Source organism: Silene latifolia, unplaced genomic scaffold, assembly GCF_048544455.1.
Source record: "Silene latifolia isolate original U9 population unplaced genomic scaffold, ASM4854445v1 scaffold_292, whole genome shotgun sequence".
NCBI classification, from domain to species: Eukaryota; Viridiplantae; Streptophyta; class Magnoliopsida; order Caryophyllales; family Caryophyllaceae; genus Silene; species Silene latifolia.
This window is the reverse complement of record NW_027413231.1, coordinates 31,838-103,926: the sequence shown is the minus strand read 5'-3', so window position 1 is coordinate 103,926 and position 72,089 is coordinate 31,838. Positions and strand designations below refer to the sequence as shown.

The window sequence follows — 72,089 nt, the reverse complement described above, 5'->3', positions numbered from 1 at the left end:
AATAATAAGAAGTCCTTGCCACAACCAGGCAACATAAGGACTATAAAAAATGGTCACCGTTCGAAGAGTGTCTCCACTGATCAGCCTATGTAATCGACTAGTCATTTTAATGACTCTACGGTTGTCGAACCCGCTATCAATCGACTTACAATCTAGTCACTCCGAGACGTCACCTCATAAAGTAACTAGGGACAAAAATGCAATGTAAAACCCGTTCTCTTTAAGTAGGGTTCAACGGTGTCTCAACAACCTACTCGAAAAACAAAGTATATAACGTGTAACTCCTTATACATAGCTCAAGATCACCTCAAACACTAAGAACGAATCCTTAGTCCTTCTCAAGTACTTAAGGATGTTCTTCACGGCTATCTAGTGACTTTCTCACTCGGTTCTTTTGGTAATTGTAATACTACGGTTTTCTTTGGTGACTACTCGGCCAGAGTAGAGCCTACTCGGCCGAGTAGTCTTGTTGTCATGGGTTGTTTTGGTTACTGCGAGGAATACTCGGCCGAGTATAGTGAATACTCGACCGAGTAGAGGATACTCGGCCGAGTATACACTTACTCGACCGGTATCCGATGCCTGCGAAGTGTTATTTCGACGGTTTGATTAGGGAATGTTTAGGGTTATTTTATATCTCGCGTCAGTTTCTAAAAGATCATTTCAAACTTCATCATTTCTACGTTAACCCTAAATCTCTCCTAATCACTTCCTAATCATTCCATAGCATCGTTGTGTGTGTAATCTTCGGAGTTCTTGCGTATAATTCTTCATTCTACTATTGGTAAGTTCTATCACTATGTTATTTGTATTCTTTGAGGTTACTGTATACATATATGGAATTGGGAATATGGGGGATTATACAATGTGTAATCGTGTTACGTGATTATTGTATAGGAGAAGACTTCGTAGAGGAGCCTTTACGATTGTCGTGTTTCGTGCTCTTTGTTGATTGCTAAGGTAGGGTTTCCCTACTCGGTTCTTGTTCATTGTTAAGGCATGTTTGTTGTGTGACTATTGTTATCTGTTGAACATCGGAGTATGGAGGTTGTTGTGATGGTGTTGGTGTGAAGGTGTTATGACGGTTGTGATGTCGTGTGATTGTGATTGTGGTGGAGTCACTTGCGGGGTGGCTTCACACCCTGGTCGCCCTCCGTGGAACCCGCCACGGGAGGGATGTGCACATTAAGAGACGAGAGATTGTTTGTCGCTCGATGAGGAGTCTGGACTAGGTGGGATCGGCTGCGGTCACTCAGCGGCGGGATTATCGTTGCGATGGGTAATCTGCGGGGGCTACACACTTTGGTGTGTAGTCGATTCTGATGTGAGAATGAAAGATTGGGATTGGAAGATGATCGGTTGATTACTTCGTTTGTTTGTCTTATATTGATTGAGTATCGGCCCGTTGTTGTTTGTGGAATCTGCGGTGATCCATTCGGGGATGGTGAGCAGGCTTGACAGGTATTGCTAGTGATGAGCTTGGGGACAGTCATGGGAGTGTTGTCATCACCAGTTATAGTATCACCGTCTGAGTCTTAGTTTGATTTCTTTTATTGTCAGACATTGGAGTTGTATTTTGTTGAATCGGTTTTGGATTTGGTTGATGTAAACTTTTATACTTTACGATTACTTTAATAAATGTGCTCGGTTCGGACGCTTTTGATATGTACTAACATCGGGCAACCGAGATGGTAACACATTTTCTTGGCGGGGTGGTCTGGTAAGGCACCTTGGTATGAGGGGTATTACAAAGTGGTATCGAGAGGCAAGATTCCGGCACCTAAACAAATGAATCTAATGAACTTAGGGAGTCTAAATAAAATGAACCGGGGAGAGTTGTTTGGAGCTACCGCAAAGACTCGGGAGACGTCCCGGAGTCGCAAATTGGCCCTCATTAACTCGAGCCGGTAACATGGGGAAGTGTGATGAGAGTTAGGTTTTGTATGTACATGTATGTGAAGATGCATGTTGGAAATAGTTGATAGTTGAAAGTGTGTGTGTTGAAATTTGTAAGTGTGGTGATGGGAGAAATGGTGGAGGTTACGGGTTTGTGAATGTTTGTTATGTTGGATTTAGCATATGCATGAATTGTATGCTGGTATGATTATAACGTGGCATTTAAGTTCTTGATATTATGTGTTTGATGTGGGAATAGTGAGCATGATAGAGAACTTTATACTGTATACCCGTCTATAGTGTGACTCGGCCAGAAGCGGGGCGGTACTCGGCCCAGTGTAGGGAGCATTCGGCGAGTAACCAAGCACTCGGCCAAGTGTTGTTTGGCGAGTGAGTAGCGAGGCTACGCTGTGTGAGAACTCGGCCAGTAAGAAAGTATACTCGGCCAGAGTAGTGACTACTCGGCCAAGTGTTGTTTTACTCGGCCAGGAGTGTTGTTTACGAGTTTTTGACGTTTGCTGCAGGTCGATACTCGTGAGTATCTAGGGACTACTCGATAGGTAGTCGTTACTTAATCGAGTAAGGTTGTATACTCGTAGTGTTCCTTTGGCGGAAGGTTGTTACATTTTGAGCCGTAGGCTTTTGTGCTTACGTTTCCTTGTTTCTTATCGGCTCAAAATGCACTTAAAGAACTCTCGCGCAGGTCCAAGCTTCTGAGATGACTCTTGATGAGGTTGCTCGCATGATTGAGCACCAAGAGGCTCTCCTTGAAGCTCTCAAAAATGTGGGAAAGGGGAATGAGAAGTCGATGGATGCTACTCGGTAAGCATCATCATTGCTCATTTCAATCCTTCCACATATGAGGGGGTAGGTGAACCAAAGCTACTCGAAAAGTGGCAAGTGATATTGAAGCTCTCATGGAAATGGTTAAGTGTCCTGAAGACAAGATCGTAGAACGAATTAGTATACTACCTAAGAGGTGAAGCTGCGGTTTGGTGGCAAAACGTCAAGGAAGATGCTAGAGCTTTTTACCGAGTGGAAGGAGCTATTCCTTGTGCAGGGTTGAAGAGTGCTATGAGGGAGCGGTTTGTGCGGAGCATATCAGACACGAGATGAGATCCGACTTTGATTCCTTCACCATGGCGAAGAGATGAGATCCGCGACTACTATCATCGGTTCTTGGAGCTATCTCGTTATGTTGAGGATATGCGGCTAGGACGAGAGGTTTGGCTCTCCGTTTTGAGAGGGGTTTATCTGCTAAGATCGTGAGCCGTATGCCCGTCGAGGTTGCTCCGGCCTCAAGGAAGTGTGGCGAGAGCGGGTCAAGCCGAGAGAATGGTAGATCTCTCAAGAGAGATCGATGAGAGGATCTACACGGAAAAGGGGAAGGTCGACGGTGGAAGCAACGATCGGTCGGCCAACAAGAAAGGGGAACTTCAACCATACTAAGGCTTTTACGAGTGGAGCTGGTTTCTCGGGAGGATCTCGTGGGTGGGGGGAAAGAATGGAGGTCGGAGTGTGAGTGACAACTCAAACCTTACATGCTTCAACCGTGGTGGGGTAGGCCACGAAGACGGGAATGTACGAGCTACTGGCCGTCTTTAGTTCGAGGAGCTCGACGGGAATTTCTCTCGGGGGCCAACTCGGAGTTTTGCTAGTAACAGGCCGGGAGGTTCATGGGGCAACGAGAGGTGGACGGGGAACCAAGGCGGATACAACCGCGGTGGTGGTGGATCATATCGGCGCGACAATAGCACCACCCGAGTTCCGACGACGAAGCCAAGTACCTCAATGCTTCAGTGCGGGTGGAGGACGAGAAAAACAAAGTGGGAAGCTTTTCATGATGGACAAACGGAAGCACGAATGATGCTCATGTAGTTACCGTTACCTTTCTTGTTCATAATGTACCATCCTTTGTTTTGTTTGATTCAGGGGCTACACACTCCTTTGTGTCTAAGAGTCATGCCGTGTCTATGGGTTTGGGAAAGTTTGAGGTTGTTAAGATGACGTGTTCATACCTTCGGAGAGTCACGTGTCGTGTCTCAAGTTGTATAAGGGAGTGTCCATGGTAGTTGGAGGGTAGATTTACCGGTAGCCACAGTAGAGTTTCCTATGGATGGGTTCGAGGTGATTGTCGGGATGGATTGGCTAGGTAAGTATGATGTCGGGATAGATTGTCGGCAAAAGAAAGTGTCCTTAAAGGGTCCCAAGGGTGTTAGGGTGTCCTATATAGGGTTTGTGGTAAAGCCTAAGTGTAGGTTCATAGCTGTGATGACTTTAAAGTCATGTTTGACGAAGAAGTGTCCCTTGATTCTCTGTCATGTGAGAGACCACCGAGTAGAGCCGCCGGCGACTTACGAGATATACGTGGTGCGAGAGTTCGAAGATGTTTTTCTACGAGGAGATACCGAGTTTGCCTCCCAAGAGAGATGTTGATTTCGGCGTGGAGCTTAAACCGAATGGTCCTATATCCAAAGCACCTTACATATGGCACCTAAAGAGTTGGCAGAGTTGAAAAGCAGATACATGAGTTGCTAGGCAAGGGTTATATCAGGCATAGTGTGTCACCGTGGGGAGCCCCAGTTCTTTTTGTGAAGAAGAAAGATGGGAGTATGAGACTGCATTGATTACAGAAGCCGAATCGTGTCTGATGAAGAACAAGTATCCTTTACCTAGGATTGATGATTTGTTTGATCAGCTAAGTGGAGCAGGTGTGTTTTCCAAGATTGATCGTGATGTGACCATAATTAGCTGCACATTTAGTCCCCCTAATTGAGCCTGCTTTACAAGTACCTATTATAACATTTCATGGCCATTTTATCGTAAAACCTTTTATTTGCTTTTATCGCATTTCGCTTATGTTTTGTAGAAAAGGAGATAATAAAGCGGAAATTCCCGTCTTTCGTGCATATTTGGAAGCTTATTGATGATATTAGATGGACTAGTATGGAGAAGGAGGAGCAAAATGATGACCAAAGATCTAGGAATAAAGTGTATATAGAAGAATCGAAGGGTTAAAAAGTAAGAATGACGAGAGGGAAGGCACTTCATGAAGAAAATGGCTCGGAACGCAAACCAAGAGTTTCTCCTTTGGCTCTGAAAATATGTTAGATGGAGCAGTCGAAAAATCAAGCGATCTAGGCTTTTGAATCACTCGATAGAATGGGATGAGAAAATGACATCCCGTTTTACAATCAAGGTCAAACAAAGAAGCTGTCTGAATCCGCGCCGTCTTACGGAATCCTCGTCTTCTAATCCGCCCGGATTGTCCCCAATCCAATCCACGCCGGATTGTCCCAAATCTTCGGCTGGGAAAAACAAGAAATTTCTTTGGAGGAGAATCGCAGGGATTCCTACAATCATGATTCCTACTTAGTCAGGCGTCTTGCCCAGAATCCGCTCGGATTCCTCGGCCCCGAATCCGGCCGTCCCGACTCCCATCCGCACGGATTTCAGCAAAGACACGTTTTCATTCTTCTAGCAACGATAAGAGAAGCCCTTCTCTCGGAGAATACCGGAGTCTCCTTGCTCAACTTAAAAAGTGTAATTACTAGTTTAGCCCTTAGTTAACCTAATGCATCCTCCCTAATTTCCACTATAAATACCCCATTTGTAAATAATCAAAGGGGAGTATTATTACACATGAAGTTTTTAGAGTAGAAAATCCTTCTTTAGATTAGATTAGGAGTAGATTAGAATAGATTACTCTTTAATCTTTCCACAAATTACACATTAATCTTTCCTTAATTATTGTTGAAGTTTATTATTCAAGTTTATTATTGGGTAATTGAAGATTATTGGGTCATTATTGGGAGATTGACAACCTTCCATCAATCAATCAAGCTTCTTCTTTATTCTTGCTTTATTATTTGGAATCATCTCCCGAGTTGGTATAATCCCTTTGTCTTTAATCTTATTGTTCATTTCTTCATTCTATTATCATGTTTATACTTGTTGTGATGATTGACACCATTAATAGCATGTTTCCCATGATAATGAGTGATGACTTCTTTAGGCTGAGGATTAGTGGGTAATTAAGGGGAAACCAACATGGGATTGATTCATGTAATCTAATATGTTCACATGATTAAATTGCTTGCTGTTGATATAACTTTATGCATGTTATGTTTGATGAAATGCTAAGCCTATGAATCCTTGCATTTACTATCATCTCTTATCTACTCAACTTCACTTGTAAGATATAAACCAACTCGAGTCTTGTTAGACCATGCATAGAAGTTGATTAGGAGGAAAGTAAATCGACTTGTAGGTGTTGTACAATCTAATCGATTCGGCTCCAGGACCCAACCCTTCCTATGAACCGTAAGACATAACCAACTCGGTTCCTCCACAACATTAATTGCTTGCAACCTTGTAAACATGTTTGTATGATCAACACCATGAATTCCCCATGACCCCATGATATCCTAGCACTTTTAATCATTTGTTTACATCTTTCCTTTTATTGTTTGCTTTACTTTATTGTTTGCATTAGTCTAGAACACAACTACAAACCAACCAAATTGTGACACTAGCATAAATTGAGATAGATAGACTTAGAACCCAAAGCACACCGTCCCATGGATCGAATTCTACTTACCGCTAACTAGTTGTTTGTTGGTATTATTATAAATGTGTTTGATTGGGAGCCACGACGACACTCCCATCAAAATGGCGCCTGAATTGCTCGGGGATGGTGCTATGTGATTAAGTTCTTACTTGTTTGTCTATTTTAATTTTGCTTTCACCTTGAGGAACTTGTTCCTCAAGGATTGTTCTTTACCATTTTTGTGTAGTCTCCGTACTTGTAGTTGTATATTTATCTTAACCATGATGACTCAAGACTTGATACATGGAGTATGTGGTGGATATTTTGAGTATGACTATGGGTATGGGGAGTTTGTAGAGCAAGTCAACACAAACCTACCTTACAACTCATACAATGAAAATCCTAACTACTACCCCAAATTTTCCAACCAAAACACCCACATCCAATATCCACAACAACCACCCACCCAATACCCATTTCACAATGAACTTCAATTGCCACAATACAACCACTTTTACACCTACCCACAACAAGAAGATGAACCCATTGAAAATGTGATTCTCCAAATGATGGGAGATCAACAAAACCTCTTCAAACAAATGCTAGAGGAAAGCGAAAATAGGGACAATGTTCTTCAAGGCATTGTTGTTACCCAAGTTGAGGAGTTGAGATTCAAATTGCCCAAACAAAGGCAACCTAAGAAACCGCCTGGCCAACCACTCCCACCAATCCTTGAGCATTGACCATGAATGTGAATTTGAGGTAATGACCTTTGATGAAGAAGATGTGAAGTGGGAAGAGCCAACCTCCTTGAGCTCTTGTGAGTATGAAAGTGTGGTATTTGATGATGAAGACATGAGGTTGAGTAAGCCAAATACTCTTAGCCTTTGTGAGTATGAGGGTGTGACTTTTGATGTGAACATTGAGGTGTTGGAGGAAGAACTAATGAAGAAGAATGAAGCCCCCATTTATGATTCTTATGGAGATAGCGATGATGACGTACCTATGGATGAAGCTTATGCGGGATATGTGTCTTGCAATGAAGAAGAGGAATGGAGTTGTGAGATTGCCTTACTTGAGGAGCCCATCCTTGAGAAGTTTGAGGTATGCTTCCATGAAGAAGATGAATTCCTTTTCCCCATTTCTCATGAAGACTACTTGGCCCCTACCATGGAGCCAATGATTGTTGGAGAAGATATGGTGGACCTTCTTCAAAAGGTCAAGGCATCATACAAAAGCTACTTGGTGGCAAAGCTCAAAGAGAAACTTGCACGTGAAGCTACTTGTGGGAATTTGGCATCCACAATGTCAACATCTAAGGAACTTGATCATCAAAGCCATGACGATTCTCCTTCCACCTTGGAAGGATTGAAAAATCAAAATGCTATCATCATCACCAAAGTTGAAAAAGAAGGTAGTGAGTGGAAGTCTCCGGGCAACAATGAACCATACTTCTTACCTCATAATGACAAGAATCACGGGCTTGGTTTGAAGCACTTCAAAAGCTCAGTCTTGGGTAAGGTGAAGAAGAGAATATATGACAAGCTCCCTTGGCCAAATTTCGTATTCACTTGGAGAAACCCATACATATGCTTATTTGGAGCTTGTTCACAAGCCTTTGATCTTCTTCTAAGAGCCTTGAGCTCTATGGACAAAAATTTTTACAAAGTGAACTAGTTTGGTGGAGTCCTATCTCAAACCACCATTTGTAAGATATCCTACCCTTTGACTTTGCACTTGCATTTAGTTATATACATATATTTTTAGCTTGCATTTGTATCATATTTCATTTGCATTAGTTAGTTCATATAGTATAGTTGCATTGTAATATATCTCGCATGATTCATGTAGATAGTTGCATATAGACTAGAATTCATGCATAGTCACTAATGACCAATCCTATTCTTTTCTACACTAGAAATAGTGTTTAAATCGGGTTGGGGAGGTTTGATCATAAGTGACCATAGTTTAAATCATGCATCATATAGTATAGTTTAGATTGCATTCATGTCATATAGAATTGCATTTAGTTAGAGCGTGCATTCATTCATATCATATTGCATTTGTACTTTATTTCAAAAAATCAAAAATTCCAAAAACATGTATTTCCTTTTTATTCCTACTCTACATGTACATTGAGGACAATGTCCAAAATAAAGTGGGGATGGGAATTTATATTCCAAAAATGCATAAAAATTGAAAAATTTCGAAAAATCCCAAAAATATCTTTTAATTTCATAAAATCAAAAACCATAAAAATTTGAAAAATTGTAAAATCCAAAAACAAGTTCATTTCCTTTGTAGTGTAGACTTGTATATATTGTTTTGTATATATTGTGTTTGTTCATCCTTTTTCACATTGATTGACTACGCCACATCCGAGACATGAGGATATTGAAGACCGCATGGTATGATCTTTCCAATCTCCTTTTTCCTCTTTATGTTAATGACTATGCGGTATAACAATGTGAACTTAGGACTTGCATTTAGTTTATATGTCATATTAGTTGGTAGAATCATATGCATTAGGATGTATAAATGTTAGTTGCATCATGGCATGTATTTTGAATGTTAGAAAAATTTTGTGAAACCGTCTATTTGGGAAGCTTGACAAGTGTATATAGGCCCTAGTAGATGCTTTTTCTTCTTAAGACTTTGCTTGTTAGAATGCTTGTAAAACACCCTAGGATGTGTCATGCTCGTATCCTTTGACCCATGGTTTAAGGCCTAGTCAAGAGTACCTTGTGGTGTGATAACTCCTTGGCTACCGTTTATTCCAAGGTGACCCTTGAAACCATGCATACTTCCATCATTCATCCATGTTCTACCATACATTTTGTCATCAAAGGGAATGGGCACAACACAAAAAAGAAATCAATTTGAGTTCAATGAAATGAAAAAGTGAAAGAAAGTTTGCAAAAATGCATCAAAAGAAAAGAGGAGCAAATTAAACTCCTAAAGCTTCAAATACAAGGCACCCTCGTTACTAATTGGGGTGACTTTGAAAATGTTCAAAAGAAATTCAAAAAGTTGTCAAGTATTGAAATGCCAAAAATCAAAAGAAATGGCAAAGAAAGTGTTCTCAAATGTTATATGCCACAAGAAATTGGGGGGAAAACAAAAATGAAAGCAAACTCCCAAAGTGAAACTCAAATATCTATTGATCCCTTTTATCCATCGTATCCATTTTTGTGCATGGTAGAGAGGGACGACCCTTCTTCTTGTCTAGGCAAGAGGGGGAATTCCGCGATCCTCCAGTGTTTCTAACACCATAGGGAGTCTACTCTTGACAAAAGCATTTAACGATTGAGGACAAAGGTACCCTAGCTTGACACATTTTGGAGGTGATTTATTGGTATCCTTCTAGGCTTAGTAGTTTGAACAAATTGCATCTATGAAGGATTGTGTATCCTTGAATTGCTTCCCTTGTAGATAATTTCCGCCACTTGATGAGGGAGTGGCTATTCTTTTGTAGATGCATCCATTATTTGATTTTGTGTGCTTAATGTTTGGATGTGTCGCCATTTTGGCAAGACCCACCCTGCCTTGCAAGAAGGCATCCTACCTCATGGTTGTCTTGTTGTGAGTTGAAGGGGCGAGTGAGACCCGCTAATTGTCTCATATCGGCTATATTATTAGGTTAAGTTTAAATAAAGGTCTAGTTTTAGTCACCTCTTTACTCGGGACGAGTAAAGGTTCTATTGGGGATATTTGATGTGACCATAATTAGCGCACATTTAGTCCCCTAATTGAGCCTATTTTGCATACTATTATAACATTTCATGGCCATTTTATCCGTCAAAACCTTCCTATTTGCTTTTTTATCGCATTTCATATGTTTTGTAGAAAAGGAGATAATAAGATGAAATTCCCGTCTTTCGTGCATATTTGGAAGCTTATTGATGATATTAGATGGACTAGTATGGAGAGGACGCAAGAATGATGACCAAAGATCTATGGAACAAAGGCATATGTATGATCAAAGGTTAGTGCGGTAAGAACGATTATAGCATGCAATTCTCATGAAGAAAATGGCTCGGAACGCAAACCAAGAGTTGCTCCTTTGGCTCTGAAAATATGCTAGATGGAACGGCGCCAAAAACAAGCGATCTAGGGCTTTTGAATCACTCCAATAGGAGTCCGACGAGAAAATGACATCCGCTTTACAATCCGAGGTCAAACAAAGAAGCCTGCCGAATCCGCCCGTCCTTCGCAGAATCCGCCCTGCTTTCCTTAATCCGCCCGATTGTCCCCAACTGCCGTTTTCCCTAATCCGCCCGGATTGTCCCCAATCCGCCCAACGCCTTTCTCGTCTGGAAAACAAGAAATTTCATCGGAGGAGAATCTATTCTCACAATCCGCCGGGATTCTCGCCAACCGAAGCTGCCTTGCCCAAGAATCCGGGATTCTCAGCCATCCGCCGTCTCGACTCCCATCCGCACGGATTTCAGCACAGCATCGCCATTCTTCTAGCAAAGATAAGAGAAGCTCCTTCTCCTGAGAACCCTAGTCTCCTTGCTCAACTTAAAAGTGTAATTACTTAGTTTAGCCCTTAGTTAACCCTAATGCATCCTCCCAATTTCCACTTTTATAAATACCCCATTTGTAAATAATCAAAGGGGAGTATTATTACACATGAAGTTTTTAGAGTAGAAAATCCTTCTTTAGATTAGATTTAGAGTAGATTGTAATAGATTACTTCCTTTAATCTTTCCACAAATTACACATTAATCTTTCCTTAATTATTGTTGAAGTTTATTATTCAAGTTTATTATTGGGTAATTGAAGATTATTGGGTCATTATTGGGAGATCGATAACCTTCCATCAATCAACTGCTTCTTTATTCTTGCTTTATTATTTGAATCATCTCAAGTTGGTATAATCCTCTTTACTTTTAATCTTTTATTGTTCATTTCTTTTCATTATCATGTTTATACTTGTTGTGATGATTGGATAATCATTAATGACCATGTTTCCATGATAATGATGATAGTTTCTTTAGCTAGATTAGTGGGTAATTATGGAAACCAACATGATCGATTCGCTTTTTAATCTAATATGTTCACACGATTAAATTGTCATTGCTGGTGATGTCAACTTTATGCACATGTTATGTTTGGATGAAATGCTGCTTTGCGAACTTGCATTTACTATCATCTCTTATCTACTCAACTTGACTTCAGAAGATATAAACCAACTCGAGTCTTGTTGACCATGCATAAGTCGGGATTAGAGGAAAGTGTCGACTGTAGGTGCTTGACAATCTAATCGATTCGCCCTGGACCCAACTCTTCCTAAGAACCGTAAGATATAACCCAACCCCTTGCCTCCTCCACAACATTAATTGCTTCGTAACCTTGTGAACATGTTTGTATGATCAACACCATGAATTCCCCATGACCCCATGATATCCTAGCACTTTTAATCATTTGTTTACATCTTTCCTTTATTGTTTGCTTTTACTTTATTGTTTCGTGATTAGTTCAGATACAACTACAAACCCAACCAAATTGTGACACTAGCATAAATCGAGATAGATGACTTTAGAACCCAAAGCACACCGGCCCCACGGATCGACCGACTTACCGCTAACTAGTTGTTTGTTGAGTATTATAAATGTGTTTGATTGAGCCACGACGACACCCGATCAACTGAAAATGTCGATATCACCACCAGGATAGCATGAGGATATTTTAAGACAGTGCTCGACCTCGATATGGTCACTATTTAGCACGGTGCGCCTTTTGGGTTGACCAATGCACCAGCAAGCCTTTTGGATTTCCATGACTCCTTTCACACCGTTTTGGATAGGTTTGTGGTTGTTTTTATCGACGATATCTTAGTCTATTCTAAGACTAAGGAAGAGCATGAGGAGCACTTGAGGATAATCTTGCAGACTTTGAGAGAGAATCAACTATATGCCAAGCTATCTAAGTGCGAGTTCTGGATAGAGGAAGTGGCTTTTCTAGGCCATGTGATATCTAAGAAGGGAGTATCTGTGGATCCTGGTAAGATTGAGGCCGTACCCAAGTGGGAATCGCCGAAGAATGTTGCTTCAGATTCGGAGTTTCTTAGGCGTTGCTGGCTACTACAGGAGATTTGTGAAAGATTTCTCTACCATAGCGCGGTCTATGACATCTTTGATGAGGAAGGAAGTCAGGTTTGTTTGGGATGAGAGTTGTGAGACGGCGTTTTAGACCTTAAAGGAACGCTTGACCACGACCCCTATCCTAGCCTTGCCAGAGGGATGTGAGAACTTTGAGATATATACCGATGCTTCAAAGAATGGTCTTGGTTGTGTTTTTTGATGCGGGGAAGGAAAAGTCATAGCTTATGCTTTGTGACAACAAGAATATGAGGAGAACTACCCTACTTCATGATCCGAGTCGAGTGTGCTTGTTTTCATTCTTAAGATTTGGAGGCACTACCTCTATGGAGCAACTTTTAAGGTGTTCTCTGATCATAAGAGTCAAAAATATATTTACACTCTGGGAAGAGCTTAACATGCATGTAGACTGGGTGGGATTGAGCTTATCGGAGATTAAGATTATGGATATCATCTATCACGAGGGTGGGGCTAATGTCACGTTAAGGGATGCACCGAGAAAGAGCGTCATTCGCTATGGATACAAACATGCCTTGTAAGTTTGAGGATGAGATGTCTAGGATGGGGATCTTTATGATAAGGAAGGAGATACCATCGAGGATTTGACGACGAGCCAAAGAGTTGTATGAGAACATCAAGAGTAAGCAAGAGCTTGAACCTAAGATTCTGAGTGAAGTCAAGAATGGTAGAGCGGGACTCAAGCCTGTGTTTTCTATCCATACACGGGAGTGTTCTGCTTTGATGGGAGATGGTGTGTTCCCCGAGGGATGCCGAGTTGAGGAGAGTGATCTTTGACCAGGCTCATTGCACTCCTTATTCAGCCTCACCCGGTTGGACAAGTTTACAAAGACCTTAAGAAGACTTTTGCGGCAAACATAAGAGAGAGACAGTGAGCTCAGAGTCGCTGATGTTTGACCTATCAAAGGGTCAAGGTGAACAAAGGAGACCACAAGGTAAGATACAGCCCTTGGAAGCACCTGGGAAGCTGGAGTCGATCTCATGATTTCATTGTAGTTGCCTTGTGTCACAAGAAGGTGAATATGATACATTTTGGGTGATTGTTGATCTAACTGTCACCACTTTGTTCCTATGAAGATACTTGGTTAAGATGCAATGAGTATTGGTTACTGAAGACATGTGTCTCAAGCTGTATGGTATACCCAAGGATATCGTTTCTGGATCGTGATGCGCCGCTCATATCCAAGTTTTGGCAAGAACTCAAGAGTTGATGGCTGCAACTTTCAAGACGGCAGTACACTCTTCATCCCAAATCGATGGTCGGGTTGCAATCTAACCATCAAGACCTTAGAGGACATGTTGAGGGCATGTGTTACGGAGCTTGGGGCGCTTGGAAGACAAAGCCTGACCGATCGAAGCCATACAACAACAATTATCATACGCAGCACCTGGACGGCACCTTTAAGCTTTGTACGGTCAAGTGCTTTAAGTCCAGCTTTTTGGGATGATAGCTCGAGACAATGGCTTTAGGGGCCACCGCATAAGATATGGTTGAGCAAGTCCAATAATCTTAAAAGATGCAGAGCGCCAAGATCGTCAAGAGCTTACGCCATTTACACCGGGCAGTGACATTTAGGCCACAGAGTGACAAGGTCCTTTTGAAAGTGTCACCATGCGAGGTGTTGGGGAGGTTTGGGAAGAAAGGCAAGCTAAGCTAAAAGTTTATAGGTCCTATGGATTTTGACCGTATAGGCTAAGTAGCTACAGTAAAGAAGGCCAAGCAATTATTGGATAGGGTACACAATGTTTTTCATGATCTCAACTTCTTAAGTATGTGAGTGATCCATCGCATATCCTCGAGATGGAGAACATCGAGTTTGATGTGAATCCTGTCCTACGCCAAGATTCCTAAGGAGATTCTTGATCGCAAGGTTCGTATTAATTACAAGAAAATCAAACAGCGTAATCAAATTTGGCATCGAATATGTTCACAAATCAAGCATCGATTTTTAAATTGGCTTAATAAAATTAGTCGCCAATACGGCGACTACTTTTTCAAAAAGGAATCAAACCATGCATCGAAACTTTCAATTTGGCGATCGAATTATAGAAACGCTAATTTGGCGATCAAACTCACGCCAAATGGGACAATCACCAAAATTTTTAGTACAAAACTAAATCATTTTGCAAGAATCTTTTTACACGACTTATGGAATTTAAGGACTAAAATAGAAGAAATAATTTGACATCATTTCACGCTAAAATTCAAAAGTTTGGCCAAATTTTTAATTATTTCAAATTTCCTCTCTCCTACTTACTTCGCGAAACAAAACAAAAAAAAAAGAGCGAAAGCAGCGATTTGGCGAACGATTTGAATGGCACACAAACCAACAACACCACACAACCACCCTTCCACCGCCATTTCCACCGCCATTTCCACCGCCACATCCACCCTCTTTAATTAGGTTTGTTGTTTTTGTTTAATTTCAAATTATTTAGTTTAATTTATTAGATTAATTTATAGTTAGTTTGATTAATTTTGTAGTTAGTTTGATTAATTTGTGGTTAGTTTGTTAGATTTATTTGTAATTAGTATGTTAGATTAATTTGTAGTTAGATTTAGTTTAATTTGTGTTTGAATTGGGTGCCGAATGATTAAGTGGGTTGTGTTTAGGCTTAGGTTACAAAGGGGTTTGGCCTCGTCCTACTGGGTGTATAAGGTGGGTCAGGCCACTGTGGTGGCGGTGGGAAGGGTACGTGGTGGTATGTGGGGGAAGGGAATTATTGTTATTATTATTGCATAGTATTATACATAGTATTAGTATTATTATTATTATTGTTATTATTATTATTATTATTATTATTATTATTATTATTATTAATAATTAAACGCCTATTATATATTAATGTTAAGCTAAGTGAAACCGTCTCTTCGTATTAATGGAATTAGCTATGGAACCGCTTTTGATTAAGAGAAATTAGCTATTAGCTAAGTGGAACCTCTTTAGGACTTGATTTTGATAAATTTAGTTTGATAATTCATGTTATTGATGAATTGAGGTAGATAACCTTGTTATTTTTGTTTTTCTTTTCTTTCGTGTGGTTGTCACTGGCTACCGCTTAGGCACCATCAAAGACGCTGTACCGCTTCGCTTTTCTTTTCATTTTTGCTTTACTTCTTCTGATTAGGTAACCTCCCCTTACCAGTTACCTTTTAAATTTACTAATTTTAGTTCAAATTATGTTACTGACTTTAGGATAGAAGCCTTTACCATGTGGTTGAATTGGGCTATTGATCGACTTAATTAATTTAGTACTGATCATGGTTGTTGTTTCGATTTGATGTCGATTAAGATTCGCTCAAGAATTACTCATTAGAGTAATTTTGAATAGTCCCCATTTTGGGATTAGCCTTAATAATGCTTTCTAAGTCATTTAGGCAGTAACACGTGACTTGTGATTTATTAATGAGGAATGAAGTTTGCATGATCTTTTAATGTTCTCCTAATACATGTATATGTATTTGGAGAATCAAGGGAATCGCCGCTTAATTTTTTCTCATTAATAAATTACAAGTGTTAAAGGACTTGAAACGCACATTGACTTTAAGGTTTATATTGGATATATGACCCCATTCGAAGATGGATTTATTTATCGGCTGTCATTTATATATTGTTTTCATATGTTTATCAGAGCAATGTGGAGTATAATGTTTAAATTTTTCAGATTTAATATTATCAAGTTATTTTTTAAAAATGTTTAAATTGGGTCTTTTAAATTAAAATGAAGAGATTGGAACGCTCATGGATGTATGAAGGAAGATTAACCATTCCAATAAGAAAAGACGCCCTACCGCTTAGATTTATAAAGGGTGTTAGCTTAGTTTATCAATTTGCTAAACAACAAGATGAATACTGATTGTAGACAAAAACTTAGGTGCCTCATGCCAAAATGCAAAAACCCCAAAATCACCTTTGACATTGTAGTAGAAGAACATCTCTATTATAAACGGGTTTAAGCCAAATTATTACACTGATTTCACACGATAGAAGCATATTCTCCAATCCATGAACAACCTCACACCAACAAATACAAAATGATGAGAAACTCATATAGAGATGATATTATGATGCTATGGATTCCATCATTATTTTAATAGTGATGACCATACAACTATTTCTCAAGAATAACCGCCACACCCACAAGCAAAGTTTTCTCACATGTTAAAAGCCTTGAAAAACCTTCTGTATGAAGGAAGCATGTTTTAACGACATTGTTACAAGCCGCTTCTAAAGCACTACCTTTGAAATGTGAGTTCAATATGCCATTTGTTGTCAAGTGATGCATTGCCACCAGGAGGAATCTTTTCCCCGATGATAATATCATGACCAAGTTTCTATACTACCAAAAAGTAGTTAAAGGTCTTCGCTATCGCATGAAAAGATTGATGCAATGTCCCCGGCGACGATGCTATTTTGAAAGATGATGCTTTGCTTGACAAATGTAAAGGTTGTGGGGCGGATAGATATGAGACAAGTGGAAGGAGATACGGCTTGTGTTGAAAAAAGGCAACGGTAGTAAGAGGGCTGCAAGAGTAAGAAACCAATAAAGATGTAACCACCATTGCTTTTACTTTTCTCTCGCACCAAGACTTCAAAGAATCTATGCCACCAAAAATATCACCTAACAAATGAGATGGCACAAAAGAAACCCACGTGCCCCGGAAGATGAGTCATCCTAGTTGATGGGGAAGAATGGAAACGATTTGATCGGATGTATCCCGGGATTTTGCCAAGGAACCCCGCAATGTACGACTTTGCCTGGTGGTACTGGACGATTTGATCCTTTCTTGAATTTTGGGAGGAAGTATCTTACAGTTGGCCTGCTATGGTCACAATTCATACAACTTACCACCTTGGTTATGTATGAAAAGACCATTTATCTTTCTTGTCATATTGTTCCTGACCAAAAGCCCAAACGTAATTTGATGTTTATTTACAAAACTTACTGGTGGAGGAGTTGAAATATTTGTGGGAAGTCAGTGGAAACTTATGATGTGTCTAAAAAACAAAAATTAACTTATGAAGTTTAATTCTAATTTTTTCAAACTCAAGATGATGAAGGGGTGTTCATCAAAGGCAAACACTTATATTTGGATGATAAAGAGTATAATCGTGCTCCACCTTTTACGTACCATCTAATCAGGACCTCGAGCCATACGAAACACGGTTTGTTAATGATTTCATTCAGAGGAATCCTAATATAAGTAAGATGATGTTTGGGACAAACATGAGGACCAATTTCCATCATGGTTTTAAAACATGTAATCGAAAGTTGAATATTCAAGATGATTTGTTAAGAAGTTTGGCTTTTGGTCCTTCAAAAATGGTAAGAACGTGAATCGATACCCTTAACGGGTTTAATTTTCAAACATTCAACCACTGTGAAAAGCTAAGGCTAGGTAATCGGGGGTTACTATTTCTTCTCTTTATGACAACGAATACTATGGTATAGTTGAAGATATCTTGAAATTAGTTATAGTGACGTGACCGAGCTTATAAAACCTGCCTATTCAAGGTCAATCGAAGGATAATTGCATCGGGAATGAGAGTACATGAACAATACAAGCTTGTAGAAGTGAATCGTACTTCAGAACATACTTGGCATGATCCATTTATACTCGCACATCGCTCATCAAGCGTATTTTGCTACTTATCCAAGCACAACAAATGATGAAATCAAACATGTGGTGTGCAATCTTTAAGACGAAGGCACGGTCACAAGCGAGTACAACTTTTTTCCAAGAAGAAAACGTTTCAAATGAAACGCTTTTGTCTCCACCCGATGAAATCAACTATGAGCATTAGAATAAAGATGGTGAAGACATGGAAGAGGAAGAATTTTATGATGTGGAAGAGAGACTCTGGCTGGGGAGGATGAGGCGGAGGAGGAGGAGGAGAGAAGGGGAAGAAGAGAGGGAGAGAGGGGGAAGACGAGGTGAGGAGGAGAAGGAGGAGGAGAAAAGGAGGAAGGACGAGGTTTGAGATGAAGATGATTATGATGATGAGGATGCATTTGGGAAGAGGATGAGGATGAGGACGCAGGGGTTTAAGATGAAGATGATTAAATTGGCATAATTTTTGTATTGCCAAGAAAGAAATTATTAAAATTTAGAAGTCCAGATAATTTTCATTTATCATTATTAAGCACTTTATTTGTATGACACGTATGCACGGGAGCAGGTCGAGGTGAAGCGTGGAGGCGCCAGGAGGAGGACACAGACGGCCATCTCTGAAAGTGGTGAGGAGGAGTTTGTGCAAAGGATCCGATGCGCATGCATTTCCGGTGATTTCCAGACGGTGAGGAGACCGACGCTAATGACGAGCTACCGTGCCGATACGGTACACTTGATCATAAGATGATTCTTGAAATGCATGGGATTATGGTAAGTTTTATTCTTTATTAGTCTACTATTTTGTTTTTTTTGTATTTTTTTTTTTTTTAAAATAATAATTGTTTGTAATTTTACATGTTCAAAATAAATGCGTGTTTATGGACGATCACAAGTGGTACGAGGTGTGTCACGGTGCCACTTTAAGACTAATTTCTGGGTCCAATTCCTACATCGTGGACACACAAGCTTCTCACACAAAGAGATGCGTGGTTCAATAACTCTTCAGGCACATATTTTCCAGACTTGTTTTAATAACCAAGGTTATACTTTTATAAATACTAATATGAAATTTTGTCGCTTTTTTTTGTAGCAATCATATAGGGTCACCGCCTCAAGAACTAATGTCCAGATTTCGTGCACGAAGCCTTTTATTCGACGGATATCGGGACGTGATTTGAAGGTAGTTAGGCGCCTTCAAAGGAACCAGAGAGCACATGGGAAAGGTATTTTTAATTAACTTGTTTTGTTATTTGTATTAATTAGTATATACTTTTTATATTATAAATACACGTGAATTTATTAGTTACGATTTCATATTGTAATTACAGACAAGTATGAAGGCTTAATAAAGCATACCAAAACTCCCGCCGTGTATGAAGTTCAAGGCAAGCATCCTCAACAAAAAGAGGAGGAAAGGAAGACGCCGTGAACGAGCCTTACCATTTCGCAGTTCACGATCGTTTCCGGGAATCGATGTCAGGGTAAGTTTGTCTATTATTTCACACTTTTTTTTGTTTTCAATGCAACATGTTTATTTTATGTTACATTTTTTGTTGATTCTAACATGTTTTTTTTTTTTCATTCGTAGAGGAAAGAATGAAGTTACAAATTGGCTCAAGGCTTACCGTAATCAAGCTTGACACGCATTCCGTGGCTGACCACAAGGTTAGAATTTGACTAAGCCAAAAGACAAGCAATTATATGTAAGTTTGTGAATACTTAATTTTTGTTAATTTACTCTCCTTTTAAAATGTCGTATATAAGGTGGTTACCATTATTAACTTACAACCATTTATTAATATCAGGGAGGCATTTTAACAAGAAAGCCAATCAAACTCCTGATAATGACATATGGTATAAGTTGTGGATGGCTTCGAAAGGGAATGTGTATGGTACGGAGTTCAACAATCGCTTTCTATGAGAAAACGCTGCAGGAGATCGACTTAACAATTTAACACGAGTCAACCTGAATTATTAGTCAACTTCAAAGTCAAATATAAGAGAGCGTGGATGAACGCGATGCCAAACGCATGAAGAACTTGCCAAACGCGATGAAGAATTCGGAAAATGAAGGAAAGAATGGAAATGTTGGGGATTGGTGGCAAGGTTGTAACCCCACCTAGATCCAACCACGACCAAATGATCCGCATGGTCCATACGGGGAGTGAGCTAAGTTGGCTTCCAAGTAAGATGATTTTTTAGCATGTGCTTGTAAGACTCAACATTTAGACTTGAACATTTAGAATAGTTTAGCTTGTAAAACTTTCTTTTCAATATATGAAATGAAGTTTAAAATTGGGAGGTGTCAATTGAAATGTGTATGGTCAGGTGTGTTGAAACGGATGTATGGTGTTGTGAAACACTGACCGCTTTGTACGAAGTTGTAAATTTTTGGTCAAATGAAAACAAAAATCCACCAAAACTACAAGAGTTTGCTTTTACATCGACAGTTGATTTGGCGATTGTCGTCAGCTAACCTACGAATGATAGTTAAGATAGTCGCCAAATTGGCGACTTCCATTTGTAGTCGCTAAATATGTAACTGGCCCAACAATAATTGGTTACGCCATGGCGAAATCAAGATTTGGCTTATCGCATTTCGCCGCCATTCTACTCAGCACGCCCCAAATTGGCTAATCATAATGTGGAGGAAGCCACATGGGAACCCGAGGAAGCTATGCGAGAACGTTTTCCTAACCTTTTTATCGGGTATGTTTGGTTACGGGGACGTAACCGTTGTCTTTTAGGGGGGTAGGAGATGGTCGCGGTCGTGTTTTGTCTTGTTTTGTGGTTTGTTTTGAGTCGGGTTAGTGAGTTTTGCGGTGGCTTGTGTAGTTCTTTGGCGTTGTGTCATGTGGTTAGCATAGTCTTGTTGCGTTGTGTTGTGTCTTGTTTTAGAGTGGAGTGTGAACTTCGGGACGAAGTTCTTTTTAAGGGGAGAAGACTGTAATACTACGGATTTTCTTTGGTGACTACTCGACCGAGTGAGAGCTACTCGGCCGAGTAGTGCTTTGTTGTCATAGGTTGTTTTGGTTCTGCTGAGAATACTCGCCGAGTATAGTGAATACTCGACCGAGCAGAGGATACTCGGCAGAGTATACACTTACTCGACCGAGTATCCGGTCAGCGAAGTGTTATTTCGACGGTTTGATTAGGGAATGTTTAGGGTTATTTTATATCCCGCGTCGCTTTCTAAAAGATCATTTCAAACTTCATCATTTCTACGTTAACCCTAATCTCTCCCTAATCACTTCCTAATCATTCCATAGCATCGTTGTGTGTGTAATCTTCGGAGTTCTTGCGTATAATTCTTCATTCTACTGTTGGTAAGTTCTATCACTATGTTAATTGTATTCTTTGGGGTTACTGTATACATATATGGAATTGGGAATATGGGGGATTGTACAATGTGTAATCGTGTTACGTGATTATTGTATAGAGAACACTTCGTAGAGGAGCCTTTCGATTGTCCGTGTTTCGTGCTCGTTGACTGCTAAGGTAGGGTTTCCCTACTCGGTTCGTTCATTGTTAAGGCATGTTTGTTGTGTGACTATTGTTATCTCTGTTGAACATCGGAGTATGGAGGTTGTTGTGGACAGTGTTGGTGCGAAGGTGTTGTGACGGTTGTGATGTCGTGTGATTGTGATTGTGGTGGAGTCACTTGCGGGAGTGGCTTCACACTTAGTTCGCCCTCCGTGGAACCCGCCACGGGAGGGGATGTGCACATTAAGGGACATGGATTGTTTGTCGCTCGTTGAGGAGCCGGACTAGGTGGGATCGGCTGCGGTCACCCATCCGGCGCGAGGATTACCTGTGCGATGGGTAATCTGCGGGCTACACACTTCGGTGTGTAGTCGATTCTGATGTGAGAACGAAAGATTGGGATTGGAAGATGATCGCTTGATTACTTCGTTTGTTTGTCTTATATTGTTTGAGTATCTCGACCCGTTGTTGTTTGTGGAATCATGGTGATCCATTCGGGGATGGTGAGCGGGCTTGACGGTGTATTGCTAGTGATGAGCTTGGGGACAATCATGGGAGTGTTGTCATCACCGGTCATAGTATCACCGTCTCGAGTCTTAGTTTGATTTCTTTTATTGTCGAGACATTGGAGTTGTATTTTGTTGAATCGCTTTTTGGATTTGGTTGATGTAAACTTTTATACTTTACAAGATTTTAATAAATGTGCTCGGTTCGTGACGCTTTTGATATGTACTAACCTCGGGCAACCGAGATGGTAACACATTTTCATGGCAGGGTGGTCCTGGTAAGGCACCTTGGTATGAGGGGTGTTACGAAACGACTTCGTCATGCGCAAAGCATACGAGACATCGAGACGAGTGCATATCATACGTACATGATTGATCCAACAAATGAAGCGTAAGGGGTCAAATTCAAGCGTTCAATATCTACCGCTTCGAGGACACCGACTTGCTCGAGTGATCCTATGACCCATTGGTAGATGACCTCTCTTAGAGTTTGTCATTTTGAACCTGTCAAGAATTTTATCTATATAAGTTTCTTGACTTAACGTCAATATCTTTTTGGATCTATCCCTATAAATCCGGATACCCAATATGCGTTGTGCCTCTCCTATTTTCCCGCACCATTCTTTAGCGATGAGCATTGGTATGTCATTTCCAATGAGCAATATGTCATCCATATATAAGACTAATAAGACCATTTTGCTCCCACTAAACTTCATGTATAAACATGGTTCCTCGAAAGTACACTTCGATTAAATCCATTCAGTTTAATCACATGATCAAAACGATGATTTCAACTCCTCAACGCTTGCTTAAGTCCATAAATGGACCTCTTAAGCTTGCATACCTTCTTAGGATTACATGAATCAACAAAACCTTCAGGTTGTGTCATATACACTTCCTCTTCTAGAAATCCATTCAAGAAGGCAGTCTTTACGTCCATTTGTCAAATTTCATAACCAAGAAGTGCAGCAATCGCTAAGAGGATTCGAATAGACCTAAGCATTGCAACTGGCGCAAAAGTCTCATCATAGTGAAGACCATGAACTTGAGTGAAATCTTTTGCAACCAATCGCGCTTTGTAGACAACTTTATGTCCATCCAAGCCGGATTTGATTTTAGAAATCCATTTACACTGAAGAGGTCTAACGTCCTCAGGTAAATTTACCAGGTCCCTTACCTGATTTTCGTGCATGGAGTCCATTCGGATCGCATGGCCTCAAGCCATAATTTGGAGTTTAGACTAGAAATAGATGCCTTGTAGTAGGTAGTGGGTTCGTCACTTTCCAAAAGAAAAACATCGTGGTCACCATCTTTCTCGATAATACCAAGATATCTATCAGGTTGGTGACTAACACGACTTGACCTCCTAGGAATAACAACTAAGTCGATGAAGAAGGAACATCTTCCCGCGTCATTTCCTCGGTTGTGGCTCTTGAACTTCATCAAGTTCAAATTTTCACCCACTCTTGTCTTTTAGAAATAAACTCCTTTTCTAAAGACAAAGATCACTTGTTACGAACACTTTGTTCTCGTGACGGTAGTAGAAGTAATAACCACGTCTTCCTTAGGATAACCTGAAAGAGACATTTGCCAGATCGATGAGCTAACTTATTGTCAGACTTGTTCTTGACATAAGCTTCACAAGCCCATATTTCAAATATGACAAATTAGGGACCTTCCCTTCCCTTTCCACATCTCATGTGGAGTCTTTTCGGCTGCTTTAATCGGGCTTTTGTTCAATAAGAAAGTAGCGGACATGATGGCAAAACCCCAAAATGAGTCAGAAAACTCAGTCTGACTCATCATAGACCGAACCTCCCCTTTAGTGGTAAGTCGTAAACTCTAGCCAAAAGAGGGAGGTGGAATTGCAGCATCTCAGATAACTTAGCCTCCGCATTGGGCGGTTGCTACGAGTCTTGATTAACACTAATTAGGCTTTCGTGCATATTAATCCTGTTAAATAAATGTTAAAACACAAATTAGGCATATCACTTTTTTTATTCTCATCACAACGTGTTATTTTGAACAATAGTATTTACAAAGTAGCCTTCGTGTTTCCAAAGTTGAACAAGAAATTTGTCTATCTTGAGGCTTGTCTATATCTATTCAATTTCTATAAGTTCAAGTACAGTTAACCCAAAGGATCAAAGGATTACAATATTTTGTGTGTCGCGGTACTGTGAAACATCAGAAAATTTCTAACAGAGCATAAGTGGGAATCAAGCCATGCTTTATGCAACCTTCATTTCAAGAATATTTGATATGCTATATACACAGCGTATAGTCGTATACATAAAGACATTACAGCTAGTGGTTTCCCATATGCTTTTTTCAGAAGGGGAGATCCAATATGAACATTTTAGCCTGTTATCATGTCGGCGATTGAGGTGCTGTGCTTAAACTAATACTCTGACTACCTTGCGATCGTGTACTGCCAATACTATGTTTTCGTTTGAATCTATCCTTGATCTCAGCTTCTTTTTTATCTATAAAACTCATCAAATCCTTGAAGCTAGATGAACTGAGACGTCTGCTCGGCCTGGTAGGTTCTGGGGCCTCAATTTCATCTTGGCAAACTTCAGGACCGTACTTGGTGTACTGACAGTACACTCTGGAGAAAAATATACCAAGTGCTACAGCGAATGTAACGCCACAAATCAAGAACAACCCCCAAAAACTTTTGATTGAAAGCCGATTAGCATCAATATCGGATTGGCTGTTACAGCCCTTGAGAGATAACCACTTCTCATGGAGTCTTTGCAAATCACCGTTCTCTGAGAGTTGAAGAATAGCTGTCGACAAATCAACTGCCAAAGGAGAGTCGCGCTGGAATGCCTGCGAAAAAATGGGCTAATGAAAAATATATAACGGAAAATAGAAATGGTGTTCCTTCTCTTTAATCTTTAAATCATCAGTGCCCCTCTATATCGAGGAATAATTTGACAACACAAACAGCCAAGTAACTAAGTCCGCAGAATAAAACTGTATTAGAGCATTTGTAATTAAACTTGTGAAAACCGGAATCATCGGTGTCCCTCTACTCCTCTAGTCCCCTATATGCACCCTTTGTTTATTCGAATTCTATGATGTACCCTCGATTTTGTCAAAATCATACAAGGTATCCCTTTGTTTATTCTAATTCTATGATGTACCCTCGATTTTTCAAAATCATACAAGGTATCCCTAAACTCATGTCAAGTTCTACAAAAAAAATCCTAAATGCTCAAATTTCACTCTTTTTACATGTTATGCTTGGATAATAATTTTAGCTGAGTATTTATCCATTAAGTGAAACATCAACAGCTTCATTGTTTACTCATCAATAAACAAGAACATGTCAAAATTTAACCGCTAAAGAACTCGGATTATGACAAAATGATTTGGGGTCGCTGACATGAATCATCTTTTCGAACCGTCCATGGGTGAACGCACGCCTCAAAATGCGAATAAAAAAAGGGATGTAGAAAAGTTGGAACTGACCACTGAGTTAAGGAGTATGACATGATTTTAGAAAAGTGAGGGTATGTGTTAAAATTCGGGAAAACACAGGGGTGCACGTACACAGTAGAAAAACCCTTTTATTTGTATGATCATTACCAACGTATGTAACCAAATTTGGAGTATAAAAAAAGCAAGTACTAGAAAAACCCTTTTATTTGTATGATCATTACCAACGTATGTAACCAAATTTGGAGTATAAAAAAAGCAAGTACTTACGAATCCCCAACCGCTCTTTGTAAACTCTTGTCCTACTATCTGGAATTCGCAATTGGTATAAGACAAGAACTCTTGAACATATGGAAGTTCATCAACAATGGCTGCAACCCCTCCATCACTAGGGCCACGTCGGAGAGCATCAGTATATTCTTCCTTGTTTTTAAGCGATTTTATCCTAGATTCTGCTATGTTGAGTTCACGGACAAGATAATCATGAGCAAATGAACCATCCTGAATCCCAATTGGCTCGTTACTTGCAGTCAAACTATCAATTCCATCAATTCTGGAGGAAAGCTGTTGCACTGTGAGAATGGAGGTTAAGCTAGCAGTATAACTGGAATTGATAATTAAAACCACGAACAGCCATATAATCAGCACAAATCTTCCTAAGGTGCTCACAGTGTTCTCTCCTGTAAAATAAAGAAACTATTGTCATAAAGACATTTCTGGGACCAGGATTCCTCGCAGTAATTGATATATTACCCCTTGGGAAAGAGAAAGTATAATATACAGGAATATAATTAAAGAGGAGAAGAAACAAAGAAAGAGAGTAGTTTTTCTTACTATGTGAGAAAAACATTGTTGATAAGCTAAACCTGCAAAATTAGGAAAGTTCGTTAAATAGTATGTGTAAGATAATCTACATTTGCAACACGTAAACAATAAAAAAAAAAAAAAATATATAAAATCGTTTTTTACTACTCAAACCATCAAGAAATTAGGCAAGAGTGGCAATAAAATTCTCCCTTTTACAAGGTGCTAAGAAATGTAAATGACTAAAGGGCAATTCTGTTTGACCTGTGCGTCATCTGATTGTATCAAAATCGAGATTTTCTTTTGGAGTACCTTAGATTATAGCACAATAACTTTTGCCAAGGAGTGGCAATGATTCATAAATATTAAAGCCACGAGAAAATGGTCCATTCCTACTAAGGACACTAAGTCAAAGGTGAGCGGATTTCCAACTTTGAAAAGCAATTACTGTGTGTACTAGTTCATATGCTGTGATTAGTATTAACCACTAAAACAAATGCTTTATAACTGTAATGATCTGTTTAAAGGTTGAAAGAAATAATTGAGGCAGCAGCAGTGGCACTAATTTCTTGAAGCCTATTGCTTACATAAGCAAATTCTTCTCTAGGTTCTCCCTATCCGTGAAAGAGGTGTTTGATGTGGTTCTGGCCGAAAAGAAAGTGAAGACCATATCTAATTGAGATGCAGTAAGATATTAAAATCACCTCAGTGTAAAAATCCATCCTGCCGTATAAATTACATTGTTAAAACATGATAAGCACGATCAACAAAGCCATAGTCTGAAAATGATTTGAGTCAGCTAACATGCATTGTTGTATTGAACCGTTAATCTAAGAGGGAAAATTGATGAAAACATTAGAGAAACGGGAAATCCAAGAGTAAAACAATAAAAGATGGGAGAAATAAGTGACAAACAAACAAAATAATGGGAAAAATAACGAAGAAAAGACTCAAATGAAAAAGGAAAAAAAAAAAAAGACGAGTTTTTTTTTGTTTGTGTTACAAAAGGTAACACAAAAAGCAACATATACATATCACATGATTATATGAAATAAAGTCAACAGCTACAATAGAATTCTTTCTCCCCTCACTTTCCTTTCAAACACCAACATTTCCTAAATCCCAAGTAATCAGTTTCAATCACTTTTTAACCATCTTTTCTGACCTCTTTATTGCATTGCACATCATTCTCATACTCTTCTCACTTCCACTCTCTTGAAGACTCATAAAATGGTGCATAACTTGATCCCTGTATACTTGGACAAACCGCCTTATGCCCTTACATAATTCTCCCATGTCATGTCTTTAATAATGCAATTGCGACACATTCCCTAATGACCCCCTCCCCTACACTTACCGCTTCATTTTGTATCCATATAAAGGTTACCGTTTGCCAAAACTAGGGGGAGGGGGGTATATAATGAAATGGTTTACAGGAAGCATACTCAAGCAGCAAGTGCTAGGCAGAATTTAGTGGCCATTAATGTCTCACAAATAATAAATGAACAACTTTATCCTGTCCTCATCTTCAGCCACATAGCGTGCAAAGCCACGTCACGAATGGGCGCAAGGCGTGGTTAATAAGAATTAAAGTGAGGTTTGGCATACAGGCTATGGGCAAACATCAGCGTTGCATACAAGCCCATCACAATAGCTTATCAGTCATGTTCTAAACTGGCACCGTGTGTTTTGGACATTATCTCCATCTTTGTCAGGGTGGGACAAGGAGTTCACCAGATACAATCATTACCTTAATAATATAATGTACAACAAAAACCATAACAAAACCTTGGTTAAAAGCGTCAAGAGACGGAATACAAACCAGATAATTGTGATAAGTTGCTGACTTGGTGGACCACGGAATTCACTATTTATTCGATGTTCAAGAATCCAAACAACAGCACCCACAAGTATAAAGAAAGCACCAGTAGCACACCACATCTGAAAAGTGAAAGGCCTGAGGAAGGCCCACGCACTTGATTGGACCTTCCGTACAGGGGCAACTACGACTAGTCCCGATTCACTATATGGCTGTGTAAAGTCCACTATCCTTGTCCTGTTTGTGGTGATAGTTATATCCCCTACAGCTGCATCAAATTTCTGATAATAGAAATAAAAGGAAAGGAAAAAATCAGGTAAAATATGATGCCTAATTATCAAGATAATGGACTACATTTACTACATGGATACATGAGCCAACATGAAATCAAATATACACATGCGTGGAGATTTTTGAAGACAACTGAATAAATTTTATTTGGTAGCTTGAGGGTAAAAAGGAGAACATGGTAATGATATCCTCTATTGTATGGTTCAGGGTTCGGTCGGTCAATTGAACCAAATCGTCAGTACCATAATAGACTATGTTAGTGAACTAACTCAACAAAGACACATAATACTTTATTTTTAACCAAGCAGAAAAACATCAATCCCCATATTAAGTATACCTGGCTGTAAATAAAAACTAGAGAAATTGCACTTACGTTTTGTGAAACCTCATAGACAAGATTGTCATATTTTGGATTCCTTAAACCATCACCATATAGTACGTAGCTGTGCGGAACGGCATAAGGAAGCAAATTTACAGCAGCTTCAAACACATCTATGCAGAATCCCTGGACTCCTGGTGGATCCTTGTCTTTGGCAACAAAATCTTTGTAACTGACACGATTAGGCACTAATATCTGCAGGGGCTTACCATTATTGGGGAAAATCCATCCCCGAGGAATATTGCCCGTTTGACCCGGCCATATAACACCATTAAGTTTTTGACTGCTAGCAGATATGTTAGCAGGTTTCTGAAACAGGATTTCTGGAGCAATAACAGAAAGGCCAGAATAATTCGACCAGTACCCAATCTTATTGCTTCCACTTCCAACAACATTTAAAATGTCGAGTGCCGGATGAACTAAGTTTTTATCTAAATCAAATTGAACTTCCCCAGATACACCCATGAATTTAGTATCTAGTAGTATCTGCTTAAGTTTTTCACCTCCATGAAAAACACGAAGAGATGAGAAGTTCAGTGTGCTCCCATTTGTGGAGCTCAATCTAGGGTCACTCGAGAATGATATGTTGCCACCTTGATTAAAATACATTTCAAGAGCATGGGCTGCCAGCATAACGGAATCATACGCAAAGAAAGAGTGGGAATTTATGTTCGAGTTCTCCATAGATTTCAAACCTTTCCATCTTGATTCCAGACTTTGTTTCTGTTTAGAATCTGCAATATGCTGACGAAATGTCAACACTCCCTGCAATAGATCCATGTTTACAGGGTTCGCATGTTCTGAGCCGTCAACTACGGAAGAAAGCCAATTTGTAGCAATCCAAACAAAACCAGACTTCATCATCTCAAGAGTCTTGGCAACTGAAAATACTGTAAGCCCAGAATCAGGGTTTACATGAACAACATAAACCCGGGATTCCATCATACTGACTTGAACTAACAAATCATTTATAGTAGCCCTTGAAGCACCTGGAGCAAAGGCAGCCTTGTGAGATATTTTGGCACGTTTCTTTGCCAGAGCATCTCCCAAGGTGGAAATTCCGTTTCTGCCATAATCATCGTCAACATAAATAGCAACCACATCTCTCCATCCATAATATGTTATCACGTCAGCAATCGCATTCATCTGGAAATAATCACTCTGAATTGTGCGAAGAAAAAATGGATATTGCATAGAAGACAGAGAAGGGTCTGTAGCAAAAGATAGCAGGGGAACATAAAGCTCATTCATGACATTCGAAATGACATGGGCAATTCCAGAGGACTGCGGACCTATAGCGATTGCCACATCTTTCAGCATAAGCTGCAAAGCTGCAAGGTAGACAAGATTTTGTCAACCAAAAAACTGGATATTGCATAGAAGACAGAGAAGGGTATGTTAAGAGATTGACGTTTACTGTATGCCAACAAAAAACTGGAAACTGATAGTTGTCAAGCAAAAATAGGACAAGCTACCCCATACAGAATCCTGATGGAGAATATCTTCAAACATTAACACAGCTTCTTGTTTTATTTCCGATTGTTCCGGTTATATAATAGATGGAGGTACGACTGGTACGTAGAACCTCGAAGGTAGTTGATGTACAAAAACTATTCTAACACGGCAGTGATTTAACATACTATGCTGAAAATTTCATATGCAATATTACCAACTGCATTGCAATCAAGCTATTAACATATTTTACAAAGGAAGTTAAGTTCCCAATTCCGACAACCAAACTAAAGGACGGTGAGCACGCAGGAAAGTGAAATGTTTCAGCTAAAAGTATCTTCTAAAAATTTCTGCGAATGCAGAATATCAAATTTACTTTACAGTGAACTGCCTTCCGAAGTCCTTACACACACTAATATACTAAATGCTAATGAATAAATTTGGGCAGATCATTATGACTCACATCTACACAAAAATTGCAGTTTCAGTAGAATATCCATGTATTTTTGACATAGAAGAGCCTCATTGGAAAAGACCTATATTACTCGGACTTGCATAAAACTCTCCTTAGGAATACTGTGATTGTGTCCAGCTGCCAAATTTGTCGACCTTGAGAAAAAAAATTCCTACTTTGGATTAATATGAGTGTCCAAATGTTATAACCATTTCCAACTGTGTGTCGGAGTCATTTTGATTTTCTAATTGTTTCCTTGAGGTTTTAATTCATTTGTCATCAAGCTTATTTGGCAATCATACCAATCGTTTATTCAGGTGGTTTGAAAGTTATTGATTTTCTCCTTCCTCCTTCATCTCCAAGGATGAAACCGGTCCAAATCAACCTAGGCTCATTTCCTCGGCAACCAACTACAGTTTCCCAATTACAATACTCTTTCAGTTAACGTGCTGATCAGTTGTTTCATTCAGTAAACCTTTGGTCAAACCGAAAATGGGTTGTTCAGGATCAAATTTCAACACATTTATCAGTCAGATAACTCACTAATCATAAGCAAATAAATAATGATTGACTTGAGAAGGATGCAAGTAACTAAACACACAAAAAAAAAAAAAAAAAGGCCAGAAAATAAAAAGGAGGAAAGAAGCAGAAGAAGAACCTTCAATAGTTCCAAGGAATCCACTACAGTTGGTATCATGAAAAATGAGGTTTAACCTGGTACCATTCAAAATATTGGAGTTGGAATTAACATCGTCAACTGCGGCGGCAATTGCAGGCCTCAAAGCTCTTCCAATAACAGAATTGAAAGTGAAAAGAGCACCAATGTTAACAGATTTTGGCCTGGGACTGCTGAGAGTAACTGAAGTTGACACATTTTCATTTTGCGCCTTTCCTCCGACCACAATAATAAGAATCAAAAGCAACAAACGTATACCGCCTTCTCTTCCGATGTAATAACACGAATTCATATTATCCTCGAAATTAATCAATCTTGTGGCTAATAAAAGCGGTCGTCATCCAAATGATGAACAAACCATATAACTACGATATTCTTTGCAGAATGGCCTCAACAACCTGATTGAGACAAGAAACAAAACAATCATAAATTGAATGGACCAACTCTATTGTACAACCATGCCTAACAATCAATTATCAATATATATGTAGTACTTCCTCAGTCACAAGCATTTGTTTATCTTTCATTAAAATATCACAACTAAATAAATGATTTGAGACATTTACATTTTACAAATTCAAAATCCTCAACATATAGTAGTAAAAAGTTGTAAAATAGCTTTTATTTAACTTTAATTAAAATATCTTTTTATAATAGAAAATAAAATAAATGATTGGGACAGAACGGAACGGAAGGAGTAATAATAATTACCCGGGAATGGGGGAAAGTATAAACGCAAAAACGCATTAAACACAGCAGAATTTAAAATTCACGGATAGCCTGTATGAGGAATGAATCAAAGTCTACTCTGTTTGGTAAGTAGATAGTCAACTGTTGGGGAAAAAATATCTAATAAAAAAACTCATATCAATAATGATTAATCAAAGTAAATGAGTGGAGGGGGTGAAGAAAAGATACAGAGATTAAATTTGAGTGATGGTGAAATGGAGGTTGTTGACCAAAAAATGGAACATGAGAGATGTTCACAATTTCACATTTGGTGAAGCTTGTAGCTTATTAAAATTAAAAATATTTCGGATCATATTTTTCTTTTCAGAAAAGCCTGTAGATTATTTTCTTGTAGCTTCAGAAAGGAATTGTTCATATTTATTGGTTGATGGTTGATATATAATCTAGAGACGGCAAACAGTAAGTCAGTAACTAAATTCCAAAATCATGTCCCCATTAAATATCCCGACTAAAACTAGAATCTTTTTCAATTTTTTAAAAATATAAAAAAACTATTTAATAAACTGGATTGGAAATCAATTTGTTTAGCGTTATGGTGTTTACATAGGGTCGAAATCTTAGAAGTGTAAGTGAGAGCGAACTATCACTCAAAGTGGCGGATTTTATAAACCAAAAAAAAAAAAGGGTGTTGCTTTCTCACATACGGACTTTACTCTTTCACATACATTTTTTCATTAAATTTCCATATTATACCCTTTTCCTAAATCTAGACTCAATAAGTTTTATACATACATTTTACCCTAAAATTGAATCTAATTGTTCTTAAAACTTGAATAATGGATTATAATTGTTCAAGTAGTGATGTAATTATTTTGTTTAGCAATTATTAATAAGTTGTTTATCAATTATTTTGCCCAAAAATTAGGGTTTATATAGGTTGATGGTCGGTGAAACATGGTGGTTTAGTTGGTGGATGGTGCTGGTCGGAGCAGGGAGGACTGTATGGTGGACGATAATTGTCGGAGCAGGGGGAGAGTACGGTGGTCGGTGGTGACCGGAGCGGGGGGGGAGGGGCGAGGCGAGGAGGTGCGGTGCGGGAGAAGGAGAAGGAGAAGGAGCGAGTACGGGGGAAGGGAGCGGTCGACTTTGCGGTGGTCGACTGGGATGTTGGTCGGCTAGGGACGGTGCTGTGTGTAGTCGTCAAGTTGTCGGCTGGTGGTCAGATGGTGGTGGGACAGCTGGTGTTGATGAACTTTATATTGAATTTGTGTTTTTCTCCCTAAAATTCATAATTACAGTGTTTTTTTGTGTGTTTTTTTTTTAATTAATTAACAAGATTAATTAATTTTAGTTGTATTGTTTTTTTTTTCTTTTTTTTTAAATAAAGGGTGTAAAAAATGATAAGGGTGGGAGATGGATGAAGGGAGAGAAAAATCAATGGATGTGAGATGAAAAAAATGAGAAGGTTAAAATTGTAAATGACATATGTGATAGAGTAAAATCCGTATGTGAAAAAGCAATACCGAAAAAAAATCACTCCCTAAAACGATTTTATTTTATGCATTGTGAATTGTGATATAGAAGATCTTGGGTATTAGCATATGATAGAATCGACATTAAGAGTAGTGGTTCTCTATAAAAAAAAGTCATCCCCCTACCCCAATGGCGTTATTATGTTTAGTTCATAACAAACATAGAACCATCCATTGAGAGTACCCAATGTTGTCAGGATCGGGATTCTACTTTGGATCGATAGGGAGGGTAGGATCGAATCGGTAGAATCGCAAAATTCTACAAACTCACTAAATATGATTTTTTTATTTGGTAAAAATATATAATTGAAAATCAAAACACTTATTTATTAATATTTATTCATAAAATATTGGTAATCAATGATTTTGGTATCATTTTATGAACAACTTACACGAAATTTGGGTTTTACGGTGTCATTATATAAAAATATACATTAATTTTTTTTATTATGGAATCAGATCGTATTATGATCTCATCTCTATAAATTTTCAAATTAATAGGATTGTAAAATTCTACAACTATGATATAATCGTAGGATCCAGGATCGGTCAAGCATTTTTAGATCGTAAAATCGTAGAATCGTTGGATCGAATCGCGATTCTGACAACAATGGGAGTACCACTTCTTGCGTATAAAATGTCATTCCCAATGGTGGTTCTATGTTCAATTCATAACGAACATATAATCTCACCTTTGGGAGTGGCATTCTTGGCTATTAAAAGTCGAGACTATATCTCATTCCAAAACTCCAATCCTATATAAACACATAACTAGAGTTGTGCGCTGGGCCGGGCCAAGATGCGGGTTGGGCTGAGTGCCAGCAGCCCAAGCACAACACTAAATAAAGACCATGCTGGGCCGGCCAGGCTACTGCTAGGCCAGATTGGCTCATTGTCTCACTACGATGCACAACTCTATTCACTTGTGAACTAGTGAAGTATTACTCAATAGTTCATGGGGTGTAATACAAATCATCTGTAAACCTTGTAAATGGTTGGACCTGTAGATACCCAGTATCTGCACCTTCTAAAAATCACCCGATGATGATCGGATTATAATGTATTTTTGATATGCGTGCGTGGATTGACTATACATGAGACGGTTTAATGCACTACTCGAATATGAAAAATGATTTCAAAAGTTTTCTAACTTCATTTGCATTAAAATAACACAATTTAGAGTTAAAATCGTCTTTGGGCCTAAAACCGACTCAGAAATCCGCAACTCGAGTCAACTTGAGTCAACCCGAGTCAAACCAAATCTTGAATGTCGAAAATAATGCCATGAATGTCTTTATCATGTCATTTCCATTAAAATGACCATACTTAGAGTCTAAATCGACACTGGGCCAAAAACCGACTCAAAATTCAAATCCCGACTCACACGGGTCAAACCCGAGTCAAGGACACAAAATACCTACCCCAAATAACACCCAAGAGTAAGCTTACACGGCTAAGCAACCATCAAAGACCACAAATCACAACCAACAAAACATTGGTTAGAACAAATGGAAAATCCAAATTTCTGAAAGGGACAGTACACCCCTTTCAGTCATTAGGTGCCTCGCGCCTTAATGGGGTGTCTCCTTAGCCTCCAAGAAAACTCAATCGACCTACCACCTCACATTTCTCTATAAATACCCACCATCACACACCATAATTCTCAAGCGAGTGTTCGCCCCTCACCTCTCTCTTAAACTTCTAGACCCGACTTCCTAAGTCACAAAATCGACACGTGTTTACGACCTACAGATCGTAAACACAAGCCTTAGACATTTTGTTTGGTACCGTCGCCGTGCATTCGACCGACCCATTTGACCAACTCCATTCATCAACCAACATGTTTTAATTAACATATTTTCAACTCATTTTCAAAACAAAATCCTTTTTTAAGGCACTCTTTTAAACTTCTTTAATCGTGAGTAGTCGCTACGAGAAAACCGTCTCTAAAGTCGTCTACGTCGCAAACATCAATACACGTAAGTTTGAAGGTGTAAATATCTCATTTATTTCATGTATTTACTACTTTTATGAGTTTATATGCATGAACAATGCATAACACGATTCAAATATAGGTTAGACGAGCCAAAACTGGATTTTGGCCTGAGACAGGGGCTGCTTGTATAGCAGGAAGGCTCGCGCCTCAATGCCCTCTCATGCCTTAATCCGGCCGTGTTTGTTCTCGTCTTTCCTCTTTATTTCATTTCTTATTTGCAATCGGTTTTTCCATTTCGAATATTCCAAATCATTTTTATGACAAACTTTTAACCATAAATCATAATCACCCTTGGTTCCATATACCATGACGGTTTTATCCGTGACTCGGTGATATTAATTGGTTAATTACATTTTAAAGGAAATTCTTTTCTTTTATTTACCATTTTAATTCATTTTTATGATAAACATATTTTGACCATTACAAAAATCATCATTGGTTCTTTATACCATGACGGTTTATTCCGTGACTCGGTGATATTATTTGGTTAATTACATTTTAATGGGTATTTTAACACCCTTTTCTTTTATTTAAGCATTTTTCTCATTTATTTACATTTGTAAACATATTAGTCATAATTCATAATCATCCTTGGTTCCTTATACCATGTCGGTTTAATCCGGGTACGATGAAACTTGACTAATTACAAAGAAATGAACTTAACATAATTAGTTCAAATCAAACATTTTACATTTTTATTTGTAAAGCATGCTTTTCAAACATGCAAATCCGACAACGAATATTACTAACATAATAGTAATTATTTCGAGTCATGCAAATCATACTTGCAAATTATTAATCACAAAAAAACGGTTTTAAACAACCTTTTTAACAACCAGGAGACGCCCCTTGGGTCGGCTCATGGCTCGAGCACCAATGCAGCTTCTGTTTTCATATTTTAAAACCTGGGCAGAGCCCCTTCCCTCGCCAATAGGCTCGCGCCCCAATGGGGCTGCCTGACACCGTTCTGTTTCGTTTTAGCATTTGTCTAGGACGATCCCGATTACGGTTAATCCAAATACATGACGGATCAGATTGACAAGCTTATGTTTTTACACTGTCATTTGACACCCTTTTTCAAATAATGGATCGTGTTAAGCATCATAACCCGAATTTGGTAAATGGATGTTTAATTTCCGTTTTCACATGCAAATCAATCTAAATCCAACTCGACACCAATTTCTTGGTACATGACCGACTTAGGAAATATTCACATGTTAGGTTAAGACTTTTGGATGCGCATTCATGCATTTAAACCGTTTTTATCAACTTTTGCACTTCAACAACCACGATCGATCAGTAGAGGCCGCTAACGCGGGCGGGATTGTGTATCCGATTAAAGGGCTTTCCAATACGTACCCCCACCCTTATTCAACCTTTGGATAGTGGATGACCTTATCCAGGGCGTACGAGAGTCATTTTTAGGCATAGAATGCTAAAAAGGGACGAATCCTTATCTTTAGTACCTATGTCAAATATCGCTTTTTGCCTTGATTGACCTAGGTATAAAGTGGATTCGAACGGGTTCCAAGCATCCCACAAATGCTTGGTGGCGACTCCGAACATCTCTGCATCGTTTCGAGACCTTTACCGAGACAAAATCGACCGATCTAAAGCGATCCTATTCGAAAGCATTTTTACGCCGCCGAGCGTGGCTTTTAAAAGACCGCATGTCCACGCTTTGGCTTGGCGTGTAGGTGACCCGTGACTACGGACCGGCAGGCGGCATCGCGCCTGCAGGCCGGCTTGTGGCCATGTCCACAGGACCTAGCACCTGAACAAAAGACTTGAATTTAACATGGAACTCAAATCAATTCAACCCAATCAATGCGACTAGTTTGTTGTTTCGTATCAACCATTATTCCTAAATAATTTGACAATAACAAACTCGAAATTGACTCATACCGAAATTCAGCCAACTTGACTAGACTCAAATGCCTACAAATCGAAATTAGCCAAATCCAAAATGATCCGACGTGCAGACGACTTAATTTGCGCGTTTGTCAGGTCTAAATTAACCTTCGGTATACAGCTAAAACTAACTACACATGCCCACATTATTTCTGAAAAAAAAAATGTATAATAAAAAAACTATGTTCAGTCAATTCTATACTAGTATCTTATTTCTATACTAAACCGTAAACATGTCATTATCATCATCATCGATCGATCTATCATGTGTCCAAAAAAATCTATCATGCATCCAAATACTATAAATTCCTCCAAATAAACCAAGCCAAAGTAAATAAAATCGACTCTATCATCAACTAAAATGTACGTACTTTGTTTCAAACATTCTTGATGCTTGCTTTTAGTATAAAGATTAAGAGGCCCTAAACGGCTAAAAGCTAATCAACTGATATATAATTAATGGACAGAAATGTCCAACACAAAAAGAAAAGGTTAAGAAATTATCCAAACGGAGGAGTACTTAGCAACACAACCTCCATAGTCTACACACTTAAAGATAGCGACTAATATGCACATCGTCTAACATAGACAAAAAAAAAAACTATTAGCAACGTTTAAAATAACACTTAACATCATCGTCAGCATCACTGTCACAGTCGAACTATCAAATAGTATAAATTACTGCAAATTTAATACGAAGTACTCCGTATGACTTAATGATTAAGATCACACTAAGGAAGCTTAAAAACAGCTTCACGTTAATATTATAAAAACTTAATGTACAATTGAGTGTGATTAACCTGTGCACAAAAAAATAGCGCCAGATTCCCACATTATTAATTTAATAATTAATAAATAGATGAATTAAACAAGAACAAGATTAGCAGCAGGAAAATGATTGTTTAACCTAATTTGAACAGCAGTAGCATTCAAAATCTTAGGATGATGTTGTTGAAAATCAACAACCCTACTTCTACAAATTGGACAATGTAATGCCCTTAGTAACCATTGATCAATACATTCTTCATGATAAACATGTTTACATTTCGGCAAAACCCTAATTATTTCCCTCTTTTCAAATTCCCCTAAACATATCGCACAACTCTCCTTTTCCAATGTCGAATTACCGTTTCGGTGATTGGATTCGTATGGTGTTGAGGGCATTGATTTGAGGGCAAAACGGTAAAGTGGACTGTCTTCTGATAATGGAGTATTTGGGGGATTAGGGTTTTGATTATTGTTGTTGTTTTGATTTTGATTGTTGTTGTATAAAGGCAGATTTGAGGAGTTTGATCTGTGAGATTGAATGCATCTTTGAATGTAATTAAGGAAAATGACGGTGAAAACAATAGCGATGAATACGCCGAATGCAGTACAATCTGTTCTTCCTCTGCAAATTAATGTGTCCATTTCAATCAATTTGGGGATTTTTGATTTTGGTAGATGAAGAAGAGGAAGGGTTTTGATTAATTGGATTAAGAGGTTTTATGTGATGTTTACTGAGTGTAATTAGGATAATTAAAGGGCTTATTGAGTGTATAAAATTAATTAATGTAGTGATTGTGAAGAAGAAGAAAAAAGTGGGATCGGATACAATATATTTTTTTCCTGAATTTAAGGAAATTTTCATTTTTGTAAATTAATTTTGGATACATTGTTTCTAATCAATTAACAACTTTTCTATAGGATCGTCCTATAACATAGGACTGACCCAAAAGAAAAGAAGCTCAATTATAAAATTTAATTTAATTTATATTTCAATTTTATTTTAACAACTCGACATTTTAGGATTAAAATTAATACAATTAAATATACAAATTATCAATCTAAAATTTTAGGTTATCAAAATAAAATATTTTTTTACAAATTTATTAAGTACTAGTCTTAGGAGTAAAATGGTCTCACACAACAATTGGTGGTAATTTGTGTCAATACTATTTTCCTAAAATGAAAGTACAAGTATTTAAAGATTCGGTTTTTCTAACACAATTGGTCTCCCTTGTGACGGGTTACCATTTGTGGCGGATATTTTGTGAGTAAAAATGGTAACAAAATGAGTTAGTGGAGAAAGGGGACCACATGAATAGTGTTGCAGAGAGAGAAAAAGTGGGTACTTTGTGAGGTAAAATGGTATCCGTCACTCAAGAGTGACGGATATGTGCCGTCACAAACAAGAATTTGCGTTTCTAACATGTGTCATAATAGGACATGTTAAGGAGCTAAGAAATATTTTTCTAATTAGCTTCTTAACGGATGTCCTAGAAAAATTGTTAAGTATTTACGGAGTATTAGCTAAACAACGCTATGAGCCTATGAGTAATGAAATGGATGTTTGGGAAAAACCCTTACTGAATTAGGAACATTAAGCTTCCCTTATTCTATGATGATGGTCAAGTTAATTTTTCCAACCATGATAAGACATGGTTGATCTTTTTGGAACCTTGGAATATACTTTGGAATAGTACCTTTCCCGGGCTCATCAGCTAATCGTTATAATTAGCAAATTAACAATGATTATGTAGTCGTATTATACTACACAAAAACGTTATTACGGTTAGGAATGAGCAAGTTTAGGTCCGTAGTCCAAACTGGTAAAATGGACAGGACCGGATCACTTGGTCTGAATCGAACCCGGACCAAATTCTTTTAGGTACGGTCCTCGGTCCTCATTTTTTGAAATTTCAATTTTCGGTCCGGTCCAAGACTGATTATTTTAGATCCAGACTAAATGGACCGAAATATATAATTTTCAAGTCTATTTATTAAAACTTTGTAAATAAATTGAACATTTGACGCTAAAATGTCGTATAAACTCAATTATAACAATTATTCAAATTAAACAATAGTTAAAATATCATATTAAACCCCTTAATCCAATTAATCAAAACCCTTTAATTCCAATCAATTTAATTTCGGTTGTTTGAACAATTTTACAGGAACTAATCAATAGTAGTACTACGTCAAATGCGATCCGAGCCATTGATAGAAACTTGCTTCTCCATGGAGAGAAAATGGGCTCAGTAAATTAGTGAGCACTATTGATGATCATTGTATGTCTCTTTCATTGTCACCTCATGTTTTAGAACTCCTATCAACTAATTAATGGCGGCCCATATTGACTCCCTTTTGGAGACAAAATTTGTGCTAACCAAAAATCACCTACAATTAGAGATTTAACGAACCCCTCTAATTCCGAGACTGCATTTTCAATCGATCTCTTTACAGAAAAGCAAAATCTAAATCATACAATGGAGAATAGGGAATTGTTATTTTCACATACACAGAAGTCCTCTTCAAGGCCGGTGGAATTACAGACACCCTAATAACATGGCTAACTAACACATTTATGCCCTAAATATGGACAGGACTCGAGACTCGCTCTTAATTCAACATGGTCTGAGTCTTCTCTTTTTGGACCATATTTCTACATAATACAGCTGATAACAAATGGGAAAATGTTATTTCCATGACACAAAATCCTCTTCCACAAGTCCTGTGAAATTATGGACTCTGTAACAAGTAGGCGCCGTTATGTACAGCCGTACAGGAACTGAGATGGCTTAGATGAAATATCTCGAAATTAGTCTGGATCCTTTCCTATCGATGGTCCAAATTTACTTACAACTGTAATTTAAGGTTCTCAAATTTGCCGGAGAAAGTAATGAAAGTTGTTTTCTAATCACCAGTTTCATCCTTCCATTACTTTACTGGATACAAATTTGGACCTTTAAATTAAATTATAAGTAACTATGGACCATCCATTTCTTTCTTGGGAGAGGATTCTTGTTGGTCGAGAAGCAGCCAACATAGAGTCGAGGTTTGGAGATCATTTTTTCTGCTTTGATTTGGAGCCAGCCCATCTGAAGAAATCACATCTAGTTTCAGGATTTGTGGAAGGACCCTGGAAAGAAAAATACCATACAATCATGATTAGGTCGGGCTGATTTACTGAAGAGGACGAACTCTACAACAAATATATTTGAGTCAACAGAAAGAGCAGGACGTTTTTAGGGAGACACAATCAATAATCAGATGTACCCAACCTTACTCCTGGGTTAATTGTACAGTACAGAGAGTTTGCTTTGGACCCATAATGAAAATTGTGCGAGAATTGAATCAGAAAACTATTGTTTCTTAATAAACGAAGTGTCACCAATTTAGTGAATCATTTTACTTTATTTCATCATAATTCATAACCCAGAACCAAATAATGATATGGAGCAAGTACTTCACTCCATTACAAATAGAAAACTAGACTTTTCGAGGAATTAGGTTGCAAAAAGAAAATTTCATCAAGATTCATAGATGACACGTTGCATTCTTTGATCAGCTCATTATATGCAACCATAATAACTTAGCTTCAATGTTTACTCCTTTTTGTAAAGAAAAGCGATTATAGATAGAAAATCACCTCAGCTCGGGCACAAACATAGAATCTTTTACCGAAATTAGGCCCAGGCTTCTTGACTACCCGAGCAACACAGGGTTCATGATGCCCTTCACAAAGAGGTATACTATCCTGCATGAGTTGTTGAATCCTTTGCCATTCCAGTAAAGCTACATTCTTTTTATTATTTTCAGGCCCACTGTCACTAACCATGTTTTCCTCTTGACCAAGAACACTTTCATGTATATTTTTGGATTCATTGCCATCTTTTAGCAGCTCTTTCGAGTTACCCTGAAAATTGAGCATATTCTCAGGGTTTTCTGATGCATTTTTGGTAGAATGTCCCACACTTTCTTTACTAATTGGAACTTTCCGGAAGAAAGACGTCAGTGAGAGTTGGGATTTGCTATTCTGTTTTATTTTCTTCTTGTGCCATCCATTCCCAGCTGTACCCATGTCTTGTGTATCTTTGAAAGAACCAAGAGTCTCATAATTACAAGTGTCTGTGTCATTCAAGAGGACACTCGATGAAGTGCAAGGCTGCAATGTTTCCAGTACAGTCTTAGTGTCTTCTTCGGTGGCCGGACGTGGCACCTTACTGATGCCAAGTGTTTCAGTCGATTTCCGTTTCTTTAAAACAGACACTGCATACAAAACGAAGAAGTTCAGATTCCCTGAATAACAATGGAGTCAATACATTACATAATACTGCCTCGTATTAGAATAGTTGGTTTAATTTCCACACAAAAACTTTGGGACACGTGCGGGGTAGGCAAATTGTTAATGAGAGGGGTAGGTTAATCAGCCCAAATTCCATGAAGAGACGACAACGACGACGACGACAACAACAACAACAACAACAACAACAACAACAACAACAACAACAGAGCCTTAGTCTCAAAATAATTACGGGTCGGCTAACATGAATCATCACTCGTAATCATTCAGACATAAGTCCAAAAACATTGTTTAAAGCTATGGTAAAAAGTCTAGAAACAAGTAAATAAATGAAATAAAATAAAGGTAAACGACACTACCAAGTTCTAAATTGAAAACAAAGTAAGAAAACGTGAAGGACCAAATTAAAAGGGGAAAAAGGTTTGAAAAATAAACAAAATAATAGAAGTCGAATAATAATGAATTGTTTAAAAAAATTAAAAATAAAACTAAAGCGAAATACAAATATCACACTACATCTTCTACACGGATTCTCTCTCTCCACAATGTTCTCTCCAACAACAACAACATCAGAGCCTTAATCCCAAAATGATTTGGGGTCGGCTGACATGAATCATCCTTTAGAACCGTCTATGGGTGAACGCATTTTGACTCAAAATGCGAATAGAAAAGGGAAAATGAAAAACAAAAGGGAGAGCAAAAATGTAATGCAAAGTCAAGGTAAACTTACAGGTTTTAAAATCGAATTCCGGATTTCTTTTATAAAAACTTAAAATTTAAATCGAGAGAAAAGATTAAAAAGATTTTGAAAACCGAAATAGAATTAAGGATCCGGAATGCCTTAAAAGTAAACCAAGTAAAAAATATAAGAAAGTGGTTGGTAAAAAATGTAATAAAGGGGAGAACAAATAAATTAAATTTTTAAATTAAATAAAAACACTAAATGTGTCAAAAAAAACATCAAATACTAAAAATCCACATGTATCCTTTTCCGTCACCATACTCTCCTCAAGCCCCAGAAATCTCATATCGTGCTCTATCACTCTCAACAATGTTCTCTCCAACGCCATATTTTCTCTTATTCCCAGATAATATATATCGTTTTCAATCATCTTAATTCATGTTCGGTTCTGCCGACCCTTTCCCATAACAATATAATCATCTCCTACATTTCACGCCTCTAGAATCCTAAGCTGGGCCTCATGTGTCTCCGTCTCAAATGGCCAACCAAACCATCTTAAACGATTTTCTGTAATCTTAGATTCAATACACGCAATTCCTCCCTTCTCCCAAACCACCTCATTCTTCAACCTATTTGTTCTTATATAGCGACACATCTCAGCGAAAAATTATGAATCTCCAATAAACTTGCCTTTTGACCCCGTTTTACAGCTTAACACTCGCTATTAATTATTGTGCGATACATATCCTGTAATCTATAAGGTATACTTGGATCACATAGAAACCCGGGTGACACTCTTCCCCTTCAAACATCCGGCTTTATATCTATGTGCCACATCTCCGTCCAATAAGAAAATTCTATAGATTTATGTATCAAGAGCTTCAGCACTACGTAAAATTGTGATCTAACCCATAATTCAGCAGCCAGTGCATAACAGATTGATGCAACAAGTGCAGGAGGATATAATAAGACGAGTTGCTGCAAAGAGCATTACGCCTTTGAGGATAAAGATAGACCTTGGTTAGAGGCACAATCACTGCTATTAAAAGCGCGTAGGTACTCGGTCTGTTTTTATTGTCCTCTATAATTTCTTATAATGTAGGTCAGGAATTTATACTGTATGGTGTAACCGATGTGATTTTCAAAGTAATGGAAAACATATTTTTGCAACAAAAAAAAACATACATTCAGTAAAAGCTTATCAAAATGCTTGCAATGGCAGAAAAACTCTAAACACAGAATTGAATGATGGACGGATGGAGCAGTTCACAACGATATTGCCATTTTGTTTTAAAGTAAAATTAACACTTGGTAAAAGGTCTAGACACAGTTGACATTTTCCCCTAGAACTCTTAGAAGTCACGATAACCTCTCATTCAGCAAACCAGTTGTCATGACTATTGCTAGTTCACCTTCCACAACATGCAACTACAGCATAAATTTGCTCGTGTTCCACATGAAAGACGTTATAGGAAAATAAAAAATGAAAATGAGTGATATCATCATTACCTGGGGCCTAGCACTTCGTTTGGATAGTAAATTTGGAAGGAAAAGTTAGGAGAGAGAATCAAAGGCTTTGGCAGTATTCCAATAATAGAGGAATGGCCGAAAGGGTAGAGGAGGGGGGAGAGTGTCCGAAAAATAGATAGTCCGTATTAGTTACGGAGTATACAATACTCACTCAATCTATTTCAATTGTCCCTTTGACTTTGGTAATCAACTCTGACCATTATTTTCTCACAGCATACAATTAGAATTTTTTTAGAAAGAAAATATGAAATTGTCCGTGCTTTGATAAATCAAACATTACAAATCCACAAAATTTGGAGATAGTATTTATCAACTCCCAGTCTCAGTTTCCTAACAACAGCGAGGTCAGATGAAGATCTATCGCACGCACCTTCCTTAAGTGCTTAACCCACAAAGCTCGAATGTTACGCAACATTAAATGTAGCTAATCTGTGCAAGTGTAGCCTAGTTGACTTTTTTCTTGCATTTTCACATGACGTCATAAGCATAATAAGATTAGGGAGTGTCACATACCAATAGTTTGCTGAGACCCACGAATCTCAGGGATATATCTGGCAGATAAAGATGGTGTACTATGGAGTTGAGTACCAGGTATATCATTCAAAGTAACAAACACTGGAACGTGATCAGAACCTTCCAGTTTGGTAGCTCTGCCTCCTTTCCACCTGTTGATAACCCAAAGGTTACCCTGAGATGAAATAATGTAACTCCTACAACTTGATATGAACACAAAATTGAACAATGATGAGCTGAAGGTAATAACTACTTGGGCATCAGCTATCTTGCATATTTATGAATAATGTGGTCTGATGGATATTTGGCAAAGCAACAGTAAGAAGAAAAAGCTCTTGATACTACCTCCATCCCGTTATTATTATTCTCCCCGTCTAACGTTGATAGTCAACCAACAACAGCTTTGATCATTAACTATCCCAGTAATGTAGAACTACAATTTAAATGTCGTTATGTTTGATTCATCGACACAACTACTTTCATATTATCATTTTTAAAAGCCGAGTTCAATGTATGCTGTGAGAAACCATTATTCAAACTTGATCTCGTTTGACCACATAAGTCAAATGGGGAAATACAATTGGGATGGAATGGACCAGTGCAGGGAGTAACTCAAATACCTCGATATTGTTCCAGGCTTCCATCTTTTAAACTCTGTCATTATGTCGCATTCATGAACATGACAAGTAACAAGGTTATGGTTACGATTATGATCCTCCACGTCATCCACATGATGTAAGCAACTGCCAGAGGCAATAATGTGATCGATCCTGCTCCCAAAGTTGAACTCTTCAGCACCATTATGTACTGACCAGTGGGTGAATGCGTCTTTCCTATAAGAGAGAATTGTGACAGGGAGAACACGCTCTATATATTAAACATTAGGTTCATTGATTATGAGCAAGTAAATAATATGTAAATGAAACTATAATTAGAAAAGAAGCTTTTTACAAAATTATATCCCAGTCAAAAAATCATAATATTTCGCAAATGAGAAGCGCATATTCTGAACCTTTCTGGGTGTTTTTGCCTGAAAATATCAAGAAATGATCCACCACTGTCTAGGAACATGGACCTCAACCATATCCGAAACCTGCAGAAATACTAATTCTGTAAGAAATCATGTTAATCTACTGGGAGCGTCTCATATTATATTGGTGAGACTAAACCGATTTAACTAGAATCCCTACCCGTCTGCCCATCACAGCATCACTGACAAAAAAAATGAAACCAGCAAATAACTACCTCTTGATAATCATGTCATGATTATTGAGACCGTCTTATATGAGGATTTTTTGAAGGGATAAAAGAAAACAAACACCCATGGACGGTTCTAAAGGATGCATGTCAGCCGACCCCAAATCATTTTGGGATTAAAGGCTCTGACGTTGTTGTTGTTGTTGTTGTATAAAAGAAAACAAACACATAAAAAGATCCTGAAGATCCCAGTACCTAACAGCAGCTACACACTAATCTTATCACACTAACTTGCATAATCACAAATTTGTGCCTTACTCATTTTTTTCAAAATCTGGTCCAGCATCGCAGCGATCAATGGCAAAAGGAGCAATGTTCAGGTCACCCACTACGATTATCCGCCTCTTTTCTTGCTGGAGCAATTCCCATCTTTTCTACAGAAAGGTCATACATCAGCAGGCCAAGAATTGACATCAAAATGGCAAACTCAGAATCTCAAAACCTCATCAATTTTGACTATTTTTTAGGGGGAAGGGAAGTAAGGTCTAAGGCAAGAGTCGCTGAATGTTTGAAAGCAGCTTTAAATTCTAAACTTTACACCTTGCGGAATATTGAAAATGTCGTTTATGATATTTGACTGCGGGTTGGGCAGACCTTAAACTACTGCAGAATGCAGATACTGTAACACAATGATGTACTGATGTTACAGAACAACGACAACGATTACAACATAGCTTTAGTGCCCGGAGGGCTCTTGTGAATGGTGACTTATTTTGCAGTATTACATTACATAATAATCCAAAACTGGTGTGTGCTTTATTCCAAAACTGACTTTTATTGCTTCATTACATAATACGTATCTCCTATTCCAAGTTAGCACTTTTTCCTTTCTGATTTCCATCTATCTCCACACCAACAATGTAAAACGACAAAACATCTTACATTAGAGTTTCCTTGATAAGAATGTTTACCTTCCTCATCAAAAAGGCATTGCTTTAATACATAATTATCCTCGCTAAATTTGGTCATATATATGGTTATAAGAACACACAATGTACTCATATCAATCCATCATGCATCTCTAGAAGAGCCCCAATTAAGAGAGGTATCATAAATGAAGCACACAAACCTGCATGATCTTGTAGAAATCGGCTTTAAACTGAACTCTCTCGACATCATCAGGATCAGCTCGAGGCCCATACACATTAAACAGAACTGCAAGTTCCCAAAATCACGACTTTACAAAATGCTGATGAGCTATGAGTACGAAATGTCAGATACTAGGTAGGTTCTTAGTTCAGTACAGTAATCAAGATCAAGAAACACCAGAAAATTATATGCTTCACTCTTCCTCCTATCATAAACAGCATTATGAAGTTTCCTAGGAAGATGAACAATCAATACTACCTCACAAGCTTAAACAACAAAGTAAAGGTATGCTAATGGTATTAAAGTTGAGTATTATGTTAATGTCCATACCAAAATGACCATGATCAGTAATGACACAACGTCCCTCACAATCGATCTTTAGAAGCTCGTCTCTTTGGAAGTCCTCAAGGCATTCCATGTCAGCAAACACCTCAACACTTCTAGATTTAATTTCCCCACGAGAATTTTCCAAAAGACCAGTGAAGCCTTCTTCGGCAGCCACAGGTAATGCCACCTCGGTGCTAGAAAAAGCTGATTTAACACGACAAAAAGTTGCAACACCTACAAGAGCATACATAAATTACTTGCGTATGCAAGAGATAACCTCCTCTAGTGACTTCACTGAAAGTGTACATAAGTACATAACACGCGAATATATATGATAGTAATAGATGTTTTACAGAAATACAGCTTAAATGGGATGTTGGCCTTTTGTCCCATGCAATAAGAACTAAAACAACACCGTCTTTACTTTTTGAAAATAGTTACGAAAACGCTCAAAACATTATCAAATTTAAAATCAATTGCTCGTGACCTTGTCTAACAAGAGTTTGAAGAAGTCCAATATTCGTCTTATTGGATAAAGCTACTATAAAGCTAGTACCTTTATTACATTTGAAATTAATAGAACTCAAAGCACCAGCTATAGTTAGTGTTGACTCATTTCCCGTGCTGAGATTTGCAAATGAGCTTCTTCCCCCATGCCCTTTCACAGTTAAACTCCTGGGTACCTTAAAAATAATCCCAACTAGACTCTTAATATCATGATAACAAGGGTTGTCGTCCTACTTAAGCAATGAAAATTATCAATATTTTTTTTCTTTCTCAAGTTACTCTATTTCTATTGTCTTACTAATTCGCCCCACTAAAACTTTCACACTATGTTTTAGTCCCCTCCAAGTTCTGGCAATGCCACTGTTTACACATACAAATCAATATCTTGAACTTGTAATTAAGACCAAGCAAAACAAACCCACGTCTAGTTAAGTAAGTAAATTAATTTGAAATAAAAGCTAGAAAACAAAAACGAACATTTAAGCTCCCTTCGTCTAAATCATTTGTTTAGCTTTGATTACAATCTGGCGCAATGAATATAAAAGTTAAACAAATGATTGATCGGGCGAGTATAAAATAGAGATGATACCTGAATAACCAGTGCGACCTTTACCAAAGGTACGAGTACAAGAGAAGAAAGACTCGTACCCTTCCGCCATTATCAAATCTGCTGTTACCTCCTGTCTTGTTAACTTTATCTCCTGAATTCCATAACCCATGAAAAATTATTCCAAAAAATGAAGAATTCCATGGAAATTAAAATTGAAAGAAGAGTGAAGTCATTTGGGTTAAAAAAAATACCTGAAAACAGATGATGTCAGCATCAAGAGAATCGAGTAATTTAAGGAGTGAACCAAATTGGGATATCCTTTGTCGGATGCCATTAACGTTGTATGTTACTATCTTCAACATTTTAGGTTTCTCAGGTTACAAAATCAACTTTCCTCATTCGGGCATTTCGTCGAGCACATTGGGTGCACAGTTGCCTGCCGTTTCAAACGAACGAGAACAAACAAATTTCGCTCATGTTCGGGCGTCCTTTTGTATTACTTGCGGTTTGCGACCAAACAAATTTCGGTACGGTTCGGCTTCGTTTTATTTAAGACGGTCTTTCTAAGGGAGCCAAATAGCCAATCAGCCAATGGCTAGTGCCTAGTGCCTAGTGCCTAGTGCCTAGTGCCTAGTGCCTAGTGCCTAGTAGTGCAAGTTAAGAGTGTTAATGAGATGAGACAGCTCGCGAGTTACTTGCGATCATCATTTCAAAAAAGCTTAAACGAACGAGAAAGGTGTTCGATTTGAAAAGGCTCATGGCAAAGCGAACTTGTGTGATTAAATAAGGCATTGCTCATCTATATATATCTATCTATATTAATAAATGAAACTTTTTTCGAGCGAGTATAGAGAGTCCAAGTTTCTTAAACGACTTTCGACCAATGAAATAAGAGATAATATCTAAACCCAATTTATGAATCACTTTCGAACTTTTGATAATACTTAGAGAAATAAATTAATATAAAACAAATAGGATAAAAAAAAAAGTGTCTCTCTATATCTATACATGGACGTTCGAGTTATCTATGACTTCAACCACTGAGCATTATCATTATATATAAAGAGATTGTATCAAAGTCACAATACTCATAAACAACCTATCCCTTCTCATCTTATTTCCCTCTTAGCTTTTCATTTTTAATTCTTAATTTTTAATTTCCTTTTCTTTCATGCTATATGACTTCTTTGTTTATGACATTGGTGTCATGGTGTGTATATTAATTGTTATTACCCTAATAATATGTTTGTAGCTAACACTAATAGCGCAATTTGGTTCAAAATTTCAGGTACAATATGTATATATAATATGGTGTTTTAATTCATAGATAAATCACCAAATAATTCTATTGGAAAAGGTAAGTGTTCAATAACCCACTTTGTTAATTACTAGATCTTGTGCCCGTGCGATGCACGGTTTCTAAATAATGTTTTATTTTTAATTGAAGTGGTAGAATATGTAAGTTCTTGAATTTAAGAACGGTAAATTTGCTATCGTAAAGTAATTTATCTATCCTACATGGGTAGTATTTGACCCGTCGCAAGTTTGTGACGGATATACCCGTCACAAATGAGAATATGTGAATTATAATATGACAAGGATTTCTATATGTCAAACTTCACCCATGTCCGTCTTATATGACTTAGCAATTGGGTCTTTAGCAGGATTCCTATACGATATACTATAAGAATTAAATTTTTATAAATTTTAAATAATGTGTAACTAAAAATATTCACGTTATAATTGTTAACTTTGGTATGATATGGAGGGAGTTTTTGTTGGGGAAATCGCATTAACTAAAATCTTTTAAGAAATAAACTATGCCCAACTTCCCTTAACTTGGTCCGATCCATTCTAAAACTGTTCAAGGGGTGGGCCCATGTGTTAATGGTTAGTTATAGATAAAATTGATGATTTTAGACCGTAAAACTGGTTTGGTATTTGGGTGAGATTGGTTGCAAAAAAACAAATACTTTATTCAATGTCATTTTTGATTAACCTAGACATTCTAATACATTTTATCGAGCGAGATGAGCAATTAAGCTTAATTTCTACGTAGAATAAATTTAGAGTTTTCTACATGTTACCTTTTATTTAATACTATGTGGTAACCCTCTTTTGTCAAATAGTTACAATAAAACTAAAGCAGAATACATAGATAAAAACAACAAATTTATCTTATAGGTACAAGTTGAATAATATTTAACTCGTTTTAATGTTAAGATGGATATATCTGTCTTAAGGGAGGGAAAGACTAATTGGTAATCTCAATTTTGCATGTGACACCAAAATTTAATTAAAGTCGTGATTAATTGAACATACACTGATATGACATGACTCATATATGAAACTAAACATTCTAATTGTCTGTCTGTTACAACACTATAGTAGAGGTCTGATTTAAAAACATTACGAAGTAATTCTTATAATGGATTATGTCACGATTAGCTAATCTTGACCGCATCTTTCACAAGAGGTAGTTTTGAGTAATCCTCTGTAGGAATCTCATTTTAAAATTAATTTGAAAAAACACATTAATAACTAACAAAAAGAAAAATAAAATAAAATTAACCACCTATTATATGAGAGGTTTCACAATATTATTTTTTTTGGGTCACAATATTGTTCTTGTGATATCTACCGTCTCAAAGGAAAATTAGCGAGTTTTTATTCACCTTTGGTTTGTATTTTATTTGTACTTTTTTTAGGTGTGTTATAAATTATGTCTCATATTATCGTGACACGGGCACCATTAGGCCATCATCATTCTCGTATGAATATCTCGTATAAATCACCGCTTGATAGATTAGTACTCTGTAGTTCGGAGTTAGTACTACCTAAGTTATACGCAAAGATTGAACATCTCGTCGTTGTTGGGCTAAGTGATAGATAATAATAGAAAAAAAACGTGAAGTAGTTTGGATACATAGGCAGAATATATAGTAAAATCATGTTTCAAACGAAATTGACGTTCCTCATACTGAGTTGTTCGAAATAGTTGGACTTTATTGCTAAAATAATAGGAAAAAAAACATGAAGTTAGTGGTTTTCATAAAAACGTGTCACATGTGGAATGAAGTAACAAAAAATTTATTCATATAGATTTAAAGGATCACTCATATCTTCTTCTTTTGCAAGGTTTTTCAGGACTACAATTTATGCAAATAACAAATATGTTAGGCAATAACTCTAGCTTTAATGAATCTCTTGTCTCTAAAATGCTTTGTGCCTTTGTATAAAAGGAGAATATATTCACGGGCTAAATTCTTTAAAAACATTCAAATTAGTAATATTTCCCCCTAGAAAATTAACTAATTAAATATGCTATTTCTATTATATATAAAATGAAATATCTTGAAAAAAAAATTTGGCTCTTGTTGGTCTGCTAGAATGAAAAGCACAAGGAGATATTCACTGTTGTAATGTTAGGTAGGACTCCTTTGCAGTCTTTATCTTCCCGTTTTCATGTCTTCTCCGTCTTCCTCAATCAAATATTTTGATCAAACTAAACGAAAAGACAATTATTAAATTCTAATATGTAAACTTTATCATTCGAATCATATAAACATGAACAAATAATACACAATAACATGTTAAAGAATTTTCACACCACAAATATGATCAATATAAAATCTTACAATCTTGTGTAAATCATCAAGTATATACTATGCCCCTTAACTTGAAAATAGTCTGCAATGAAAAAATGCTCTGCCCCTCTTTGTTTTTTTGTTACAAAAGGCTAATTTATTATAATTAGCGATTATGTCGTAAATCTGGAAACAAGATATTAAATCAAAATTTAAAAGGTGTACCTTTATTGACGGACCATGTGCATGAAAGTGACCTGAACAATGAAATAAAAAGAAAAATATTAAATTGTTGATATAAACTACAAAAATAGTTCCACCTAGAACGTTAGAAACATTAAAATTACAATCCATATTAGAAAAGAAAATGCAAATATAATGAAGATAAGCACATGGCCATTAATAACGCACATAGTAAACTCACATACAAATTAAAGACAATGTATCAATTTCAATATTAAATAGAAAATAATGTGAAAGAATAGGAGGAGTTGAATGGTGAGCAAGGCTATTAGATTAGATACATATATATAGTACATAGCACAGGAGTAGGACGTAGTTTCACTTGTAGTATTGCTTTTAAACTCTATCTCTGCATAAGATGTAGTTTCACGTTTCATGTTGTTCGTAAACTCTGTCTCTTAGTTTTATAATTTGTTTATCTTTTAAGATTAAGATTTATTTTTGGTATTTATTTTAATTAGAGTGTTTCAAAAAATTTGGGGTCTCTAAAATTGCCTGAAAAAAGCCTCTTTTATATATATATATATTGATTTTTACAAATATTAGTTAATAATATCATATTCTATTATTACTACCAAACAAAAAATAAACCGTTAAAAAGAAGTTAGTGATAGGAAATAAATTAGTCGTAGATAGTAAAAAAAAATAGTGTTTCAAAGCTCTTTAAACTCAAACTTAAAAGAATTTGAGTAGGATTTAAGGACCCCTACTGCACTATAATATGTAATCAAAGATGATTATTTCTTTAACATCTAACTAACTGTTATATTTTATGCATTTGATAACATAGGAATTTGACGAAGATTTGGAAACAATACAAATAGAGTGTTACCACTTATACGTAGAACTATGCACTAGCTCGGGCCTTGAGTTTATGTCGTACAACGTAGATATGAGATACATTACATAGTAAACGTACTCTTAATCTTTTTTAGCTTGGTATTAGGTTTTAAGATGAAACTGGATGGGACAAATCTTTTGTTACTCTCTAGCCATATTCTTTTCGTCTCATCTATTGATCAAACTTTAGATTATGCCCTAATCTGACCTACTATTTTAAGTTTAAGACAAATTTATATAAGTATACTTTTTTGTGGAGTTGTTTTTAATCTCTATTAAAAATGGAAAAAAATAGTTTAGAATTATAGATCAAATACTCAAAGCTTCATATATAACTGAAAGGTTAGAAATTATACATCGGAGCTCCAGCTATATATCACAATGTACATAGAATAATGTAGTTAGTCATCCCGAGTTTCACAAGTTATCTCTTTTTATTTTATTTGTTTTGACTGAGAATGAGTTTCACAAGTTCTTATACTATATACTATGTAGTATCAGTTAGTACGTAGTACACATGGAAATAAAAAAAGCGTAGCAATTTGAATAGCGATAGGGCGCCACCGGGTGATACTTGAACTCGGCGCCACCTTAATTAAAAAAGGAAAAATAAGTAAATAAAAAAATTCAATTTTCAATTTTTGCGCCAAACTTGATGGGTACTATTGTAAATTTGTAATCTTAACCTAATCAAATTAAGATAAGATTTAAAAAATTTATAATGCATCTGAGTTGAGATAGTATGCTCTTGCTACGTGATAGATCGATTACTGCATAGTAAAATCAATTCAACAAAATTCATCCACTGCCAAATAGGTGAAGAACATACATTGAAAATTAGGGAGTATCATTTTTCTGGCAATTGGGTAATGATTGCAAAAATAAGATGATGACAAATCAAATTCATTGTATTCTAATTTTGACCAAACTAGTAATGCAATGCTATGTCTTTAATTTATATTAAATCATTCAATATGCTGAAATTTCAATTAGTTGATCAATGATCATCATATTTTCCAGAAATACCTTGTATACGCTTCGGCGCTTCGAATAATTCATTGCTTCGTCTTTGAAAATGAACATACATAATTTATTTTTGATTTTCCTTTAATTAATTAATTATGATATTTTAAGTTACTAAACTACCCTTTCTTATTAATAAGTTTGAAGTTCAAATTTTAGGAGAGAGAAACTCAAAAACTTGACAAATTTACTATTATACCCCGGGTGGCGCTATCTCATTTTCCTTTGAATGAATAGGAAGGATTAAGGCGTATGCATTTAGAAAGGGTTGAAAAACAAATTTTAGATTATGCCCTTTAAAATTTACGACTACCACATCGTACACGATAGAAAATTATAAATAGGCCCGTGCATCGCATGGGTATTAAATCTAGTATATATATATAAAAGAGAGTTTTTTCGAGCGATCTGAGAGCGTCCACATCATCAAAAATCAATTTAGGAAATTATAATTTTTAATGTAAAAAATAAAGTGGAAAATCTTTTAATTATTATAATATGTATATTTCCTAAATTATATTCAAGTGATATTTCCAATTTTTATATCAACCTTTTACATTTCATTTGGCAAAAAAATATCGTTAAAAAAATTATGAAAATAATATAATTAGCTTTGTGGTAAAAAATGCTATCATTAGACTATAGATTTCATATTCTTTGCACATATTAAAGATGGTGTACTTCGTAATACGTAAAATTGTGTACTTTTTACGAGTGGTATGTTTTGTCCCACATTGGAAAATAACGTAGGTGCGGTGAATATGCTACATATAAATAGTAGAATTGTCCCACATCGAAAGATTATTTCAAGGTGATGTGATCCTATGATTATAAATAGGAGGCATATTTGGAACTTATGATCCACCCAAAAAAAAATTGAGTCTCATAAATATTGTTTTAAAGAGCTCTTAAGATTTTCAATCATTATCTACGATATGATATAAAAAAAATAAAGTGGAAATCGTTGAGAACAACTCGGGAAAGAGTTAAGAACATGAGCAAGAAAATCAAAAAATACAAAACTAAAGGTTTTACTAATGGTAGTCTCCTGACAGAGTACAAAACTAAAGAAATAATGTCGGTAAAAAAATTATGAAAATAATATTATTAGATTCATGGTAAGAAATGCTATCATTAGAGTATGTATAGATTTCATATAATTTGCACATATTAAAGATGGTGTATTTCATAGTATGTTATATGTCCCACATTGAAAAATAATATAGGTGTGACAAATATACTACATATAAAAAATAGAATTTTCCCACATCGAAATATAACATAAGGTGAGTGATTCCATGATTATAAATAAGAGGCATCCTTGGAACTTAGGCATCAACCCAAAATCATTTGAGTATCTTAAGTACTGTCTTGGAGTGCTCTTAAAAATTTATATCATTATATTTTCTACCTATTGATTTTATATGTCCCACATTTAAAAAATAATGTAGGTGTGGTAAATATACTACGTTTAAATAATATAATTAGAATTGTGTTAAAAAATTTCTATCATTAGAGTATAGGTTCATATCATTTGCACATATTTTTATTATGATAAAAAAAATAGAAAACAAATGTATGAATATTAATAGATAATATAGTATTTACTTATTATTAAATCGGGTTGGATGTCGAATTAGGTTCAAAAAATATGGTGTACTTTTAAATATGTTATTCGTCTCACATTGAAAAAGAATGTAGGTGTGATAAATATATACTACGTATAAATAGTTGAATTGTCCCACATCAGAAGATTATCATAAGCTGAGGTGATCCCATGATTATAAATAAGATTTATCCTTAGAACTTAGGTATCACCCCAAATGTATTAATCTCTCAAAGTATACTTATTATATAAGAGACTTTAAACATAATCTTGAATTAAATGTTAAATTTTTAAAGTTGTAACATTTTTTTTAGGTGGGAGAAAGAGCGATAAAATGGTCAGTATTATAACGGAAATTTTTCATGATATCCTCGAATTTTGGTAGATTACACATAATACCTCTAATTTTAAGTTTCTACATATAATACCTTTGTGTTTACTTTTTTTCATAATGCTATTACTCCTATGAGTAACTAGATGAGTAATTGAGCATGCCAAGCTATTTGTGTTTTATTATTTAGGTATTAAATGTTAGTTTATTAAATAAATATAGATTTAGGAATTAGATAATGAAGTGTTTGTGTTATAGATAACAAAAGAAAAAGGCGTCCCCAAGTCATAAGAGTAATGGGCTTATGACGGAAGTTGTCAAATGGTATTCTGAGAAAGAAAAATGTGAACACAAGGGTACCATTTGTAGAAACTTAAAATTAGGGGTGCCATGTGTAATCTATCAAAGTTCAAAGTTACCATGAGAAATTTCTAATATTATAATGATATAGTTAATTATATTTTCATTTAAAAGAGAGAGATATTCGTACTAATAAAACAATAAAGGGAGAATTATTTTTAATTGTTATTTTATTGTCACGCCATCAAACTTAACGTCCATTTAATAACCTTTACATTAGGGGGTACCATGGGCAAAAAAATGGAACCTCAAGGGTACCGTAGGCAGATTCTTAAAAGTAGGGGTAACATGGAAAATCTGACAAAATTAAGGGGTACCACGGAAAATTTGCGTATCTCAATTATGATTTTTTTTTTGAAGAAAAACAACGTACAAATATTAATGGAGAGTACTTGATCATATTATTAAATTTAAATATAACTATTATATATAATGAGTAGCAATTGTCCGTATTCAGTATTCGGGATCTGGTTGGATGTCGAACTAAGTGGAAAAAGATAGTGTAATTACGGTATGTTATTTGTCCCACATTGAAAAATAATGCATGTTTGATGAATATATATTACGTATAAATAGTAGAATTGTCCCACATCAGAAAAATAATCCAAGTTTGGTGAATATATTACATATAAATAATAGAATTGTCCCACATCGAAAGATAGTATAAGGTATGATGATTATATGATTATAAATACGAGTTAACCCACGTATATGACTATGGTGATTAAACATTAAACCCTTATAACGTTTTTTTTTTTGCATTATAAATAAGTTTATTACCCCGTTGCAACGCACGGGCATTCAAACTAGTATTTTATAAATATATTTTATCATGATTATATTTTTGTATCACACATATCAAATGTCTTGTTGATTTGCCAAATATTTTTACATATAACTTTCGAGTCTTGTTATTGAAAATATCGAAAGAAAAAAATAAAATAAAATAAATAAACGGTTTTATATAGGCTCGAGTTTGGCTCGAGCTCGCTTTAAAGTTCGCAAGCTTTATAACGAGCACATTTTTTTCAAGTTCGGGTAAGCTTGAGATCGGCTCGACCTCGAGTTTTGGTTCTTGATCAAAAGCCGAGCAAGGCCAAGCTCGGGCTCGGCTCGGCTAATTAACACCCTTAGTACAAGTGTAATACCACGAATTCGGACACACGAACTCGGTCGAGTAGGTTGTACTCGGCCGAGTGGGTCGTCGGTGCTTTCGGACAAGCTACTATTTTGGATGCACTCGGCCAAGTTACGAGGAGCTTGGTCGAGTAGAGCGTACTCGGCCGAGTACATCGTGCTCGACCGAGTACCGATCTGACGAGTTATTTTCCGCGATTTGATTAGAATGAAAAGGAAGTTATATATTTCGCTAATCACTTCGTTAATTATTTTTCTAAAACCTAAAAACATTTCTAATCTTCTCCCTAATCATCCTAATCATATCTTAGCATCTTGTGAGTGAATTGTTAAGCGTTTGGAGTCCGTAGTTCAGTAATTTACCGCATTAATAAGTACTTGTTATCTCTAATAAGTTTTAATCACTTTTGTTTAAGTTTAATTAAACCCTAATCTAAGCAATTAAGGGGAATGGTTTAGTTAGGGATTTATCTTGATTCTATAATTATTATGTATGAATGTTAGGTGGAGATTTCGTAGAGGAGCGGTTCTAGCTTGCGTGATTGTTATTGTCGGTGGAATTTGCGAAAAAGGTAGAATTTCCCTACTTAGTCTTTGTACGTTTGGTTTCAAGTATTGTGTAATTGTGTGATTCTTTGTTGTGATATTATCGTGGAGATTGGTGATGTGTCCATTTTAAATATGTTTTTACTCCATATTTTAGCTCAAGTTTATATGATGATTGCACTAATATTAGTGATTATGTGAGATAATTCCGTGTTCTAGTTGCATTTGCTTGTTTCATCATGTTTTGCGAAATTAAGCTTTCGAGCTTTTTCCAAAATAGCAAGCATACGAGTTCACGAGGCTAACAAAGACCAAGCATGACCATGGAAAAGAGTGTTTCCAAGCCTAAGCAAGAGTGTATGAGATATGGATTGATAAATGCAAATGATCTTACAAAAGAGCCCAAAAGAAGTCCAAATTTATGTAAAGAATTCCAAGCTTAGGATACTCCTTGGATGCTCTTAGGAAGAATTATGAAGCATTAACCGGAGGCATTAAGGGACATTTATCGCATACTTAGGATTCCTCAAGCAATTAATCAAGAATTGAAGACAAAAATACTCGGATTGCTACGGCCCCGATCGGGGTTACCTATATCTTAATTGCTTACGTTTTTTTCTTCACCCTTGTATAAAAGGGCGTTGATCCGGGATCTCTCTTACACTTCTTACATACCTTAGCTTCTACACTACTTTTATACTCTCATTTTAGTCCTTGGTTTAGGTTAGATTAGATTTCCCTTTATCATTTCCTTTATGTTATAAACAATTTCTTTAAGCATTTCAATTTATATTACAAGTTCATTTACAATTTCCATCTCAAGTATTTGTTCTTCTATATTCAAGTTCTATTTCCATTGTCAAGGTAATTTCATTTCTAGTATTATTTTGTTATTCCTTAGTCTTTTACATTACTAGTTAGTATGTTTATCTTTATCATTTCTGACAGGGCAGTCGCATACCTATCAAAAATAACCAACTGGCTCTAACTAACAATATAGCTAGGGAAGTCGGGTCGATCTCCACAAGGAGATGGGAAAATGTCGGCTTTGTCTAAGTTCGTCACGGTAACCAATTTGGGGGGTTGAATTTGATTGTTTTAAACTAAAGAGACTAAGAAAGAGAGGAAAAGCAGGAGAATAAAGATTAAGCAAATATGGGGAAAGCAGCTAAGAGAGTCGGTTCACCATGATCATTCAGTGAAGCAATCTAGGTCTCAGGTCAATGCAAGTATGGTCTAAGGGGCAGTGAATATCTCATTCCGGTCTCAATTCGCCCTAAAGCACAAATAGTTTAGCTTCCACCCTCACTACGGTGCCCTAATATTCGCTACGAGTCTCACCCTTTCCAACCTTCCGGTCCAGGTCAAGGTTTACTACGAATAAATGCCTAATTGCATCGTCTCAATTAGACAGAAACAATTAATAGAAGCGATTAACATCAAAGACTACACAAGCATTAATCTAATAATTCAATTACTATCCCTTCATAATCATGGATTCCCTAGTTTTAGCAAGAGAGAATTAGCTACATATCATTATCGAATCAACAACAATAATATATAGATAATAGGAATTGAACATGATAATAAACAAGAGAAATCCGAGTAGAGCAATTGCAAAATAAGAGAAGAGAGAAAATAATAACAATAAGATAAATAAAGATTATGATAAAGAATTAAAAGGAAGAATAGTACCGATTAGAAATCCCGAATCCAAGTTCTAGAGTAGAATCGAGTAAAGGAAAGGGAAGCAATGAGTAAGATGAAGTCAGTAAAGAAGAGGTGAGGAAGAGTTACGCAGTCTACTGTGTGATATATCACACAAAATTCTCTTCCTAAACCTAATCCAGACCTCTAATTACAAAAGCCCATACGAAAATAGGCGAAAAATCATAATTACAGGGACAAACCACTCGATCGAGTGGAATAAAACTGCTCGATCGAGTAACTATGCAGAAAACCCTTCGATCGAGTGGAAATAAACCACTCGATCGAGCAACTCATTATAATGCCTTCTCGATCGAGTAATATTTATGCTCGATCGTGTGATCTTCATGATAATAAGCATTCAATCGACTACAAAAGTGGTCGATCGAGCTATCTTGGCACGTTAGGCACTATGACACCTTCCGAAATCAGCTCACGCGTCTTCAAAGTGATAGATTCCAAGCTCCGATTCCTTGTTCTCCATAAATGCATGCGAATGGGACGAGTTTAGGCTTGATTTATCTTCTTTTCGATCTGAACCTGCAATTTACACAAAGCAAACCAAAGTAGACTATTCGGAGGTATTTGTAGCTAGAAGCTACGTAAAATAGTACAGAAATGCGTGTAAAAATGAGGTAAAAACCTTATATAAAACACACGCATCAAATCTCCCCAAACCAAACCTTTGCTTGTCCCCAAGCAAACTATGAATGCAACTAAGAATAAACAGTGGAACGGGACCAACGCATCAGCTAAAAATCATCCACCAAAACCAGTTTAATGCAACAACTAACAAAGTGGCAAATGATAAGTGCAAACGAATTAAATCCATGTCTCAAACTTTACTGAACCGTCGACCTTGCAAAACTCAAAGATATCGGACTCTCACGGGTCGCTCATCACTCAATTTTAGGCACAGGGTGAATATATAAGTGAAGGATAGAAAGAAGTAAAGACACTCACCTAACTCGACCTATAAGAACATGCATGCAATTAACATGAATAAAGTCTCTACAACCGTACATATGCATTCCAACAAAACTAATGACCAAGACACATGCCGAGGACTTACATTTGGGTAAGTGAGGTAATGGGTAAGAAGGGGCTAAGATGAATTTGGAATTGTGGGGTTAGTAGCCAAACTAGCAGCACGGATCCAAATTATGAAACTGCATCCCAACTTTGTACTCAATATAACAATACAGAACGGTGCAATTCGATGCACTCAACTCACAAAACACCATAAACTTGTCAACTGTCAACTCTCCATAAGATATAAATAAGACATGGGAGTGAAAATCATCCATACAATTTTTCATTTTTCGCATATGATTTTTCTTTTCTTTTTTTTTTTTTTTCATTTTTCTTTTTCAATTCTTTTCCTTTTTTTTTTTTTCATTTTCATTCATTTTTTTTCTTTTTCACAACATTTTCTTTCTTTCCATTCCCTTCCATTCTTCCACCAACTTCTGAAATCAGATATATAACCAAACTACAGTAAAGCATTCCAAACAGCTAGTCATCATTAGCTTGGCTAGGGTAGGCAAAAATATAGAATGTAGCTAATAGGACAAAAAGGCAATTTGGCTATGTGAGGCTCATGGGTAGAAAGAAATAAAGGGAACTGCCTCTTCTAACATGTGTCACCATCCACAGACCGAATGCATACTGGTATTAAGAAGACTAGACTCATGCTTATGCAAATTGATGTTACATGCCTTACAGAGAGTACTACTCACATCCTAAATGAAACTGGTCATGAATGTCACCAGTTTGTAAAGCCCTAACCTTAGAATGTATAGTAGCTTGCCAATTTATGAGTCAAGTCTATTTGTTCAGAAAAGAGAGAAACAAAAACTCGTAGATCATGCACATTATCATGCCAACAATATGTCAAGAATATGCAAGGCAGGGGTAAAGATTCAATGTAGTGTCAAAGTTCAAACGTTTCGACTCAAATTAAACGTGAATTTTTTTGAATTTTATGTGATTTTTTGAATTTAAAAACAACGATGCATGCTAAAATGAGTAAACGTGCAAACGGAAATGCAAGAAAACATGCAGATACAGACATGGATGCATACCTCCCCAAACAAACCGTACAATGCCCTCATTGTACCAAAAATAGGGAAAGAAATGTAAACTAAGGAGAAAAGGATAACTGGAGTCAGAATACTTACAACACGTCATGAAGAGGGACCTCCCCAAACCGACCATGAACATGGGAGGTCATAGGTAGAAACACAGCAGCTCAACAGACGAAAACTAGCAGCTGGAAGACGAAACAGTTCGATCGAGTAAAATAGAACAACTCGATCGAATGGTTTGGTGTCAAAAGTGCTCAATCGAGTAAATATATCACTCGATCGAGTGATTGTGAATCTGCAGCTTGTCGATCGAGTATAATTGTTACTCGATCGAGTGAATCTCTTGGAAAAAGTGCTCGATTGAGTTGAAAAACCTCTCGATCGAGTACGTGCACTTGCAAAACACGTATAAGAAGCAAGGGAAAAACAAAAGACGCATATTTTAGCGTTTAAAGTTCAACAAAAAGCTAAAGGCAAAGAAATAGTTCAACAAAAATACAATAAAACAGTCCGGGTTGCCTCCCGGAAAGCGCGGGTTTATGAGGTCCCGCATGACCTTTCTGGCATCAATTAACTGGCGCGTCAAGCTCGTTGAAGTACAAGACTTCAACACGATTATCTGCTTCATTTGCTTCGTGATAATGCTTCACATATTGCCCATTCACCTTGAACCGATTTCCTTCGGGACTTTCGAGCTCGACGGATCCAAATTTAGTAACAGCTGTCACCGTATAAGGACCACTCCACCTGGACTTCAGCTTGCCAGGAAATAATCGCAGTCGGGCATTAAACAAAGAACACCTTACGCCCGACATGAAATTCCCGAGGTAGAATTCTTTTGTCATGCCATCTCTTCGTCTTTTCCTTGTAAATGCGCGAGCTATTATAGGCATTAAGCCTAAATTCTTCCAATTCATCTAGCTGCAAAAGACGATTCTGACCACACAACTTAGGATCAAAGTTAAGCTCACGAATTGGCCACCAAGCCTTATATTCCAATTCAACAGGTAAATGACATGATTTCCCATAAACTAACCGATAAGGTGATGCACCGATCGGTGTCTTAAAGGCAGTTCTGTAGGCCCATAGTGTGTCTTCCAATTTAAGACTCCAGTCCTTCCGTGATTTAGAAACTACTTTAGACAAGATCTCTTTAATCTCGCGATTAGAGACCTCAACCTGACCACTAGTTTGGGGATGATACCCCAAACCACGCCGATGTTGAACACCAACCTTAGACAGAATGGAAGTTAGTTTCTTCTCTTTAAAGTGCATTCCCCCATCACTAATGACGACCCTAGGGACACCAAATCGGGGAAATATGACCTTTTTGAACATTTTAATCACGGTCTTGGCATCACAATGAGGTGAGGCAATTGCCTCTACCCACTTCGACACATAATCGACAGCTACTAAAATATACCTGTTACCTTTAGTAGATGGGAACGGTCCTTGGAAATCAATGCCCAGACATCGAAAACCTCGACCTCTAAGATACCATTTTTTGGCATCTCATGTCTCTTTGAAATATTCCCTGATCGTTGGCAGGCATCTCAAGCTGAAACAAAAGCCTTAGCATCAGCAAACAAAGAATGCCAGTAAAAACCAAACTGAAGTACCTTAGCCATGGTGCGCGATGGACCGTGGTGACCACCATAGGGAGAGGAGTGACATCTTTCCAGGACTACTTTGGTCTCCCATTGCGGAATACACCGTCTGTAGAGAGTGTCTGCACATTCCATAAACAAATAAGGATCATCCCAGAAATACTGCTTAGCGTTATACAGAAAACGCTTCCTCTGCTGATGAGAAAAGTTAGGCGGCAGCTTGCCACTGACAACGGAATTAGCTATATCTGCATACCAAGGTTCTTGGTTAACAATAGAAGATAATACAGCAAATAAAGAATCATCAGGAAAAGACTCATCAATAGGTAAAGAATCTTCTCCCTCTTGTCGCGACAGATGATCAGCTACAACGTTCTCAGCTCCTTTCTTATCTTTTATCTGCAAATCAAACTCTTGAAGAAGGAGTATCCATCTTAATAGCCGTGGTTTAGCCTCCTTCTTAGCAAGGAGATTCCTCAGAGCTGCATGGTCAGTAAAAACATTAACTTCTGACCCAATCAAATAAGAACGAAATTTCTCTAAAGCATAAACTACAGCTAGCAGCTCTTTTTCAGTGGTGGTGTACTTCACTTGAGCCTCATCCAGAGTTTGGCTCGCATAGTAGATTGCATTTAAAACTTTGTCTTTCCTTTGGCCTAACACTGCTTCTAATGCATAGTCACTGGCATCGCACATTATCTCAAACGACAAATCCCAGTCGGGAGGCTGTATGATCGGCACGGATACCAAAGCCTGCTTTAATCTGTTAAAAGCAGAAAGACACTCGTCAGTAAATACAAAAGGGGCATCCTTAAGTAGCAGCTTTGTAAGTGGTTTAGCAATTTTTGAGAAATCCTTGATAAACCGGCGATAAAAGCCGGCGTGACCAAGGAAGCTTCTCACTCCTTTAACATTAACATGAGGAGGTAATTGCTGAATCACTTCCACTTTTGCTTTATCAACTTCTATTCCCCTATCAGAAACTAAGTGCCCTAAGACAACTCCCTCGTTGACCATGAAATGACACTTCTCCCAGTTAAGCACGAGATTAACCTCAATGCAGCGCTGCAACACTTTATCAAGGTTAGACAGACAGTTAGAAAAATCACTTCCATACACACTAAAATCGTCCATGAAAACTTCCATAATAGACTCAATATACTTTGAAAATATCCCCATCATGCACCTTTGGAAGGTGGCAGGGGCATTACATAAACCAAAAGGCATCCTGCGATAAGCAAACACGCCCTGAGGACAAGTAAAAGTAGTCTTAGCTTGATCATCTGGGTGAATAGGGATCTGAAAGAACTCTGAATACCCGTCTAAATAGCAGAAAAACTTATGAAAAGCTAACCTTTCTACCATCTGATCAATAAAAGGAAGGGGAAAGTGATCTTTCTTGGTGGCGGCATTCAGCTGTCTGTAATCTATACACATCCGCCAACCAGTCACTACTCTAGTAGGTATTAACTCATTTTTGTCATTCCTAACCATGGTAGTCCCTCCTTTCTTAGGGACCACCTGCACTGGACTCACCCACTTAGAATGACCAACAGAATAGATGATAATACTGCGTCGAGCAGCTTCATTACCTCAACCATCACAACATCTTGCATCTTCTGGTTCAGCCGGCGCTGACCCTATCTGCAAGGTTTGTGATCTTCCTCCAGCTCTATCCTGTGCATACAAATATCGGGACTAATCCCCTTTATATCGTCCAAGGAATAACCCAAAGCTTTCCTGTTTTTCTTAAGCACAGCTAACAAGGAAGTCAGCTGATCATTATCAAGCTTAGCACTAATAATGACTGGATATTGCTCAGTATCATCTAAGAAAACATATTTTAGATGAGAGGGAAGAGGCTTACGCTCAAGTACCTTTACCTCAATGGAGCATAGGGTACTGATCATCTATTCCACTTGCTCTCCCTCAGCGTCGGTGAGTTCACGCTCATCTAAATCATCTTTAAGCAAATCCAACACAGCGTCATCATCATCTGGGTTATCTGCACACTCATCCAAAAGCATAAGAGCCTCTAGTGGGTCCTTTATAAAAGAACCCGACCAGAAGTCATAAATAGACTCGTCAATAATATCAACAGAATAACATGTGTCCTCTATCATTGGCCGAGCCAAAGTACTAGGCAGACTGAAAGTGATTGCGTCATCCCCTACTGCAAGAGTCAAACGCCCTTGTTTGACATCAATAATGGCCCCAGCTGTACAAAGGAACGGTCTTCCTAATATAATCGGGGTCCGGGTGTCCTCAGCAATGTCTAGAGCAATAAAATCTACTGGTATAAAGAGCTTGCCTATTTTCACAGGCACGTCCTCCAAGACACCCAAGGGTCGCCTAACGATCTATCACCATCCGTAGGGGTAATGTTAGTCAATTTAAGGTGACCCATATTTAATTTCTTGCAGATAGATAAGGGCATGACACTGACGCTGGCTCCCAAATCACAAAGAGCCTTATCAATTACCTCATTGCCTATAATACAGGTAATAGAGAAGCTACCCAGGTCCTTCATCTTAGGTGGAGCCTTATTTAAAAGTAAATTACTAGACTCTTCCAAAAATGAAACGATCTCAAATTCACTTAGCTCTCTCTTACGCGTCACAATATCTTTCATGAATTTAGCGTAAGTAGGTACCTGGGTAATAATTTCGGTAAAAGGGACAGTTACCTGGAGGTTCTTGACAACGTCCACAAACTTACCGTACTGTCGCTCAACCTTTGCGTCCTTCAGACGACCTGGAAAGGGTACTCTGGTAGCAATGAGTGGACCCGCGACTTTCTCTTTACCTTTATCAGCACGTGACGTCTTCACAGAAGGGGAAGATGACACGGTAGCGGAATTAGATGTCAAAATAGGATCTCCGCTGGTTCTAGCACTCGATCGAATACCTTATTCACTCAATCGAGTGGTTTTATTTTGGAAATTACTCGATCGAGCTGTTTGAACCACTCGATCGAGCTCTTCTATTTTAGGCTTACTCGATCGACCATCTTTTTCACTCGATCGAGTGACTTCTTCTTCTTTTTCACTCGATCGAGAGGAATTTACACTCGATCGACCATCTATAAATTGGACACCACTCGATCGAGTAAGTTTATCACTCGATCGAGTACCTGGATAGATTATTTCACTCGATCGAGTGTCTGGACAGCATGCAGCAAGGATATCGTTCAGAAACTCGTTCAAATCATCTTCCGGGGTATTATCAGCTGTCACAACCCCGTCTTTTGGTATTTTTGGCCCCTCATAAGCAAGGCCACTTCGGAGATTTATTGCATTGATTGGGTCGCACGACGGTGGATGATTAACTTGGTTTTTCGCGAGTGTTAACTGCGCGACTTGTTCTCTTAACTCCACGACAGCGGTATCATCCTTGTTGCACTTCTCCTCGAACTGTTGTGTTAAGTTCAAACCAAGGATTTCAGTTCGGCGATCTCCCCATTTGTAGAAGAGGGGTCTGGCTGCGGTATTTGCCTAGAGAGAGTAGAAACATTCGTCATCGCTTCATATAATTGAGAAAAAGGAACTCCTTGCTTGTATTTCTGATAAGCAAGGACGCGCTCTATTCTCGCCATACAACCAATGGGGTCATGCCCCTCCATGTCGCATCTACCGCATATCTCCACATGCTCAGTAATAGCACAAACTTGTGCGTGCTCACCCATAGTCTCCGTAATCTCCGCACCACCTAGACTTTTGCTAAGACTTACCACCTCAGCTGCCACCAACTCGTTAACTCACCCACTTCTTCGGGGATTTCCATATTCGGCAACATGGATGGCCATCTCCTCAATAAGATGCCACCCTTGATCATCCTCTACATTTTTCGTGAATCTCCCCTTAGCTACATTATCAAGGATAACTCTCTGGTCCGGATATAACCCGTTGTAGAATTGGGTACATAGGAACCAGCGCTTGAAACCGTGATGAGGCACAGAACGGACGAGCTTCTTGAACCTAGTCCAAGCCCCATTCAAGTCTTCAGTGGACAATTGCTCAAATGCGATGTCCGAGCTCTCAACGCATTAGTGCGCTGTGGTGGAAAATATCGCCTGTAAAAGGCCAAGGCAAAGGAACTCCAGTCAGTTACACCGGTTGCTTCCCTGTCTAAATCCCTCAACCATTCCCGGGCATCATCAGCTAAAGAGAAGGGAAAGAGAACTCCCTTCACTCTGTCTTGTGTCACCCCAGCAGCAAGAGGAATGGTGGAGAAATACTCCTTAAATAGCTCTATGTGCCTGCACGGATCTTCTTCAGGTACCCCTTGAAGAGATTTCTCTCGACCAGCTGTATATAGGATGGGTGGATTCCAAAAGTTCCCGATTCGGTAGTGGGTAGTAAGAAACCTTTTGGAAGGGAATCCACGTTAGGCTCTGAATGGCTGGCTATATTCGGCATCCTGGCAGATAAAATTTACAGACTGGAGCAGGTATGACAATGTTCTCTTTCTAGAACAGATATTCTGCAAACTAATCAAAAACTTTGCAAAAAATGAGATCAGTCTCAAGGAATAAATTCCTTGAGACGAGAGACGAGAGACAAACTTAAATAAAGAAACAAAATTACGCCACCTCCCCGGCAACGACGCCAAAATTTGACAGGGCAGTCGTATACCTATCAAAAATAACCAACTGGCTCTAATTAACAATATAGCTAGGGAAGTCGGGTCGAACTCTACAGGGAGATGGGAAAATGTCGGCTTTGTCTAAGTTCGTCACGGTAACCAATTTGGGGGGTTGAATTTGATTGTTTAAACTAAAGAGACTAAGAAAGAGAGGAAAAACAGGAGAATAAAGATTAAGTGTAATACTCCGTAATTTGATAAAATTTATATTAATAATTAACGCATTTTAAATAATTAATTATAATATAATTTATAATTGTGAATAAGATAGAATAATGAATAATATAATAAAATAACAATTAAGTCGGGAATGTGTAATGGGCTATTTGGACCTAGGGATGTGTGCTCGGAATTTCCGAGTAGTGATAATAATAATAATAATAATAATAATAATAATAATAATAATAATAATAATAATAATAATAATAATAATAATAATAATAATAATAATAATAATAGTAATAATAAGAATTGTATTTTATAATAGAAATAGTTGCCTTAAAACGGATTTCCTAAATTGAAAAGGGATTAGCTTAACTTGTCTTATAAAAGGGAAAATAATACAACTAAATTGTCATAATAAATCCGAGATTTGAAGAGAGAATTGGGGATTTAGGGAAACGTGAAAAGAGACTCAAAATCATCAATTAACTCGAGGTAAGACCGTCTCATGTATACTCTTTGCTACGTTATAACTTGTAAATTAGACCACCATAGGACAAGCCGTGACCATCGTTGTGATCGTGGACCACCAGAGACCTTATTTGACCCCCGTGGACCGTCGTTGACCGTCAGGAGAGGGTTGTTTCAGGCGGGTTTTTATGGGTGGTTGTATGACGTGTTTTATATGGTTTTGAACCCGTTCTTAAGCGTGACTGACCTAGGTTGTTTAAGGGAAATACCTAGGGTGTATTCAACCACTGTGGGTGGTATGGATCGTTTTATGGTGGTGGTTTGCGCGGTGGTGGCCGGAATTTCGTGGGTGTTGAATGGTTGCCAATCCCGCGTATAGACTCGGTTTTACCCTCTTGTGTGTGTCGAATGGACTCGGGTTTGGGTTGGTTAGTGTCGTGATGATGGGTCGTCGGTTTTGGGTTGTTGTGGGTGGTTGTAGGTGGTGGTTGTTGCAGTGGTTGCCGGAGTTGAGCGAAAACAGGGGAGGAGCAGGGGTTGTGTGCGGGTTTTGGTGACCGTCTTAAGATGACTGCCATGGCCGTGTTAGTGACTTATGCCGGGAAAGGGGACCACCTGAGAGTCACCGTGAGACAGTGGTGTCGAAGGTGGTGGCCATAGGTGGTAATGGTGGCTGTGGTGGTGTTGGCGAGGGGTTATTTACACCTGTCGATGTCGGGTTTTCGGCAATTAGTCATGTTCGTGATTGTTGCTGCTAGGGCGTGTTTATACGGGTTGTAGGGGATGGCTAGGCTGGTGGTTAGTGGTCGTCGGTATGCGTCATAGCGCGGTCTAGGATGTGGCATGCATGGGTGGTGCCGATGGTGGCTATGGGTGTCGTGAAAAACGGGTAAAGGAAGGCTGTCAAAACACGGTTTTGCCTTGTGCTATGGGGGTGTGTATGTTTGTTGTTTTCACGTGAATTAGAAGACAATGGACTACAATTAATTAATTTATACTTAATATAATAATTAGTTTGGGTTGTTTTAAGACGGGTTTTTACATAATAATAATTTAAGCGGAAAATAATGAAGATAATTAAATTATAATTTAATAAATTAATATAAGTAATTGGATAATTAATAATTAAAGTATAATATTTATGATAGGTGACGATTTGTACTGTGAAGAAATTATAAACGGGTCGGATTGCTTTAATTATTTGGATTGATTAAGCTGCATAATTGGAATCGCTTGCCAGGTAGGAATTTCCTACTCAACTCGGTTTTATTGTTCAGTGAATGAATATTTAAATGTGACGGTCGATGAGACTAAAATTAACAATTATGATTTATTATTGGAATAGAGTATTTGAGTATGATAAATTGTTGGTTGAGCATTAAGACGAGATTGACATTGAGTATTTGATTATTGGAGAGTTGATTGTTCAGTTGAGCATAACACGGAGGGTGTTACTGCCAGTTGTGCATAGCGAGCAATCGTTACTGCCAGATGAGCATAGTAAGTAATTACTACTGCCAGAGATAGTTGTGCATAGTAAGTAATTACTACGCCAGTGAGCATGGTACGCAAGTACTCTTTTGCCCGATTGAGCATAGCACGGTGTTAAGGGGTTGTGCTACGCCGGACGTAAGTGAGTTGTACGGATGAAGTGATGAGAATTTGAAGGATGTTTATTTTGGTTGGATTATTATTATTGTTGTTTAGTTTATTCCTACTCAACCTCGCGGTTGACTGTGTATTCGTGAACACCTGCGGTGAACCGTTTTATGGGGAGCAGATTTGACAGGTACCAAAGTTTAGCTGACTTGGGAGCATTGGGATGAGAGCTCGACTTGGAACCTTAGATGAAGTCTAGATCACATATATAGTTATATCACTTATTTATTTTCCGCTGCGAGTTGTAAATATTTTATATTAAGTTTTAGTTGGTTAATTGTAATAAACATGTAATCGCTAAGTTTTGATTTAAATTACTTTGGTTTGTTGTACTTTGTTATTCACTACCTCGGGAAACCGAGATGGTAACGCTCTCATTTACTTGGGAATGTCTAGCTAAAGGCTCCCGAATAAATGGGGGTGTATCAGAGCAAAACGATCCTCAGGCCTAACCAATGAATAATAATGAACTTAGGATGTGTCTAACTAAAATGAACCCCGGGTAGAAACTGTTAGGAGCCCCTCTTAGTGTGGTTAAGAAGGATCCCTTAATTCATACCATGGCCCTTCCAGTTTTGAACCGGTAACCTTGAGAGAATACTTGAGAGTGTGGGGTAATTTAAAATGAATATAGTATGTTTCTCTTAGGAATTTTGTTTGTCTTGGTTGCATATTGTTGTTATTAATGGTTGCGGTTTTGGGGCGTAACCTTATTTTACGGAGGAGGGGTGTGACATGATTTGTTTAAGCATTTTTATAAGCATGATGATATGGGGAATATATGTTGGCATGTATGTGGAAGGGGTTAATATGATCAAACATGAGAAGTATTAATTGTTGTGATTTTGATTGATTTCTCGAAATTTTACCCTTGATTGTTTTGGCTGCCATTTACTGTCGGTTTAAAATTCTTGCCCGAGATTTTTATGTATGATA

At 37.5% G+C, this 72,089-nt stretch overlaps 2 protein-coding genes across 3 annotated transcripts; both read right to left on the bottom strand.

The window, feature by feature from the left end:
• Positions 1-24,382: 24,382 nt before the first annotated feature.
• On the bottom strand, positions 24,383-32,654 carry LOC141639186 (glutamate receptor 3.4-like). Of its 2 annotated transcripts, none has more exons than XM_074448363.1 (7): positions 32,414-32,654; positions 31,478-31,893; positions 28,908-30,244; positions 28,247-28,524; positions 26,455-26,486; positions 25,891-26,300; positions 24,383-25,008 (listed from the first exon to the last, which is right to left on the bottom strand). In XM_074448363.1, exons 2-7 carry the CDS (start codon positions 31,785-31,787, stop codon positions 24,544-24,546), a joined length of 2,832 nt encoding a protein of 943 aa, XP_074304464.1. In that variant the 5' UTR covers positions 31,788-31,893; positions 32,414-32,654; the 3' UTR covers positions 24,383-24,543. The 2 variants fall into 2 exon arrangements, with proteins under 2 accessions (XP_074304464.1, XP_074304463.1); XM_074448362.1 differs by having other exon boundaries at positions 32,207-32,621.
• An 8,188-nt stretch (positions 32,655-40,842) lies between these two features.
• LOC141639187 (DNA-(apurinic or apyrimidinic site) endonuclease 2) lies at positions 40,843-49,663 on the bottom strand. Its single transcript, XM_074448364.1, has 10 exons — positions 49,396-49,663; positions 49,184-49,295; positions 48,091-48,321; positions 47,741-47,826; positions 46,930-47,045; positions 46,427-46,507; positions 46,035-46,247; positions 45,415-45,566; positions 42,036-42,655; positions 40,843-41,525 (listed from the first exon to the last, which is right to left on the bottom strand). The coding sequence occupies exons 1-10, from the start codon at positions 49,504-49,506 to the stop codon at positions 41,451-41,453; spliced, it is 1,797 nt and encodes a 598-aa protein (XP_074304465.1). The 5' UTR covers positions 49,507-49,663; the 3' UTR covers positions 40,843-41,450.
• Positions 49,664-72,089: the final 22,426 nt, after the last annotated feature.

Bases quoted from the DNA above. Each gene is read 5' to 3' on its own strand.
- LOC141639187 (XM_074448364.1), bottom strand. From the start codon at position 49,506: ATGTTGAAGATAGTAACATACAACGTTAATGGCATCCGACAAAGGATA. The intron at 46,248-46,426 runs GTTCAGAATATG...TCTCTCTTATAG, and splicing joins AGGCAAAAACACCCAGAAAG to GAAAGACGCATTCACCCACT. The intron at 42,656-45,414 runs GTATGTGACACT...TTTTGTATGCAG, and splicing joins TGGGTCTCAGCAAACTATTG to TGTCTGTTTTAAAGAAACGG.
- LOC141639186 (XM_074448363.1), bottom strand. From the start codon at position 31,787: ATGAATTCGTGTTATTACATCGGAAGAGAAGGCGGTATACGTTTGTTG. The intron at 30,245-31,477 runs GTTCTTCTTCTG...TCTACCTTGCAG, and splicing joins ATTCCTTGGAACTATTGAAG to CTTTGCAGCTTATGCTGAAA. The intron at 26,301-26,454 runs GTAAGAAAAACT...TTTATTTTACAG, and splicing joins AACAATGTTTTTCTCACATA to GAGAGAACACTGTGAGCACC.